Below are 72089 nucleotides of genomic sequence, written 5' to 3' on the forward strand. Positions count from 1 at the left end.
ATATATATATATATATATATATATATATATATTTAAAAAACATTACCTAATGGAAAATAACCTTCTAGAACGATCCTGATGCTCACAAAATCAAAATCATGATCTGTAAAACTCAATTAGAAAAGACCGAAACCCTGACCCAAATAAACATATGTACTTCTTCTGTTAATACGATCCTGATATTAAACTCATATACATAGAGAATAATTTAGCTATGTATTAGTTGTTTGCATAAAATTAAATAAAACAAATTCAGTCAGATCAAGCAGAAATAAACTCAGTTTTGGACAAGGTCAAGTCCAGCATGTAATGTTACATTACAATAACATGTAATAAAATAACAAAATTAAAAAACTATCAAACAAACAATTAAACTAAATATGCATAACAGTTAGACTAAGAAGGTTATTTTGCAAGACAACTAGCCAACAGTAAGACTAAGAACGTTATATTGTAAGACAACTAGCCAACAGTAAGACTAAGAACGTTATATTGTAAGACAAATAGCCAACAGTAAGACTAAGAAGGCTATTTTGTAAGACAACTGGCCAACAGTAAGACTAAAAACGTTATTTTGTAAGACAACTAGCCAACAGTAAGACTAAGAACGTTATATTGTAAGACAAATAGCCAACAGTAAGACTAAGAAGGCTATTTTGTAATACAACTAGTAAACAGTAAGACTAAGAACGTTATTTTGTAAGACAACTAGTAAACAGTAAGATTAAGAACGTTATTTTGTAAGACAACTAGTAAACAGTAAGACTAAGAACGTTATTTTGTAAGACAACTAGCCAACAATAAGACTAAGAACGTTATTTTGTAAGACAAATAGCCAACAGTAAGACTAAGAATGCTATTTTGTAAGACAACTAGCAAACAGTAAGACTAAGAACGTTATTTTGTAAGACAATTAGCCAACAGTAAGACTAAGAACGTTATTTTGTAAGACAAATAGCCAACAGTAAGACTAAGAAGGCTATTTTGTAAGACAACTAGCAAACAGTAAGATTAAGAACGTTATTTTGTAAGACAATTTGTAAACAGCAAGACTAAGAACGTTATTTTGTAAGACAAATAGCCAACAGTAAGACTAAGAAGGCTATTTTGTAAGACAATTAGTAAACAGTAAGACTAAGAACGTTATTTTGTAAGACAACTAGTAAACAATAAGACTAAGAACGTTATTTTGTAAGACAACTAGCAAACAGTAAGACTAAGAAGGCTATTTTGTAAGACAACTAGCAAACAGTAAGACTAAGAACTTTATTTTGTAAGACAACTAGTAAACAGTAAGACTAAGAACGTTATTTTGTAAGACAACTAGTAAACAGTAAGACTAAGAACGTTATTTTGTAAGACAACTAGCGATCAGTAAGACTAAGAACGTTATTTTGTAAGACAACTAGTAAACAGTAAGACTAAGAACGTTATTTTGTAAGAAATTTTGTAAGACAACTAGCTTTAATCATAGATTATTTGCTCCCAAACTTGTAAACAAAAACACGTCATTGATTTAATGTTTTGAAATTGTTTTCATGTTAATAATTTATATTGCCTATTTGAAAACTGTTAAGTTTATCGTGATTTGTATTTTGCAATTATTTATGCTGATAAATATTTAAAATTAGTTTGCATAATCATTTATTAAAGTTAAAACTTAAAGTATTACGAATAAAAATAAAATGTTTATGGTATACAGTTGCATTTGATGTTTGTAATACCCACTTAAATCAATTCATAATAATTTTCAATTACTTTTATGTCAATATCGGGGTAACCTTGATCATTTTTTGCTCATTTCGAGTAAAGAGCAACGTTCAGTTCGATATATATCTTCAAATCGTATGAATATCACTGATAGAAATCTAAAACTCACGTGCAACTATCAAAGCGAAGATGAGATTAATGCCTCAAGCTGGTGAAGAGTGACATGTTCACACGCCGGAAAACATAACAATCATTTCCATAGAAACCGCATTCTAGTGGATGACACGTCGCGTGCACTCTAAGAAAACTTCGAGCGTCTTCGAATTACCTCCAAGACAATCAAAATAAACAATCTACATCAACTATTTAACCGACTTGTAAAGGACAAGAAAAGAAAATATTCACAGACTCGCCGGACATATAATGTTTACAAAAAAACAAGACGACTTCGCATTTGGCACATTTTCGGACTTCATGCATTTGCACTATAAGCAAAATCTAAATTGGATAAGAAAGTATTAAGTATCCCCACTTCGAACCCAGTTTGGAGGAAAAATCAAACTTTAATTTCCCTATATCACTTAAACATTTCATTACAATACGAGTTTTTGAAACATTAAAGTTCCCTAGAGTCGATTTACCATGAATATTTAAGTATGAATACAATCATCAAGCACACAAACGGTGTAAAATAAGAGCAATTACAACCAAAAAAAATTAATTCATTCTCTTTTAAGTAACTTTTCCATATGCGCATTTAAAACTTTCAAATAATTTAAGAAATAGAAATGACAGGTCCTTAATGTCGAATATGATCATAAATTAATTTGTTATTGTTCCAAACGTTTTAGAGTGTACAACGAAGTTCGTTATAAAATTGTTAATGGCAAGCGCATAGTTCTTTATAAGATAACTGTATATAATTATTTTCTAATCTATTATTTCTATTTCAACCAAACTCATTTTTATGGTGGAAAATACACCAATTGTTTATATTGAGCATTTGGTATGAGAAAGAAAGCGATTGCTGAGCTGCACTACTATCATATATCACCAAATATTTTAACAAAAAATCTGTCCACTGCCCAATTATTTCACTACAAGAATGGAAAGATATTTAATATAAAAAAGTCAAAGATTTTACTATTTCCGCCTGGATGAAAACGACGCTACTTTCAGATATAACCCTATGCAAGTGTAATGCTATTATCGTGCGTACATTATATTACGGCCCCTGCTTGACAAGCTCGTAATAACTCAGTCTCTCTACAACAATCATTTTATAATCATTCTGTTTTTATTGAGCTGATATAATGATCCAGCTTTCCTCCCGTTTCCATTAATAATTGGCCTCGTTATTACAAATCTTGTTGACGTATTAAACATCTCCCGGAAAAGCGGGGAAAATGGGATGCGTCTTTAGGAATTTGATCACCGAAATGTAAAGGAAATAAGAAATTTATACCAACTGATCCACTTAAAGCGACCGGCCTATGACGATCAGTAAAACATTAGAGAAGGCAAAACGTCTTTAAGAGCAGTTGTACTTCAAGAAAAAAAAATTACAGCGCTATAAGAGGTACTTAATTTGTTGCGAAGAGTTAAATTGAATATGGCTAATGGAAAATATTAACATATAACCGTACAAGATGATTTATTTATAAAAAAAAACAAATTAAAGTATATTCGACTTGATTAGGTTCACCCGACTAACTTCCTGTTTTCGGTAACGTGACTCGGCCTTTACGTGGATGATGCGATTAAGGAACATAATTCTGTAGACAGACGTTAAGTGTCACAAAACCTGAAGAGATTTATTTGAGAGTCTGGAATTTAGATGCTGGAATAATGAGTCAATTTGCGGTTAGCATTACTTCATTGAAAGCACAAGTACATAAATAAGGATGCCTTAGACTTCCCTGTGAACCTCTCCAGTGACCCAAGTGGTTAGCGCATCCGCCATGGATGCGGGAGGTCCCGGGTTAGAAACCCTGCCGAGTCATACCAAAGACTTATAAAAATGGTACCATCAGCTACCTCAGCATTAAGAAGTTAGGACTGGTCGGCCTAGTGTCAGAATAATGTGACTGGGTTGGACATGATGCTTTATGTCTGAGGCATGATGTGCCAGTGCTAGACATCACTATAAACTGCTACACTACAGATATGATAGCCATAAGACTGAAGAATTGTTAAGCTACGTTAAAAATCCAAATCGCACTCAAAGACTTCCCCATGTTTTCAAATGATTTTAGAATTTTTACTTGAGCAAGAATGATTTAATCGCTTGATCCATTTAAAGTCCGAAATGTTTCTCTAACAATTAGAATGACTGTCATGAGTTTTATTAACATGCTAATAATTCGAATGACTCATGAGTTGTATTAACATGCTAATAATTCGAATGACTGTTATAAGTTGTATTAACATGCTAATGATTCGAATGACTGTTATGAGTTATATTAACATGCTAATAATTCGAATGACTGTTATGAGTTGCATTAACATGCTAATGATTCGAATGCCTGTTATGAGTTATATTAACATGCTAATAATTCGAATGACTGTTATGACTTTTATTAATGTAGTACAAATTCGAATGCCTGTTATGAGTTTTATTCACATGCTAATAAGTCGAATGACTGTTATGAGTTGCATTAACATGCTAATGATTCGAATGCCTGTTATGAGTTGTATTAACATGCTAATGATTCGAATGCCTGTTATGAGTTGTATTAACATGCTAATGATTCGAATGCCTGTTATGAGTTGTATTAGCATGCTAATAATTCGAATGACTGTTATGAGTTGTATTAACATGCTAATAATTCGAATGACTGTTATGAGTTATATTAACATGCTAATGATTCGAATGACTGTTATCAGTTGTATTAACATGCTAATAATTCGAATGACTGTTATGAGTTGTATTAACATGCTAATAATTCGAATGACTGTTATGAGTTGCATTAACATGCTAATAATTCGAATGACTGTTATGACTTTTATCAATGTAGTACAAATTCGAATGCCTGTTATGAGTTTTATTCACATGCTAATAAGTCGAATGACTGTTATGAGTTGCATTAACATGCTAATGATTCGAATGACTGTTATGAGTTATATTAACATGCTAATGATTCGAATGACTGTTATGAGTTGTATTAACGTGCTAATAATTCGAATGACTGTTATGAGTTGTATTAACATGCTAATAATTCGAATGACTGTTATGAGTTGTATTACCATGCTAATAATTCGAATGACTGTTATGAGTTGTATTAACATGCTAATAATTCGAATGACTGTTATGAGTTGTATTAACATGCTAATAATTCGAATGGCTGTTATGAGTTGCATTAACATGGTAATAATTCGAATGACTGTTATGACTTTTATTAATGTAGTACAAATTCGAATGCCTGTTATGAGTTTTATTCACATGCTAATAATTCGAATGACTGTTATGAGTTGCATTAACATGCTAATGATTCGAATGATTGTTATGAGTTGTATTAACATGCTAATAATTCGAATGACTGTTATGACTTTTATTCACATGCTAATTCGTCGCCATAGTCTAATAAAATGTCAATACGGGACAATCTGAGAAAGAGAATAGGCATACCAGACAAAAGTCAATACGGGACAATCTGAGAAAGAGAATAGACACACCAGACAAAAAGTCAGTACTGGACAATCTGAGAAATGGAATAGATATACAAGACAAAAGTCAATATGGGACAATCTGAGAAAGAGATTAGACACACCAGACAAAAGTCAGTACTGAACAATCTGAGAAAGACAATAGACGTACCAGACAAAAGTTAATACGGGACAATCTGAGAAAGACAATAGACACACCAGACAAAAGTAGAACAAAGTATTTATGCAAACCGATATTTGCAGCGTTGACTATTACTGTTATAATTGAAACCTTTAGCTCATCTGTACAAGATTTCAAACAATAACAAAAGCACCATCATCTTATACCAATTCTATTTAAAATGTGATCCATCCGATGCAAATAACTATTGAGGAATGAGCACTTTCTATGAACGTAATTCTTAGTACCATATTAAATCAAAGACTGTCTTCTTGGGCTTTTAAATAGGATATTATTGCTAATGCATACTATGGTTTTAAGAAATTTATTAGTAAAGTCGATGCCATTTTTATATTACATTCTTTGGTTCAAAATCTTTTCGATGAAGAAAAAAAAAGAAGCTTTATTGTGCCGTTATTGATTTTTAAAAAGCCTTTGAGTATGCGGAAATGACAAGCCTATCGCCAATAATAGTAAAATGCCGAGTGACTGGGAAAATGCTAATAAGATCTATTTACAACTCAATGCAGTCATGTATAAGGCACTTAATGGTACACTTAGACTATTTCGAATGTTCATTGGGCTTCATCAAGGTGAAAGCATCCCTCCATTTCTGTTTTCTCTTTATATTAACGATCTGAAAATCGTATTACAATCAAATGTAGCGGCCGGTATCATTTTGAAACAAACCTCTTTATCTATTTTATTGTTTGTTGATGTTATGTTGACATTTCCACATTGCTAGCATTCTTTAATAAGTTACAATTCCAATTTAACAGTGTGTGTGTTTGTGTGTATGATTTGTATTTTAAACGTAACTTTAAAAAAATGTCCAGTCAGATAGCTACGATGTCTGCAGTGTGGCAGTTTATATTGATGTCTAGCACTGGAGCATCATGCCGCAGACATGTAGCATGGTGTCCCACCCAGTCACATTATCCTGACACCAGGCAGACCAGTCCTAACACTAACCTCTTAATGCTGAGCGCCAAGCGATGCAGCTGTTAGTACCATTTTAAGAACTCTTTGGTATGACTCGGCCGGGGATCGAACCCACGAACTCTCACATCCGAGGCGGACGCTCTAACCACAAGGCCACATGAGCGGTCCGCAATGTAGCATAGTGAATATATCTATAAATGTTGTTAACATACATAACATGATTTTGAACAAATCAGTTAAAAGACTATATGTTTAATTTAAGTACAGAGATGTTTTTCTAGACATTGTGGACAATCTAAATTATTTAGTGCCTATTTTTTGCCAACAGATGTTCGTTCAGATGAGCTACAAAACCTTTTGTCAGAACAACAATTGAAATTCTGCATAATACCGCTATTCTACAATGTAAAGTGACTAGCATGTGCAATTCGTTTGATTATTTTGCCTCGCCACTTATATCTTATAGCTGTGAAATTTGTGGATTTCTGAAAGTAGAAAATGTTGAAAATAACGTGCATGGTTACTATATATTAAACCATCTACCAATTAATTAATTTATCACACCCGTTAAGTAAATGAAATTATCACACCATTTAAGTTAAATTAGATTATCACACCTGTTAAATAAATTAAATTATCACACCGTTTAGTTTAATTAAATTATCACAGTCTTCTATATACGTAAAAAATTAACGACACAAAAGAGCAAGAGTACTATGTGTAAATAAGGATGTCAAAGATGGATATTGTTTAGTCTTAATATGTCCCTTATATATCTGACACCTGGACAAATCTTATATTAATCTATCCTTTACATCTGTCACTTGGAAACATCTGATATTAATCTGTCCCTTATATCTGTCACTCTGAAAAATCTTAAATTAATATGTCCTTTATATATTTAACTTGAAGAAAATCTTATATTAATCTGTCCTTTACATCTTTCACTTGGTAAAATCTTATAATAATCTGTCATTTAGAACTGTCACTTGGAAAAATCCTATATTAATCTCTGCTTTCTATTTGTCACTTGGAAAAGATCGTATATTAATCTGTCCTTTATCTCCGTCACTTGGAGAAAACCTTATAATAATCTGTCTTTTATCTCTGTCACTTGGAGAAAACCTTATAATAATCTGTCCTTTATCTCCGTTACTTGGAGAAAACCTTATAATAATCTGTCATTTAGATCTGTCACTTTGAAAATCTTCAAATAATCTGTTTTTTATCTATCACTTGGAAAAATCTTATATTAATCTTTCCTTTACATCTGTCACTTGGAAAAATCTTATATTAATCTCTACTTTCAATTTGTCATTTGGAAAAAACCTTATAATAATCTGTCCTCTATCTCCGTCACTTAGAGAAAACCTTATAATAATCTGTCATTTAGATCTGTCACTTGGAAAAAATCTTATATTAATCTCTCCTTTATATCTGTCACTTGGAAAAATCTTATATTTATCTCTCATTTATATCTGTCACTTGGAGAAAAAAAATCTTATATAAATCTGTCCTTTACATTTGAAATTTGGAAAAATCTTATATTAATCTGTCTCTGTTATCTGTCACTCCGAAAAATCTTTAATTAATATGTCCTTTATATCTCTCACTTGGAAATATCTTATATTAGTCTTTCTTATATATCTTTCACTTGGAAAAAACTTATTTTAATTTGTCCTTTGTATCTATCATTTGTCACTTAGAAAAATCTGATATTAATCTGTCCCTTGTATATGTCACATGGAAATATCTTATGTTAATCATTCATTTATGTCTGTCACTTAGGAAAAAATCTTAAAATAATCTGTCCTTTATATCTGTCACTTGAAGAGAAAAAATTATATTAATCTCTTCTTTATATCTTTCACTTGGAAATATATTAGTCTGTCTTATATATCTTTCACTTAGGAAAAATATTAATCTGTTCTTTATGTTATCACTTGGACAAAATTCTTATATTAATCTGTTCTTTGTATCTGTCATTTAGAAATATCTTAATCTTTATTACTGGCAGAAACAAAGCATGTAAACAGTGTAATGGCAACAGAAACTATGTGTACACATTAATCCTTTGGGCTGGGTGGGGATTGGTGGGTAGGTTTAGATAGAGAATTAGACATCGAAAGAATATACTCTGTAAATATATTCGCCTAGTATTTTCGACATTCGTGGAAACTTAAATAACTCTAATAGTTCACAACCTAAACTAAAACTTCACCTTCGTGCCAAAGGAATTCCAATTTTGTATCACAACCCAAACTAAAAAATAAATTTTGTACCAAAGCAATGCAAATTTTTTAACACAACCCAAACTAATTATTTCAGCTTCGTGCTAGAGTAATTCCATTCTTTTTAATCAAAACCCAAACTAAAATTTAAATTTTGTGCCAGAATAATTCCAATTTTGTAACACAACCCAAACTAAAATTTAAGTTTTGTGCCAGAGTAATTCCAATTTTGTAACCCATCCAAACTAAAATTTAAATTTTGTGCCAGAGTAATTCCAATTTTGTAACGCAACCCAAACTAAAATTTAAATTTTGTGCCAGAGTATATCCAATTTGGTAACACAAGCCAAACTAAAATTTAAGTTTCGTGACTGAATCTAATGGATAATTAATAACCATATTGACTAAAATTGATTTTGATATGGAAATTTGGATTTAAAAAACTGCAACATTAAATTAGTAATTAGACTAATTAGTTTAATTAGTTAAGACAAAAGGAGGGCAGTGATTTAATAAAGTGTGATCGGTTAATGTTCGGAATCACAACATTTAATTAGTACAATTTCAACTTTAGATTTTCTTCTTTCTTCCTCTGCCAAAAGTTGTATTTAAGTCTCATATTCGACTGAGCCATTAACGTATTAATATGTAGAATAGACTGGATTGACCATACGTTCTTTTCAACTATTTTGGAATTAAAAGTCTTCAAGAATGTTGCTGATTATCACTGCCTTAGCATTAAAAATGGTGGCTTTATCGGAAGTAATATGAATATGAGTGCGAGGTTAATCGTCAATGTCTGAGAAAGTCTCCTCAGTAATCATGTACACTCCTCCACCTAAACTAGTTTTTAATGCATAATGCCTTTGTTAGTAGTGTGGATACGGTAATTGTGTTTTCAACGCCTTGCTTGGCGAGATATTACCCTATTATTGCATTCGCTTGCTATCTAATTAATTGGGACAGGGAAATTAGTTGTCGTTATCTCAATATAAAGACAAACTACATTAGAAAAGCAGCTATTCACATTTACCCCTTATTTTAATTTGTTCTTGGATTTGACAAGTAATAGAAATAATCAAATTTTAAGTCCCAACTATTAGTAATATCGGTCTCCCAAATCTAGCATAATGAAAAGAAAATATATTCGTAATTTTATTAGAGTCGTTAAATGTGTCTGGATGAGGAAAGGTGTCCGATAATGTTGTAACCTCAAGGCATAAATATTCCAAGTGTAATGACTCGTCATTTCAAAGTCTACTGGCCAATCAGATCCAAGTGTAATGGCACATTAGATCCAAGTGTACTGGCCCATCAGATCCAAGTGTAATAGTTAGTCAGTTCCAAGTCTACTGGCGCATCATATATGCGTGTTTTGGCCCATCAGATCCAAGTGTAAAGGTTTGCCAGTTCCAAGTCTAATGACTAATGTCTCGACAGTTCCAAGCGTACTGGCCCATCAGATCCAAGTGTAATGGCTCGTCAGTTCCAAGCGTACTGGCCCATCAGATCCCAGTGTAATGGCTCGTCAGTTCCAAGCGTACTGGCCCATCAGATCCAAGTGTAATGGTTTGTCAGTTCCAAGTGTACTGGCTCATCATATCCCAGTGTAATGGCTCGTCAGTTCCAAGTGTACTGGCTCATCAGATCCAAGTGTAAAGGTTCGCCAGTTCCAAGCCTAATGACTAATGTCTCGACATTTCCAAGCGTACTGGCCCATCAGATCCAAGTGTAATGGCTCGTCAGTTCCAAGTGTCCTGGCTCATCAGATCCAAGTGTAAAGGTTCGCCAGTTCCAAATCTAATGACTAATGTCTCGACAGTTCCAAGCGTATTGGCCCATCAGATCCCAGTGTAATGGCTCGTAAGTTCCAAGCGTACTGGCCCATCAGATCCCAGTTTAATGGCTCGACAGTTCCAAGCGTATTGGCCCATCAGATCCAAGTGTAATGTCTCGTCAGTTCCAAGCGTACTGGCCCATCAGATCCCAGTGTAATGGCTCGTCAATTCCAAGTGTACTGGCCTATCAGATCCAAGTGAAATGGCCCCGTCAGTTCCAAGTGTAAGGGCTCGTCAGTTCCAAGTGTACTGGCGCATCAGATCCAAGTATAATGGTTTAGTCAGTTCCAAGTCAATTGACGCATCAGATCCGAGTGTTTTGGCTCATCATATCCAAGTGTAATGGCTCGTCGGTACCAAGTGTACTGGCGCATCAGCTCAAATTGTCATGTATCGCTGCCCCTCATTTATTTATCAAGTCCATATGCTAATGGAACCATTATTTTTATTTCGTGCATATATAGGCTCATCAATATTCAAAATTCATCAGAGTAACTTATTTTATATCACTGATGAACAAAATCCACAAGAAATGAAGGAATTACTTATGTGTAATAGCTTGAAAACTGATCATTGCTTCTAGAAGACAAAGTTTTAAATTAGGATGATTTGGATGGAAATCTTCAAACTTTAATATTTCTAACTTCTAGTTACTTAGACGTAAGTAACAAGACAAGGTAAAGACAACAACCTTTTAATTTTCCAAAATATAAGTTGTTTTTTTTTTCAATATCAAATCAAACAGAGTGAAATAAAAAAATTGAAAACTTACAGTGTCTTAATTCCTAAAATATAATCCTTAATTGTACTTCATTCCGGAAATTGCCCAAAGGTATCTCGAATAAAGGTTCTAATTTATTTATATGATAATGTGCTAACATCACTGATGAATCGCAGCTATATTTCCAAATGGTTTTACTTCAAGGAAATCCCGTAAAAGTAGAACATCACTGAAGTCCTGTAAAGTCTCAAATAATCCAATGGAAGTATTGAAATAGTCAAGTCATTGAATAAAGTCACATAATCCAATAAGTACTTACTGTGTAAGGATGCAAATATCGGTCGATGTATGAACGGCACATTAGTTTGGTCCAGAGAACAATTAATTAGATTTATGGGGACAGGTGTTTGTTAAATTGCTATACTGCAATGATTTCTAATGTGTGTGTCGGGAGAAGAAGTGATTCTTAATTAAGCCTTCGTTTACTTAACCGTTAACCGACTAGAAAAGGGAAGTTTATCTTCGAGTTTATATCGGAACTGTCAGAAGGTGAGTTTTTCCAGATCTGTTGTTTGGAATTCTATAAGTCATGCTGATCGCAATTTTGGTGGCTAGTTATAAAAGGCGGTAAATATATTTAATCCTGATTGGTTACGCTAAATAAGTGGCGTGGTTCTCACATGAAATTTCTTGGGATCAAATTGCTCTCATTGAAAACAATTTAGTCAGTCTGCAATTTTCCTAATAGTGAAAATATAATGGACATTGAGAGTAAATTTGGAAGAAATTCTCTCGTAAAACATTGGTCAAAAAGGTACCAGATGTTTAGAAAGTCAACGGACACAGTTTAGCGGTAAAAACAAACAAAGCATGAAAGCACAAGGTAACTGCGTCAATTTTATGTAATTCGTTGATACCAATAAAATGATTTCTTTGAATTTAATTGTTTATATTTGCATGAATATATTTGTTTAAATCCGTAGATCAATATTCTTGATATGAGTGTAAATGTGAGTTCACCTAATTGAATCCGTACAATCATCTTCTTTATATTAGTGACGAATTGTTTGAATTTGTTGTCTTGATTGTTAGAGGAATCTAAGAATTTCATGCATTACTTTAGTTGATATGAGTGACGAGAATCCGTTTGAATTCACTGATCTTAGATGAGTTCAAGTATGATGAAGACTCGAATGTGTGTATTCGCTGAAAATAACATAGTTAAGGCATCTAATGAATTTCATTCATTCATTTGTGTAATTGAGACGAGAACGGAATCGTTATGTCTCGTGTAATGTAATGGGAATCAATGAAATAACCATTCGGAAATACATTAATCTTGTGAAACTATGTTTGTTTATGGTCTGCCATGTTTAGCTTGACCAGATAGCCTTTGGTCTGTTTAATTCTGATAGAAAGATATCTCACATCACAAGAGGGGAGTAATGATCTGTTCCCAGTAGAACAACTGAAAGAATATTTAGGTCGCTTCTCTGTTTATATTGAAAGGGGAAACAGCTCCATGGACGTATCCACTGACGTATCAACGTACCAACTTATCTAAGTATCTACGTATTTACCTAATCACCTACCCACACAAAGTTTTAGGGTCGAAAAGAGGCGAGACAGTAGGGAGATCGGAAAAGGGAAAAAGGGAAAGCATCTAAAGGAACCACCATAGTGAAGTCGGAGATGACCGGAATAAGCAGGTTCTGAAGTTGTACAAGGCAATGACTTCGATCATTCACTCGATTATATGATGAACTAATTCTATCATTTAAAATAGATCGGCTATTTATATCAATATATTTGTGTTTGAAATTCGGTGAAAGATTTATTCCAAAAAGAAGTTTATTTTCCTAATATAATGTTTTATTACAGTTGTTTATGTAATTGATTAAATGTTTTGTTTTTCCATGTACGTGGGCCCGTGTCATTCTGTTATATATATCTGCTCAGATCTCTATTTATTCCATATATAATTTCATACTTTATTTTAATATTTACTCGATCCGGTTAAAAATAACGAGGGCGATCACCCTCTAGATAACGATAGTCAAATAAAGCGGACACCTTGTAAGAAGGTACAACCTCATAATACCACACCACCAGTAGCCACCGCATCTTACTTTATGAATTAAAAAGGTTTCCACTCGCTAAATCCAACGAACAAATATTGTAAATAAATCACAATTTCCTCTCAAGCTTCTTCCAAAACGAAAATTTTACTGTAGAACGGAGTATGTGATAAGTGTACTCTCGTTATATAATCTAAATGTACGCACCAAATTAACAATATCTGATTCACTATAACATCTCAAACGCTAAATAAATCGTGGTTTTGTTTTTAAATAATTAAACATGCGTGTTAAGATCTTCACCAACTATTGAACGAATAAAGAATTATGGCGTACATGACAACTTTACAAAGCAAATGCATTCCTAGTATCACTTGATGTTAATGTGATCTCTATTGAAATTAATCGACCAAAGGTCAGACGCGGATGTTTGGGCTAGAGGAGTGGATACTATCTGCGATCCTTAAACATCATTTACTAATAGACAGATGAGAAACATAATAAATTGTTCCATCTTAAAATATATATTTAAAATGATAATTCACTAATTAATGATGCAGCAACTTACAATGGAGAGTGACGAATTTGTCGAACTTACTGTGAAATACGAATCCACAAAGTGTGAAATTATTCTCGCTTCTATTATAAAAACATGGGCATCTTTTGTTTTAAAAGTCACTATAAGATTTCTGACAAAAATTTGCTCGAATTTATCAAATAATTGCACTACTTATTAATTCAGCTAAAATATTTTCCTCAGGCACAAGAACCCTTAAAAAACAATCGCCTTGAAACCAAGTATTATTTTTGTGAGATAATAGGAGGTTAATGTCCACATGTTCCACTGTAGTCGCTATTACCCAGACGATTATTAAATGCATGTTACACTGTAGTCGATATTACCCAGACGATTATTAAATACATGTTCCACTGTAGTCGCTATTACCCAGGCGATTATTAAATACATGTTCCAGTGTAGTCGATATTACCCAGACGATTATTAAATGGACATAGAACACAATTAATTTTACTATATGTTCTCTACATTTGTTTCTCAGTACTGACCTTTCCACTGTGTGACAATCAATGCAAATCATGTGTTAATTTAAAATAACTTGAAAAATGACTTCATTGTGAAGATCTTGTCAAATGTTGACCTGCTCTTTTTTGAGATTGTGGACTGTCAACAAAACAGCATGTAAACAGAACACATATTTCACTTCCGGATCATAACCAAGGCCTTATTACTCACTGTGTACTGTCGCCGAAATACAAACAGCCAACAACACCTTGAACTCATATTATCAAGAATAAACAGTTACCTTTAAATCTCTACCAAAAATGCATAAATAAAACTCTTCTATCACCACCAAAATGAGAGAGGAAAAAATGTTCTAAAAATAGACTAGAACTACATTCGTGGGTACTGAACTGGAAGTATTAATTGTGACCTAATTCCAAATATATATTCCACTGTAGACGCATTTACCCAGACGATTATTAAATTCATATTACTCATTTGTAATCCAGGAAATCCTTTAGTACATACGAATTCCGCTGTAATCCATCTGATTCTTGGGCACATAACAATTTACGTGTAACCTCACAGATCATTGAGCGCATTCGCATGCAGCTGTCACCCAGCTGGTCATTTAATAGATACTTTGTGCAACCAGGGATAGCTGCCAGCTAATGGCGCATTAGGCGAACCATGCAATCGGTGCCCCTCATCCATATTCCTCACCTTAAATGTGGCGCCTTATTTAAGAAGGCGCCCCTGCTTTAAAATATCTAATTCTGAACTACAAATACATGCCGTTGTAGTACGTATTATTATTCTCAAATACATATGCCATTATAGCAAGTATTATCATTATTATTAAATACATATGCTGTTGTAGCACGTATTGTTATTAAATACACATGCCACTGTAACACCTATTATTATTAAATACATATGCCACTGTAGCACGTATTATTATTAAATACATATGCCACTGTAGCACGTATTATTATTAAATACATATGCCACTGCAGCATGTATTATTATTAAATACACATGCCACTGTAACACGTATTATTATTAAATAAATATGCCACTGTAGCACGTATTATTATTAAATACATATGCCACTGTAACACGTATTATTATTAAATACATATGCCACTGTAGCACTATTATTATTAAATACATACGCCACTGTAGCAAGTATTATTGTTAAATACATATGCCAATGTAGAACGTATTATTGTTAAATACATATGCCACTGTAGCACGTATTATTATTAAATACATATGCCACTGTAGCACGAATTATTATTATCATTAAATACATATGCCACTGTAGCACGTATTAATACTATTAAATACATATGCCACTGTAGCACGTATTATTATTAAATACAGATGCCACTGTAGCACGAATTATTATTATCATTAAATACAGATGCCAATGTAGCACGTATTATTATTAAATACATATGCCACAGTAGCACGCATCATTATTAAATACATATGCCACTGTAGCACGTATTAATATTATTAAATACATATGCCACTGAAACATGTATTATTATTAAACACATATGCCACTGTAGCACGTATTAATACTATCAAATACATATGCCACTGTAGCATGTATTATTATTAAATACATATGCCACTGTAACACGTATTATAATCAAATACATATGCCACTGTTGCACGTATTATTATCAAATACATATGCCACTGTAGCACGTATTGTTATTAAATACATATGCTGCTGTAACACGTATTATTATTAAATACATATGCCACTGTAACACGTATTATTGTTAAATACATATGCCACTGTAGCACTATTATTATTAAATACATATGCCACTGTAACACGTATTATTATTAAATACATATGCCACTGTTGCACGTATTATTATCAAATACATATGCCACTGTAACACGTATTATTATTAAATACATATGCCATTGTAGCATGTATTATTATTAAATATATATGCCACTGTTGCACGTATTATTATTAAATACATATGCCACTGTAACGCGTATTATTATTAAATACATATGCCATTGTAGCACGTATTATTATTATTAAATGCATATGCCACTCTAACACGTATTATTATTAAATACATATGCCATTGTAGCACGTATTATTATCAAATACATATGCCACTGTAGCACGTATTATTATTAAATACATATGCAACTGTAACACGTATTATTATTAAATAAAAATGCCACTGTAACACGTTTAATATTAAACATATATGCCATTGTAGCACGTATTATTATTAAATACATATGCCACAGTAACAGGTATTATTATTAAATACATATGCCACTGTAGCGTGTATTATTATTAAATACATATGCCACTGTAGCACGTAGTATTATTAAATTCATATGCTACTGTAGCACGAAATATTATTAAATATATATGCCATTGTAGCACATATTACTACCAAATACATATGCCACTGTAGCTCGTATTTTTATTAAATACATATGCCACTGTAGCACGTATTATTATTAAATACATATGCCACTGTAGCACGTATTATTATTAAATACATATGCCACTGTAGCACTATTATTATTAAATACATATGCCACTGTAGCACGTATTATTGTTAAATATATATGCCACAGTAGCACGTATTATTGTTAAATACATATGCCAGTGTAGCACGTATTATTATTAAATACATATGCCACTGTAGCACGTATTAATATTATTAAATACATATGCCACAGTAGAACGTATTATTATTAAATACATTGGCCATTGTAGCACGTATTATTATCAAATAAATATGCCACTGTAGCACGTATTGATATTATTAAATACATATGCCACTGTAGAACGTATTATTGTTAAATGCATATGCCACTGTAGCACGTATTATTATTAAATACATATGCCACTGTAGCACGTATTAATATTATTAAATACATATGCCACTGTAGCACGTATTAATATTATTAAATACATATGCCACAGTAACACGTATTATTATTAAATACATATGCCACTGTAGCACTTGATATTATTAAATACATATGCCACAGCAGCACGTATTTTTATTAAATACATATGCCACTGTAGCACGTATTAATATTAAATATATATGCCATTGTAGCATGTATTATTATTATTAAATACATATGCCACTGTAGCACGTATTAATATCATTAAATACATATGCCACTGTAGCACGTATTAATATTATTAAATACATATGCCACTGTAGCACTATTATTATTAAATACATATGCCACTGTAGCACGTATTATTGTTAAGTACATATGCCACAGTAGCACGTATTATTGTTAAATACATATGCCACTGTAGCACGTATTATTATTAAATACATATGCCACATCAGCACGTATTAATATTATTAAAAACATATGCCACAGTAGAACGTATTATTATTAAATACATAGGCCATTGTAGCACGTATTATTATTAAATAAATATGCCACTGTAGGACGTATTAATATTATTAAATACATATGCCACTGTAGAACGTATTATTGTAAAATGCATATGCCACTGTAGCACGTATTATTATTAAATACATATGCCACTGTAGCACGTATTAATATTATTAAATACATATGCCACTGTAGCACGTATTAATATTATTAAATACATATGCCACAGAAACACGTATTTTTATTAAATACATATGCCACTGTATTATTAAATACATATGCCACTGTAGCAAGTATTATTATTAAATGCATATGCCACTGTAGCACATATTATTATTAAATACATATGCCACTGTAGGACGTATTATTATTAAATACATATGCCATTGTAGCACGTATTATTATTATTAAATGCATATGCCACAGTAGCACATATTATTATTAAATACATATCCCACTGTTGCACGCATTATTATTAAATACTTGTGCCACTGTAGCATGTATTATTATTAAATACATATCCCACTGTAGCACGCATTATTATTAAATACTTATGCCACTGTAGCATGTATTATTATTAAATACTTATGCCACTGTAGCATGTATTATTATTAAATACATATCCCACTGTAGCACGCATTATTATTAAATACTTATGCCACTGTAGCAAGTATTATTATTAAATGCATATGCCACTGTAGCACATATTATTATTAAATGCATATGCCACAGTAGCACATATTATTATTAAATACATATCCCACTGTTGCACGCATTATTATTAAATACTTATGCCACTGTAGCAAGTATTATTATTAAATACATATGCCACTGTAGCAAGTATTAATATTAAATACATATGCCACTGTAGCAAGTATTAATATTAAATACATATGCCACTGTAGCACGTATTATTATATGCTCATCATTTCATTCCCCGTTAACTTTACATTGTCAGAATCGTTCAATATTCCCCGATACTGAACGCGCGCGACAATGCACATATAGCATTAACGTGAATAAAGGAAATACTTATTTTTGTAAACAAACAATGGACTCAGACACCAACACTTTTGATTTGTAAACAAATCATGTACACTCGCGTAAGAGGTCTTTACTAGCAACAGAGGATGATTTTTTCATAATTATAGAATATATAAAAATGGAATGTTTTCTGCATAATTTGAGTGTGCAGATTTCAAAAATGAACCATCTTTATGATATCTTTTCAAATAAATTCACAGGGAGCATTCAAACACATGTACGATCCACCATTTTTAATATTGGTCTTTGGCAATTTTCGAAAATTCTTGACCTCATGTTATTTCAAGCTGAAATTTGCATATTTCTTACATATATTTTATATACAAATGTTTTGTGAACATTCAGCTTTAAGAATCAATTGACTTTTTATATGTTTTAGGTAATTCATAAGCCCCCCTGTGCCTTTTCATCCACCCCCCCCCCAACCATTTTGCATGAAATACTATATTTTTTGAGTCAAAGACAAGTTGAAATTATATGTTGCTTTTAAAATGGAATGTTTTCTGCTTAATTTGAGTGTGCAGATTTAAAAAATGAGCCCATCTTTATGATATCTTTTCAAATAAATTCACAGGAAGCATTCAAACACATGTACCATCCACCATTTTTAATATTGGTCTTTGGTCACTTTTTGAAAATTCTTGACCTCATTTTACTTCATGCTGAAAGTTGCATATTATTTTACATATGGTTATATATAAATGTGTTGTGAACATTTAGCTTCAAGAATAAATTCACTTTTTCTATGTTCCAGGTACTTCTGAAGACTTTCTGTGCCTTTTTATCACATGCCCCCTAACATTTTTGCATGAAATAGCATAATCATGAGTCATACCAAGTTGAAATTGTATGTTACTCTTAAAACCAACAGTGCATATTCATTACAGTGTTCTTGTACATATGTACATTTATCTGAAATCACAATTTAGTAAATAACAATCGCTATTTTAGAATTTAGTTATCATAAGATATATTTGGTTAGTTTTCATATCTATAAAATAAAATCAATGACAAAAGGTTTTCCACTCAGTTTTCATTACAGTAAGTCAGGATATCTATAGTGTCAACTTAGGATGGTGCAACATTAAATTTTGGATTTTCTAACTTTGCGATATTTTCATAATAATTCTGACCATTGTTTTGAGCAATATTACGTAGTTCATGAAGTAAAGACAATTGTGGTATCAGAGATAGAGAAGAAACTGGCACTGAGTTGGTTCTCAATAAATATTTATGATTATGTATTTGTATAAATGGAGAAATACTACAGATCGATTCTCTATTCCTTTGTTTATGATGACAATATTCATATTGATATTCACAAAAAATGGATTGATAATTTTAAATGAATTTGTTTTCATTCTTCAAATTTCTGAAAAATAGTTGAACCTTTACCTCTTTTCCGTCCCTACTAAACATGAACATTTTAATTTTAATACCAGTGTTTCTAGATAAGAATCGTACGTAGAACAGATGATCTGACATTAATAATATCTCAGTGATCACAATCACATACATATTATCAATACGTCTAGTATCACTGAGACGCTGAGTGATACTCCCGTCGAGTCTCTAACCTCGAAAATATATTACACAACAAAAAATTGTACAAATGTGCCGGGAAGAGTTACCGTTCTTGCTGGATGGGTGACCTTTCAAAAGCACGTAATTCTTGGGTTTTCCGCAAAAATTCTGACACATTTATTCATTATTCTCGAAAAAAGAACTCCAAAGTATTTATAAAGTAGCCGTAGGTGAGCGTATATGTTCGTTTATTTAGTTTTTCAGCGTTTTGAAAAATTCGGTTTTCGCTTTTTTCCGCTGAATAAGTTGTAGAAATGGCCGAGTGTCATTTACGCTAAATATAGACATTTGACCTTTCAATCATGAATACATTCGGATGTAATAATGTCGGCTTTTTGCATATTAAAGCGGAGAAAGTACCGGGTGTAATGAGGTTTACATTTTCAGAAAACGTTAATCGTGATCGCCAGTGCCCTCTAGCGGCGTCCCCTGTTGCTATCTTCACGTTGTGGTTGTTTAAATTTGTTTCTGAATGAACTAAAACATGTTTCGTGGACGGCAAAGAAACCCAGCTGTTTTGGCACATTCGGCGTTGATACAATGTTTCGGATTTAGGCTAGCTACATTATATAAATGACGAAAGATTAGGTCCTTACAAATAACATACAAGTGACAAGGCATATACTGTTTTCTTTAGCTGGTGATAAGAAAGGCAAAATAAATATTCTTACAGTTTTACATCCTGAATTTCCTCAGAATGTATTTTCTTAATTCTGCAAATCCGAATTACATGAGCCATGTCATCGGTTTTCAATCTGGATTACACATTTCGAAATTGTGTTGTAATTTCGATGATAAGTGCAATTACATCCTCCTTATTGCACTCAAAATGAAATAAGCATTAAATTCCATAGTGTCTTTTTCATAATTTCAATTGAAAGACTTCATATTTTTCCCACATTATGATTTCAAACATTCAATGACAGAAACAGACACATTTGCAGACGTAAACACGCTTCTTCCGCGCCACTTCAATCCGATGCATTTCATGTCTAATTTGCACAGATGAATCCAGTCAAAAATCACAGACTTTCGTCGAATCGAAACAAAATACCAAAATATATTCATTCCAGATCAAATGGAACAGTTGTTGCAATGCGCATTCATTCACAATATGACTGCAAATTTCAATTTTAACTAGACACGCCATTTTCTTTCGAAACTTATATAGAGCGCGAGACTAAGTTCAAATTTATCTGGGCGGAGTTACGTGTGCATTAATAATGATGTCATTGTGTAATGACAAATATGCGCTTGTGTATTTAGTTTGGAATACGGCATTCATTAATTTACGTTGTTTCTTGTAGTGTATTTTGTTTATGTAATTAAACTTTAGGTAGAATAAAAAAATCAGCATATAATGAAAAGGTTACTGCATTTCTATGGGAAAATATGAACTCATTTTGTCGGAAGGATATACTGCACTCACAAGTGCGTGCAGTATTCCATCCAAAATCTCGTTCATATTTTCCAATACAAACGCATTAACCTATAATTATTGTTAAATATATATGCCACTGTAGCACGTATTATTATTAAATACATATGCCACTGTAGCATGTATTATTATTGAATATATGTGCAACAGTAACACGTATTATTATTAAATACATATGCCATTGTAGCACGTATTATTATAAAATACATATGCCACTGTAAGACGTATTATTATTAAATATATATGCAACAGTAACAAGTATTATTATTACATACATATGCCATTGTAGCACGTATTATTATCAAGTACATATGCCACTGTAACACGTATTATTATTAAATACATATGCCACTGTAGCATGTAATATTATTGAATATATATGCCACGGTAACACATATTATTACTAAATACATATGCCATTGTAGAACGTATTATTATCAAATACATATGCCACTGTAACACGTATTATTCTTAAATACATATGCCACTGTAGCATGTATTATTATTAAATACATATGCCACTGTAGCACGTATTAATATTATTAAATACATATGCCACTGTAACACGTATTATTATTAAACACATATGCCACTGTAGCACGTATTAATATTATCAAATATATATGCCACAGTAGCACGTATTATTGTTAAATACATATGCCACTGTAGCACGTATTATTATTAAATACATATGCCACAGTAGCACGCATTATTATCAAATACATATGCCATTGAAGCACGTATTATTTTAAATACATATGCCACTGTAGCACGTATTATTATTAAATACACATGCAACTGTAACACGTATTATTATTAAATACATATGCCACTGTAGCACGTATTATTATTAAATACATATGCCACAGTAGCACGCATTATTATTAAATACATATGCCATTGTAGTACGTATTATTATTAAATACATATGCCACTGTAATACGTATTGTTATTAAATACACATGCCACTGTAACATGTATTCTTATTAAATACATATGCCACTGTAGCATGTATTATTATTAAATACATATGCCACAGTAGCACGCATTATTATTAAATACATATGCCATTGAAGCACGTATTATTATTAAATACATATGCCACTGTAGCACGTATTATTATTAAATACACATGCCACTGTAACACGTATTATTATTAAATACATATGCCACTGTAGCATGTATTATTGTTAAATACATATGCCATTGTAGCACGTATTATTGTCAAATACATATGCCATTGTAGCATGTATTATTATTAAATACATATGCCACTGTAGCACTATTATTATTAAATACATCTGCCACTGTAGCACATATTATTATTAAATGCATATGGCACTGTAGCACGTATTATTATTAAATATATATGCCATTACAGCACGTATTATTATTAAATACATATGCTACCGTAACACGTATTATTATCAAATACACATGCCATTGTAGCACGTATTATTATTAAATATATATGGCATTGTAGCACGTATTATTATTACATATGCCACTGTAGCACGTATTATTATTAAATATATATGCCATTGTAGCACGTATTATTATTAAATACATATGCCACTGTTGCATGCATTATTATCAAATACATATGCCATTGTACCATGTATTATTATTAAATACATATGCGACTGTAGCAAGTATTATTGTTAAATACATATGCCACTGTGGCAAGTATTATTATTAAATACATATGCCACTGTAGCATGTATTATTATTAAATACATATGCCACTGTAACACGTATTATTATCAAATACATATGCCACTGTTGCACGTATTATTAACAAATACATATGCCACTGTAGCACGTATTATTATCAAATACATATGCCACTGTAGCACGTATTATTGTTAAATATATATGCCATTGTAGCACGTATTATTATTAAATACATATGCTACCGTAACACGTATTATTATCAAATACACATGCCATTGTAGCACGTATTATTATTAAATATATATGGCATTGTAGCACGTATTATTATTACATATGCCACTGTAGCACGTATTAGCACGTATTATTATTAAATATATATGCAATTGTAGCACGTATTATTGTTAAATACATATGCCACTGTTGCACGCATTATTATCAAATACATATGCCATTGTAGCATGTATTATTATTAAATACATATGCCACTGTAGCAAGTATTATTATTAAATACATATGCCACTGTAGCAAGTATTATCATTAAATACATATGCCACTGTAGCATGTATTATTATTAAATACATATGCCACTGTAACACGTATTATTATCAAATACATATGCCACTGTTGCACGTATTATTAACAAATACATATGCCACTGTAGCACGTATTATTGTCAAATACATATGCCACTGTAGCACGTATTGTTATTAAATACATATGCTGCTGTAACACGTATTATTATTAAATACATATGCCACTGTAACACGTATTATTATTAAATACATATGCCACTGTTGCACGTATTATTATCAAATACATATGCCTCTATAACACGTATTATTATTAAATATATATGCCATTGTAGCACGTATTATTATTATTAAATGCATATGCCACTGTAGCACATATTATTATTAAATACATATCCCACTGTAGCACGCATTATTATTAAATACTTATGCCACTGTAGCATGTATTATTATTAAATACATATGCCACTGTAGCAAGTATTATTATTAAATACATATGCCACCGTAGCACGCATTATTATTAAATACTTATCCCACTGTAGCATGTATTATTATTAAATACATATGCCACTGTAGCAAGTATTAATATTAAATACATATGCCACTGTAGCACGTATTATTATATGCTCATCATTTCATTCCCCGTTAACTTTACATTGTCAGAATCGTTCAATATTCCCCGATACTGAACGCGCGCGACAATGCACATATAGCATTAACGTGAATAAAGGAAATACTTATTTTTGTAAACAAACAATGGACTCAGACACCAACACTTTTGATTTGTAAACAAATCATGTACACTCTCGTAAGAGGTCTTTACTAGCAACAGAGGATGATTTTTTCATAATTATAGAATATATAAAAATGGAATGTTTTCTGCATAATTTGAGTGTGCAGATTTCAAAAATGAACCATCTTTATGATATCTTTTCAAATAAATTCACAGGGAGCATTCAAACACATGTACGATCCACCATTTTTAATATTGGTCTTTAGCAATTTTCGAAAATTCTTGACCTCATGTTATTTCAAGCTGAAATTTGCATATTTCTTACATATATTTTATATACAAATGTTTTGTGAACATTCAGCTTTAAGAATCAATTGACTTTTTATATGTTTTAGGTAATTCATAAGCCCCCCTGTGCCTTTTCATCCACCCACCCACCCCCAACCTTTTTGCATGAAATACTATATTTTTTGAGTCAAAGACAAGTTGAAATTATATGTTGCTTTTAAAATGGAATGTTTTCTGCTTAATTTGAGTGTGCAGATTTAAAAAATGAGCCCATCTTTATGATATCTTTTCAAATAAATTCACAGGAAGCATTCAAACACATGTACCATCCACCATTTTTAATATTGGTCTTTGGTCACTTTTTGAAAATTCTTGACCTCATTTTACTTCATGCTGAAAGTTGCATATTATTTTACATATGGTTATATATAAATGTGTTGTGAACATTTAGCTTCAAGAATAAATTCACTTTTTCTATGTTCCAGGTACTTCTGAAGACTTTCTGTGCCTTTTTATCACATGCCCCCTAACATTTTTGCATGAAATAGCATAATCATGAGTCATACCAAGTTGAAATTGTATGTTACTCTTAAAACCAACAGTGCATATTCATTACAGTGTTCTTGTACATATGTACATTTATCTGAAATCACAATTTAGTAAATAACAATCGCTATTTTAGAATTTAGTTATCATAAGATATATTTGGTTAGTTTTCATATCTATAAAATAAAATCAATGACAAAAGGTTTTCCACTCAGTTTTCAATACAGTAAGTCAGGATATCTATAGTGTCAACTTAGGATGGTGCAACATTAAATTTTGGATGTCCTAACTTTGCGATATTTTCATAATAATTCTGACCATTGTTTTGAGCAATATTACGTAGTTCATGAAGTAAAGACAATTGTGGTATCAGAGATAGAGAAGAAACTGGCACTGAGTTGGTTCTCAATAAATATTTATGATTATGTATTTGTATAAATGGAGAAATACTACAGATCGATTCTCTATTCCTTTGCTTATGATGACAATATTCATATTGATATTCACAAAAAATGGATTGATAATTTTAAATGAATTTGTTTTCATTCTTCAAATTTCTGAAAAATAGTTGAACCTTTACCTCTTTTCCGTCCCTACTAAACATGAACATTTTAATTTTAATACCAGTGTTTCTAGATAAGAATCGTACGTAGAACAGATGATCTGACATTGATAATATCTCAGTGATCACAATCACATACATATTATCAATACGTCTAGTATCACTGAGACGCTGAGTGATACTCCCGTCGAGTCTCTAACCTCGAAAATATATTACACAACAAAAAATTGTACAAATGTGCCGGGAAGAGTTACCGTTCTTGCTGGATGGGTGACCTTTCAAAAGCACGTAATTCTTGGGTTTTCCGCAAAAATTCTGACACATTTATTCATTATTCTCGAAAAAAGAACTCCAAAGTATTTATAAAGTAGCCGTAGGTGAGCGTATATGTTCGTTTATTTAGTTTTTCAGCGTTTTGAAAAATTCGGTTTTCGCTTTTTTCCGCTGAATAAGTTGTAGAAATGGCCGAGTGTCATTTACGCTAAATATAGACATTTGACCTTTCAATCATGAATACATTCGGATGTAATAATGTCGGCTTTTTGCATATTAAAGCGGAGAAAGTACCGGGTGTAATGAGGTTTACATTTTCAGAAAACGTTAATCGTGATCGCCAGTGCCCTCTAGCGGCGTCCCCTGTTGCTATCTTCACGTTGTGGTTGTTTAAATTTGTTTCTGAATGAACTAAAACATGTTTCGTGGACGGCAAAAAAACCCAGCTGTTTTGGCACATTCCGCGTTGATACAATGTTTCGGATTTAGGCTAGCTACATTATATAAATGACGGAAGATTAGGTCCTTACAAATAACATACAAGTGACAAGGCATATACTGTTTTCTTTAGCTGGTGATAAGAAAGGCAAAATAAATATTCTTACAGTTTTACATCCTGAATTTCCTCAGAATGTATTTTCTTAATTCTGCAAATCCGAATTACATGAGCCATGTCATCGGTTTTCAATCTGGATTACACATTTCGAAATTGTGTTGTAATTTCGATGATAAGTGCAATTACATCCTCCTTATTGCACTCAAAATGAAATAAGCATTAAATTCCATAGCGTCTTTTTCATAATTTCAATTGAAAGACTTCATATTTTTCCCACATTATGATTTCAAACATTCAATGACAGAAACAGACACATTTGCAGACGTAAACACGCTTCTTCCGCGCCACTTCAATCCGATGCATTTCATGTCTAATTTGCACAGATGAATCCAGTCAAAAATCACAGACTTTCGTCGAATCGAAACAAAATACCAAAATATATTCATTCCAGATCAAATGGAACAGTTGTTGCAATGCGCATTCATTCACAATATGACTGCAAATTTCAATTTTAACTAGACACGCCATTTTCTTTCGAAACTTATATAGAGCGCGAGACTAAGTTCAAATTTATCTGGGCGGAGTTACGTGTGCATTAATAATGATGTCATTGTGTAATGACAAATATGCGCTTGTGTATTTAGTTTGGAATACGGCATTCATTAATTTACGTTGTTTCTTGTAGTGTATTTTGTTTATGTAATTAAACTTTAGGTAGAATAAAAAAATCAGCATATAATGAAAAGGTTACTGCATTTCTATGGGAAAATATGAACTCATTTTGTCGGAAGGATATACTGCACTCACAAGTGCGTGCAGTATTCCATCCAAAATCTCGTTCATATTTTCCAATACAAACGCATTAACCTATAATTATTGTTAAATATATATGCCACTGTAGCACGTATTATTATTAAATACATATGCCACTGTAGCATGTATTATTATTGAATATATGTGCAACAGTAACACGTATTATTATTAAATACATATGCCATTGTAGCACGTATTATTATAAAATACATATGCCACTGTAAGACGTATTATTATTAAATATATATGCAACAGTAACAAGTATTATTATTACATACATATGCCATTGTAGCACGTATTATTATCAAGTACATATGCCACTGTAACACGTATTATTATTAAATACATATGCCACTGTAGCATGTAATATTATTGAATATATATGCCACGGTAACACGTATTATTACTAAATACATATGCCATTGTAGAACGTATTATTATCAAATACATATGCCACTGTAACACGTATTATTCTTAAATACATATGCCACTGTAGCATGTATTATTATTAAATACATATGCCACTGTAGCACGTATTAATATTATCAAATATATATGCCACAGTAGCACGTATTATTGTTAAATACATATGCCACTGTAGCACGTATTATTATTAAATACATATGCCACAGTAGCACGCATTATTATTAAATACATATGCCATTGAAGCGCGTATTATTTTAAATATATATGCCACTGTAGCACGTATTATTATTAAATACACATGCAACTGTAACACGTATTATTATTAAATACATATGCCACTGTAGCACGTATTATTATTAAATACATATGCCACAGTGGCACGCATTATTATTAAATACATATGCCATTGTAGTACGTATTATTATTAAATACATATGCCACTGTAATACGTATTGTTATTAAATACACATGCCACTGTAACACGTATTCTTTTTAAATACATATGCCACTGTAGCATGTATTATTATTAAATACATATGCCACAGTAGCACGCATTATTATTAAATACATATGCCATTGAAGCACGTATTATTATTAAATACATATGCCACTGTAGCACGTATTATTATTAAATACACATGCCACTGTAACACGTATTATTATTAAATACATATGCCACTGTAGCATGTATTATTGTTAAATACATATGCCATTGTAGCACGTATTATTGTCAAATACATATGCCATTGTAGCATGTATTATTATTGAATACACATGCCACTGTAGCACTATTATTATTAAATACATCTGCCACTGTAGCACATATTATTATTAAATGCATATGGCACTGTAGCACGTATTATTATTAAATATATATGCCATTGCAGCACGTATTATTATTAAATACATATGCTACCGTAACACGTATTATTATCAAATACACATGCCATTGTAGCACGTATTATTATTAAATATATATGGCATTGTAGCACGTATTATTATTACATATGCCACTGTAGCACGTATTATTATTAAATATATATGCCATTGTAGCACGTATTATTATTAAATACATATGCCACTGTTGCATGCATTATTATCAAATACATATGCCATTGTACCATGTATTATTATTAAATACATATGCGACTGTAGCAAGTATTATTGTTAAATACATATGCCACTGTAGCAAGTATTATTATTAAATACATATGCCACTGTAGCATGTATTATTATTAAATACATATGCCACTGTAACACGTATTATTATCAAATACATATGCCACTGTTGCACGTATTATTAACAAATACATATGCCACTGTAGCACGTATTATTATTAAATATATATGCCATTGTAGCACGTATTATTATTAAATACATATGCTACCGTAACACGTATTATTTTCAAATACACATGCCATTGTAGCACGTATTATTATTAAATATATATGGCATTGTAGCACGTATTATTATTACATATGCCACTGTAGCACGTATTAGCACGTATTATTATTAAATATATATGCAATTGTAGCACGTATTATTGTTAAATACATATGCCACTGTTGCACGCATTATTATCAAATACATATGCCATTGTAGCATGTATTATTATTAAATACATATGCCACTGTAGCAAGTATTATTATTAAATACATATGCCACTGTAGCAAGTATTATCATTAAATACATATGCCACTGTAGCATGTATTATTATTAAATACATATGCCACTGTAACACGTATTATTATCAAATACATATGCCACTGTTGCACGTATTATTAACAAATACATATGCCACTGTCGCACGTATTATTGTCAAATACATATGCCACTGTAGCACGTATTGTTATTAAATACATATGCTGCTGTAACACGTATTATTATTAAATACATATGCCACTGTAACACGTATTATTATTAAATACATATGCCACTGTTGCACGTATTATTATCAAATACATATGCCACTATAACACGTATTATTATTAAATATATATGCCATTGTAGCACGTATTATTATTATTAAATGCATATGCCACTGTAGCACATATTATTTATTAAATACATATCCCACTGTAGCACGCATTATTATTAAATACTTATGCCACTGTAGCAAGTATTATTATTAAATACATATGCCACTGTAGCAAGTATTATTATTAAATACATATGCCACCGTAGCACGCATTATTATTAAATACTTATCCCACTGTAGCATGTATTATTATTAAATACATATGCCACTGTAGCAAGTATTAATATTAAATACATATGCCACTGTAGCAAGTATTAATATTAAATACATATGCCACTGTAGCACGTATTATTATATGCTCATCATTTCATTCCCCGTTAACTTTACATTGTCAGAATCGTTCAATATTCCCCGATACTGAACGCGCGCGACAATGCACATATAGCATTAACGTGAATAAAGGAAATACTTACTTTTGTAAACAAACAATGGACTCAGACACCAACACTTTTGATTTGTAAACAAATCATGTACACTCGCGTAAGAGGTCTTTACTAGCAACAGAGGATGATTTTTTCATAATTATAGAATATATAAAAATGGAATGTTTTCTGCATAATTTGAGTGTGCAGATTTCAAAAATGAACCATCTTTATGATATCTTTTCAAATAAATTCACAGGGAGCATTCAAACACATGTACGATCCACCATTTTTAATATTGGTCTTTAGCAATTTTCGAAAATTCTTGACCTCATGTTATTTCAAGCTGAAATTTGCATATTTCTTACATATATTTTATATACAAATGTTTTGTGAACATTCAGCTTTAAGAATCAATTGACTTTTTATATGTTTTAGGTAATTCATAAGCCCCCCTGTGCCTTTTCATCCACCCACCCACCCCCAACCTTTTTGCATGAAATACTATATTTTTTGAGTCAAAGACAAGTTGAAATTATATGTTGCTTTTAAAATGGAATGTTTTCTGCTTAATTTGAGTGTGCAGATTTAAAAAATGAGCCCATCTTTATGATATCTTTTCAAATAAATTCACAGGAAGCATTCAAACACATGTACCATCCACCATTTTTAATATTGGTCTTTGGTCACTTTTTGAAAATTCTTGACCTCATTTTACTTCATGCTGAAAGTTGCATATTATTTTACATATGGTTATATATAAATGTGTTGTGAACATTTAGCTTCAAGAATAAATTCACTTTTTCTATGTTCCAGGTACTTCTGAAGACTTTCTGTGCCTTTTTATCACATGCCCCCTAACATTTTTGCATGAAATAGCATAATCATGAGTCATACCAAGTTGAAATTGTATGTTACTCTTAAAACCAACAGTGCATATTCGTTACAGTGTTCTTGTACATATGTACATTTATCTGAAATCACAATTTAGTAAATAACAATCGCTATTTTAGAATTTAGTTATCATAAGATATATTTGGTTAGTTTTCATATCTATAAAATAAAATCAATGACAAAAGGTTTTCCACTCAGTTTTCAATACAGTAAGTCAGGATATCTATAGTGTCAACTTAGGATGGTGCAACATTAAATTTTGGATGTCCTAACTTTGCGATATTTTCATAATAATTCTGACCATTGTTTTGAGCAATATTACGTAGTTCATGAAGTAAAGACAATTGTGGTATCAGAGATAGAGAAGAAACTGGCACTGAGTTGGTTCTCAATAAATATTTATGATTATGTATTTGTATAAATGGAGAAATACTACAGATCGATTCTCTATTCCTTTGCTTATGATGACAATATTCATATTGATATTCACAAAAAATGGATTGATAATTTTAAATGAATTTGTTTTCATTCTTCAAATTTCTGAAAAATAGTTGAACCTTTACCTCTTTTCCGTCCCTACTAAACATGAACATTTTAATTTTAATACCAGTGTTTCTAGATAAGAATCGTACGTAGAACAGATGATCTGACATTGATAATATCTCAGTGATCACAATCACATACATATTATCAATACGTCTAGTATCACTGAGACGCTGAGTGATACTCCCGTCGAGTCTCTAACCTCGAAAATATATTACACAACAAAAAATTGTACAAATGTGCCGGGAAGAGTTACCGTTCTTGCTGGATGGGTGACCTTTCAAAAGCACGTAATTCTTGGGTTTTCCGCAAATCTTAATTCTGCAAATGCGAATTACATGAGCCATGTCATCGGTTTTCAATCTGGATTACACATTTCGAAATTGTGTTGTAATTTCGATGATAAGTGCAATTACATCCTCCTTATTGCACTCAAAATGAAATAAGCATTAAATTCCATAGCGTCTTTTTCATAATTGCAATTGAAAGACTTCATATTTTTCCCACATTATGATTTCAAACATTCAATGACAGAAACAAACACATTTGCAGACGTAAACACGCTTCTTCCGCGCCACTTCAATCCGATGCATTTCATGTCTAATTTGCACAGATGAATCCAGTCAAAAATCACAGACTTTTGTCGAATCGAAACAAAATACCAAAATATATTCATTCCAGATCAAATGGAACAGTTGTTGCAATGCGCATTCATTCACAATATGACTGCAAATTTCAATTTTAACTAGACACGCCATTTTCTTTCGAAACTTATATAGAGCGCGAGACTAAGTTCAAATTTATCTGGGCGGAGTTAGGTGCGCATTAATAATGATGTCATTGTGTAATGACAAATATGCGCTTGTGTATTTAGTTTGGAATACGGCATTCATTAATTTACGTTGTTTCTTGTAGTGTATTTTGTTTATGTAATTAAACTTTAGGTAGAATAATAAAATCAGCATATAATGAAAAGGTTACTGCATCTCTATGGGAAAATATGAACTCATTTTGTCGGAAGGATATGCTGCACTCACAAGTGCGTGCAGTATTCCATCAAAAAAACTCGTTCATATGTTCCAATACAAACGCAGTAACCTATAATTATTGTTAAATATATATGCCGCTGAAACACGTATTATTATTAAATACATATGCCACTGTAGCATGTATTATTATTGAATATATATGCCATTGTAGCACGTATTATTATTAAATACATATGCTACCGTAACACGTATTATTATCAAATACACATGCCATTGTAGCACGTATTATTATTAAATATATATGCCATTGTAGCACGTATTATTATAAAATACATATGCCACTGTAAGACGTATTATTATTAAATATATATGCCACAGTAACAAGTATTATTATTAAATACATATGCCATTGTAGCACGTATTATTATCAAGTACATATGCCACTATAACACGTATTATTATTAAATACATATGCCACTGTAGCATGTAATATTATTGAATATATATGCCACGGTAACACGTATTATTATTAAATACATATGCCATTGTAGCACGTATTATTATCAAATACATATGCCACTGTAGCACGTATTAATATTATTAAATGCACGTATTATTATTAAATACATATGCCATTGTAGCACGTATTATTATTAAATACATATGCCACTGTAGCACGCATTATTGTTAAATACATATGCCACTGTAGCACGTATTATTATTAAATACATATGCCACTATGACACGTATTCTTATTAAATACATATGCCACTGTAACACGTATTAATATTAAATATATATGCCATTGTAGCACGTATTATTATTAAATACATATGCCACAGTAACACGTATTATTATTAAAATTATTAAATACATATGCCATTGTGGGGTGCGTGGCCTGGGCCTGACGTCCCGCTTGCCAAAGGAAAGTGAAGCGTCTCTCATATCCTCTCCTTCCCAGGTGTAGTGATCGCCGGAGGACCACTGTCTCGCTCTGCGGGGCGGGAGGTTACTTGCATATGGCCTCTCCTACACTATTGTGTCCACAGCAGCACCTTCACGCGGTGCCCCCTGTTTTAACAGAGCCTGCTGTGTGGCGCGACCGAGTACCCGGCGGTATAACTGGGTGGGCTGACTGGGCTCATTAGCCTTGGCAGGCAACCAGTCTAAGAGAAGGGAAACTCTAACCCCAAACCCGGGCAGATGAAGCTCGTTAGCCTTGTCAGGCAGTTCATCTAGGAGAAGGATACTCTGATTCAAAACCAGCCAAGTCCCATCCATTGGATTATGGCTCCACTGCCTTGTGGATATCTTCGGGAGAAGGAAAGGCTACGGGAGGAAACCCAGACAGAAAATCAGGAGTGGAGCCCCTAAGGCGGGTGGGGGTCGACTACGACCTCCTTCCGGCAGTTCCTGCATCCAAACTGGTGCCAAATGTCATGCTCAGCATTCCTTTGGACCCCACCAGCAAGGACGAGAGGGGGATCCTGACGTCTGGGCAGCCCAGGATCTCCATACTCCACGCCCAGGCTTGCGCCCTGGAGAGGACACTTCAGTCTCGCTAAAGAGTGAGGAAACAACAAGGAAGCTGACAGTTTACGGGTTATAAGTCCCACCCGATTGGCGTAGGGAATCGGCGCCACGGGTCAGCTTTGACGGTGGGAGGGATCAACGTGTCCCACTGGCCAACTATCGCCCGCCTCAAGCCGGGCAGCCCCCGGTCAATAAGGTGTTGACCCGCCATCGTCTGCCTGCTCCAGTGGGTGTCTGGAGCTCAGTGTGTTGTTCAACATGACAAGCAGACGGTAATTCCACACCAGACAAAAGAAACAAGAAACCAATAAAGAAGACTCCAGCTCTTCGATTTGCAAGCTGGAATGTGCGCACCATGTGTACAGGCATCTCCGACGACCTCAGAGAAGTGGACGACACCAGAAAGACGGCCATCATCGATAGAGAACTCACCAGACTAAATATCAGCATAGCTGCCCTCCAGGAAACCAGGCTGGCCTCTAGTGGCTCCCTCAGAGAGGAAAACTACACCTTCTTCTGGAAGGGTCGAGAACCTGAGGAGCCCCGTCAGCACGGAGTGGGCTTTGCCATCAAAAACAATCTCCTGGCCTCGGTTGAACCTCCCACAGGGGGCACTGAGCGTCTCTTGTCCATCCGCCTCACCACTACTTCAGGTCCTGTCAACATCATCAGTGTCTACGCCCCAACCCTCACGTCATCAGAAGACGTGAAGGATCAGTTCTATGGGCAGCTGGACGAACAGATCAAGGGATGCCCCAGAAATGAACCACTATTCCTCCTCGGCGACTTTAATGCCAGAGTAGGTACGGACCACGAGTCCTGGCCAACCTGCCTCGGATATCATGGCACTGGAAAGACCAACGAAAACGGCCAGAGACTGCTGGAGCTATGCACCTACCATGGCCTGTGCATCACAAACACCTTCTTCAAGTGTAAGCCACAACACAAAGTGTCATGGAAACACCCCAGATCTCATCACTGGCACCAACTCGACTTGGTCATCACCAGGCACTCTGCCCTTAACAGCGTCCTCTCGACCAGAACCTACCACAGTGCAGACTGTGACTCCGACCATGCCCTTGTGAGCAGCAGAGTGCTACTACAGCCACACGCGCTACACCGCTCAAAACCAAAAGGACGTCCTCGCATAAACACTGAACAGATGTCAGTCCCTGCCAAGGTGGAGGAGTATGTGTCTGCCCTGAACAAGGCTCTCCAGGACCTGCCTGAGTATGACGCTACAGCCAAGTGGAACGCCATGAAGGGTGTCATCTACAGTACAGCTATGTCAACGTTTGGCAAGAAGGAACGACCCAGCCAGGACTGGTTCAATGCACACCTATCAAGGATGGAACCACAAATCGAGGAGAAACGAAAAGCCTTCATAGCTTAAAAAAAATGCCCTAATGAACGGACGCTTGCTGCCCTCAGAAGTGCCCGAAGTAACACCCAACGCATTGCTAGACAGTGTGCGAACGAGTACTGGCAACAACTGTGTGAAGGGATCCAGCGCAGTGCCGAGTCCGGACACATCCAAGGCATGTACAGTGGCATCAAGAAGGCTCTAGGCCCTACAGTGAAAGGGGTCGCTCCCCTGAAATCCCTGACGGGAGAGAAGATCACAGACCGTGGGCAACAGATGGCCAGATGGGTGGAGCACTACTCAGAACTATACTCCCGAGAAACGTCAGTCACTGATGCAGCCCTCAGCAGCATAAAGAATCTGCCCACCATGGAAGGGCTCGACAAAGTGCCAACCTTAGAGGAGCTCAGCAAAGCAATCGACTGCCTTCCAAACGACAAAGCACCAGGTAGTGACAGCATCCCGCCCGAAGCTATCAAACGTGGAAAAACAGCATTGATTAAACCACTGCACGAGCTACTTTGCCGCTGCTGGGAGGAAGGAGTAGTCCCCCAAGACATGCGTGATGCCACAATTGTGACCCTTTACAAAAACAAGGGCGACCGCAGTGACTGTAATAATTACAGAGGGATCTCGCTCTTGAGTATTGCTGGTAAAGTGTACGCCCGCATCATACTCAACAGGCTGCAGTTGCTGGCAGACCGTGTGTACCCGGAATCACAGCGGCTTCAGAGCAGGCAGGTCGATGACAGACATGATCTTCTCCCTACGACAACTCCAAGAGAAGAGCAGAGAGCAAGGTCAACCACTCTACATGATGTTCATCGACCTCACCAAGGCCTTTGACTTGGTCAGCAGGAAGGGCCTTTTTCAACTTCTGAGCAAGATCGGTTGCCCCCCAAAACTCCTCAGCATGATAATCTCTTTCCATGCAGATATGAAGGGAACAGTCCTGTATGATGGATCATCCTCAACTTCCTTCCCAATTAACAGTGGTGTGAAGCAGGGCTGCTTGCTGGCACCAACACTTTTTGGGATCTTCTTCTCCCTGCTCCTGTCCTACGCCTTCGACACGTCCACGGATGGCATATATCTACACACCAGGTCTGATGGGAGGCTGTTCAACCTGGCACGACTGCGCTCAAAGACCAAAGTGAGAGCTGTGCTCATCAGGGAGATGCTTTTTGCAGATGACGCAGCTCTTGTGGCCCACACCGAGGAAGCCCTCCAGAGACTGGGAGACCGTTTTGCTGTTGCCTGCACGCAGTTTGGTCTCACAATCAGCTTGGAAAAAACAAATGTCAGCGTGCAAGATACCACCATTGCCCCTTCAATCAAAATCAACGGTGTCACCCTGGAAGCAGTCAACAACTTTACCTACCTTGGGTCAACCATCAGCAACACTCTCTCGATTGATATGGAGCTGGACAGAAGGCTTGGAAAGGCAAACACCGTCATGGCTCGATTAACAAAGAGGGTTTGGGAAAACAATGCGCTGACAGAGCACACCAAGGTCCAAGTCTACCAGGCCTGCGTTCTCAGCACCCTTCTATATGGAAGTTAGACGTGGAGTACCTACATGAGGCAAGAACGCCGGCTCAACTCCTTCCATATACGGTGCCTAAAACGCATCCTGAAAATCAGCTGGCAAGACCGTGTTCCACACAGCGAGATCCTGCAGCGTGCAAGTACCCCCAGCATGTACTCCCTGCTAATTAAACGCCGCCTTCGATGGCTGGGTCACGTCCGACGCATGGAGGATGGAAGGCTGCCAAAGGACATCTTATATGGACAGCTGGCCACTGGAATGAGAAGAGTCGGACGCCCCTCACTCCGCTTCAAAGATGTGTGCAAGAGGGACATGAAGGCATGCAACATTTCACCCGATGGCTGGGAAGAGCTGGCTGAGGACCGAGGCACCTGGAGACTGATGGTAAACAATGGCATATCAGTCGCTGATGCGAGGAGATGCCAGTTGGCGGCAGAGAAACGTAAGAGAAAGAAGAACGCAACAGCAGCCACAGTAACGCAGACTTCCCAGTATGTCTGCACCAACTGCAGTAGGGACTGTCACTCACGTATAGGCCTGTACAGCCACAGCAGACGTTGCCAACAGAGACAGACAACACCCCAAGGGCGCTATTCGCATGGTCTTTCGAGACCGAGTCACCAATGATGATGATGATGATGCCATTGTAGCATGTATTATTATTAAATACATATGCCACTGTAGCACGTATTATTATTAAATACATATGCCACTGTAGCACGTATTATTATTAAATACATATGCCACTGTAGCACGTATTATTATTAAATACATATGCCACTGTAGCACGTATTATTATTAAATACATATGCCACTGTAGCACGTATTATTATTAAATACATATGCCACTGTAGCACATATTATTATTAAATACATATGCCATTGTAGCATGTATTATTATTAAATACATATGCCATTGTAGCATGTATTATTATTAAATACATATGCCACTGTAGCATGTATTGTTATTAAATACATTTGCCACAGTAGCACGCATTATTATTAAATACATACGCCATTGTAGCATGTATTATTATTAAATACATATGCCACTGTAGCAAGTATTATTATTAAATACATATGCCACTGTAGCAAGTATTATTATTAAATACATATGCTACAGTAGCACGCATCATCATTAAATACATATGCAATTGTCGCATGTATTATTATTAAATATATATGCCACTGTAGCAAGTATTATTATTAAATACATATGCCACTATAACACGTATTATTATTAAATACATTATGCCACTGTAACACGTATTAATATTAAATATATATGCCATTGTAGCATGTATTATTATTAAATACATATGCCACTGTAGCACGTATTATTATTAAATACATATGCCACTGTAGCACTATTATTATTAAATACATATGCCACTGTAGCACGTATTATTATTAAATACATATGCCACTGTAGCACGTATTGCTATTAAATACATATGCCACTGTAGCACGTATTATTATTAAATACATATGCCACTGTAGCACGTATTATTATTAAATACATATGCCACTGTAGCACGTATTATTATTAAATACATATGCCACTGTAACACGTATTATTATTAAATACATATGCCATTGTAGCACTATTATTATTAAACACATATGCCACTGTAACACGTATTATTATTAAATACATATGCCACTGTAGCACGTATTATTATTAAATATATTTTCCACTGTAGCACGTATTATTATTAAATACATATGCCACTATAACACGTATTATCATTAAATGCATATGCCATTGTAGCATGTATTATTATTAAATATATATGCCACTGTAGCAAGTATTATTATTAAATACATATGCCACTATAACACGTATTCTTATTAAATACATATGCCATTGTAGCATGTATTATTATTAAATACATATGCCACTGTAGCAAGTATTATTATTAAATACATATGCTACAGTAGCACGCATTATCATTAAATACATATGCAATTGTCGCATGTATTATTATTAAATATATATGCCACTGTAGCAAGTATTATTATTAAATACATATGCCACTATAACACGTATTATTATTAAATACATTATGCCACTGTAACACGTATTAATATTAAATATATATGCCATTGTAGCATGTATTATTATTAAATACATATGCCACTGTAGCACGTATTATTATTAAATACATATGCCACTGTAGCACGTATTATTATTAAATACATATGCCACTGTAGCACTATTATTATTAAATACATATGCCACTGTAGCAAGTATTATTATTAAATACATATGCCACTGTAGCACGTATTATTATTAAATACATATGCCACTGTAGCACGTATTATTATTAAATACATATGCCACTGTAGCACTATTATTATTAAATACATATGCCACTGTAGCACGTATTATTATTAAATACATATGCCACTGTAGCACGTATTATTATTAAATACATATGCCACTGTAACACGTATTATTATTAAATACATATGCCATTGTAGCACTATTATTATTAAACACATATGCCACTGTAACACGTATTATTATTAAATACATATGCCACTGTAGCACGTATTATTATTAAATATATTTTCCACTGTAGCACGTATTATTATTAAATACATATGCCACTATAACACGTATTATCATTAAATGCATATGCCATTGTAGCATGTATTATTATTAAATATATATGCCACTGTAGCAAGTATTATTATTAAATACATATGCTACAGTAGCACGCATTATCATTAAATACATATGCAATTGTCGCATGTATCATTATTAAATATATATGCCACTGTAGCAAGTATTATTATTAAATACATATGCCACTATAACACGTATTATTATTAAATACATTATGCCACTGTAACACGTATTAATATTAAATATATATGCCATTGTAGCATGTATTATTATTAAATACATATGCCACTGTAGCACGTATTATTATCAAATACATATGCCACTGTAGCACGTATTATTATTAAATACATATGCCACTGTAGCACGTATTATTATTAAATACGTATGCCACTGTAGCACGTATTATTATTAAATACATATGCCACGGTAGCACTATTATTATTAAATACATATGCCACTGTAGAATGTATTATTATTAAATACATATACCACTGTAGCACTATTATTATTAAATACATATGCCACTGTAGCACGTATTATTATTAAATACATATGCCACTGTAGCACGTATTATTATTAAATACATATGCCACTGTAACACGTATTATTATTAAATACATATGCCATTGTAGCACTATTATTATTAAACACATATGCCACTGTAACACGTATTATTATTAAATACATATGCCACTGTAGCACGTATTATTATTAAATATATTTTCCACTGTAGCACGTATTATTATTAAATACATATGCCACTATAACACGTATTATCATTAAATGCATATGCCATTGTAGCATGTATTATTATTAAATATATATGCCACTGTAGCAAGTATTATTATTAAATACATATGCTACAGTAGCACGCATTATCATTAAATACATATGCAATTGTCGCATGTATCATTATTAAATATATATGCCACTGTAGCAAGTATTATTATTAAATACATATGCCACTATAACACGTATTATTATTAAATACATTATGCCACTGTAACACGTATTAATATTAAATATATATGCCATTGTAGCATGTATTATTATTAAATACATATGCCACTGTAGCACGTATTATTATTAAATACATATGCCACTGTAGCACGTATTATTATTAAATACATATGCCACAGTAGAACGTATTATTATTAAATACATATGCCACTGTAGCACGTATTATTATTAAATACATATGCCACTGTAGCACGTATTATTATTAAATACATATGCCACTGTAGCACGTATTATTATTAAATACATATGCCACTGTAGCACTATTATTATTAAATACATATGCCACTGTAGCATGTATTATTATTAAATACATATGCCACTGTAGCACTATTATTATTAAATACATATGCCACTGTAGCACGTATTATTATTAAATACATATGCCACTGTAGCACTATTATTATTAAATACATATGCCACTGTAGCACTATTATTATTAAATACATATGCCACTGTAGCACGTATTATTATTAAATACATATGCCACTGTAGCACTATTATTATTAAATACATATGCCACTGTAGCACGTATTATTATTAAATACATATGCCACTGTAGCATGTATTATTATTAAATACATATGCCACTGTAACACTATTATTATTAAATACATATGCCACTGTAGCATGTATTATTATTAAATACATATGCCACTGTAGCACTATTATTATTAAATACATATGCCACTGTAGCACTATTATTATTAAATACATATGCCACTGTAGCACGTATTATTATTAAATACATATGCCACTGTAGCACTATTATTATTAAATACATATGCCACTGTAGCACGTATTATTATTAAATACATATGCCACTGTAGCATGTATTATTATTAAATACATATGCCACTGTAACACTATTATTATTAAATACATATGCCACTGTAGCACGTATTATTATTAAATACATATGCCACTGTAGCACTATTATTATTAAATACATATGCCACTGTAGCATGTATTATTATTAAATACATATGCCACTGTAGCACGTATTATTATCAAATACATATGCCACTGTAGCATGTATTATTATTAAATACATATGCCACTGTAGCACGTATTATTATTAAATACATATGCCACTGTAGCATGTATTATTATTAAATACATATGCCACTGTAGCACTATTATTATTAAATACATATGCCACTGTAGCACGTATTATTATTAAATACATATGCCACTGTAGCACGTATTATTATTAAATACATATGCCACTGTAGCACGTATTATTATTAAATACATATGCCACTGTAGCATGTATTATTATTAAATACATATGCCACTGTAGCACGTATTATTATTAAATACATATGCCACTGTAGCATGTATTATTATTAAATACATATGCCACTGTAGCACTATTATTATTAAATACATATGCCACTGTAGCACGTATTATTATTAAATACATATGCCACTGTAGCACGTATTATTATTAAATACATATGCCACTGTAGCATGTATTATTCTTAAATACATATGCCACTGTAACACTATTATTATTAAATACATATGCCACTGTAGCACGTATTATTATTAAATACATATGCCACTGTAGCACTATTATTATTAAATACATATGCCACTGTAGCATGTATTATTATTAAATACATATGCCACTGTAGCACTATTATTATTAAATACATATGCCACTGTAGCACGTATTATTATTAAATACATATGCCACTGTAGCACTATTATTATTAAATACATATGCCACTGTAACACGTATTATTATTAAATACATATGCCACTGTAGCACGTATTGTTATTAAATATATTTTCCACTGTAGCACGTATTATTATTAAATACATATGCCACTATAACACGTATTATTATTAAATGCATATGCCATTGTAGCATGTATTATTATTAAATACATATGCCACTGTAGCAAGTATTATTATTAAATACATGTGCCACAGTAGCACGCATTATTATTAAATACATATGCCATTGTAGCATGTATCATTATTAAGTACATTTGCCACTGTAGCAAGTATTATTATTAAATACATATGCCACTGTACCACGTATTATTATTAAATACATATGCCACTGAAACACGTATTAATATTAAATATATATGCCATTGTGGCTCGTATTATTATTAAATACATATGCCAGAGTAACACGTATTATTATTAAATACATATGCCATTGTACCATGTATTATTATTAAATACATATGCCACTGTAGCACGTATTATTATTAAATACATATGCCACTGTAGCATGTATTATTATTAAATACATATGCCACTGTAGCACGTATTATTGTTAAATACATATGCCACTGTAGCACGTATTATTGTTATATACATATGCCACTGTAGCACGTATTATTATTAAATACATATGCCATTGTAGCACGTATTATTATTAAATACATATGCCACTGTAGCACGTATTATTGTTAAATACATATGCCACTGTAGCACGTATTATTATTAAATACATATGCCACTATGACACGTATTATTGTTAAATACATATGCCACTGTAACACGTATTAATATTAAATATATATGCCATTGTAGCACGTATTATTATTAAATACATATGCCACAGTAACACGTATTATTATTAAATACATATGCCATTGTAGCATGTATTATTATTAAATACATATGCCACTGTAGCACGTATTATTATTAAATACATATGCCACTGTAGCACTGTTATTGTTAAATACATATGCCACTGTAGCACGTATTATTGTTAAATACATATGCCACTGTAGCACTATTATTATTAAATACATATGCCACTGTAGCAAGTATTATTATTAAATACATATGCCATTGTAGCATGTATTATTATTAAATACTTATGCCACTGTAGCACGTATTATTATTAAATACATATGCCACTGTAGCACTATTATTATCAAATACATATGCCACTGTAGCAAGTATTATTATTAAATACATATGCCATTGTAGCATGTATTATTATTAAATACTTATGCCACTGTAGCACGTATTATTATTAAATACATATGCCACTGTAGCACGTATTATTATTAAATACATATGCCACTGTAGCACTATTATTATTAAATACATATGCCACTGTAGCAAGTATTATTATTAAATACTTATGCCATTGGAGGCATGTATTATTATTAAATACATATGCCACTATAACACGTATTATTATTAAATACATATGCCACTGTAGCAAGTATTATTATTAAATACATATGCCATTGTAGCATGTATTATTATTAAATACTTATGCCACTGTAACACGTATTATTATTAAATACATATGCCACAGTAACACGTATTATTATTAAATACATATGCCATTGTAGCATGTATTATTATTAAATACATATGCCACTGTAGCATGTATTATTATTAAATACATATGTCACTATAACCCTACTGTTTCTTAAACACATGCATTGAGTACATCGTAATGAAGAACGAAACTTCCCATTTAGAATCATCACGTGATACTCTGAACTTTACGATAACCAGCTACATACACAACATGTCTTTCTATGACATCACAACTGGGACAAGACGAAACAAAATAAAATGCAACAGGTTAGAAGATTATTGTTATTTGGTGTTTATGTTTTGTATTTTGTTAAGTCCAACAATGTGTGCAAATTTAGAGAGTATTTTTTTTAATTCCAGTCATGGAGTGTGTAAGAAATTATTTCGAAATATTAAAATGTTCAACAATATAGCCACTCGATTTGCTGATGACATATTTTATAGCCAAAGATAATAATTATATGACTGTAAATGTACAAGAGTCAGTTTTAAAATGTTTCGGTAAATGACGTCTAGAATGAAGAATTGTCAAAGGAAAGTGTACCTCAGCTGTCTGAATGTTACAAAGGAAAGTGTACCTCGGCTGTCTGAATGTTACAAAGGAAAGTGTACCTCAGCTGTCTGAATGTTGCAAAGGAAAATGTACCTCAGATGTCTCAATCTTACAAAAGAACGTGTATCTCAGCTGTCTGAATGTTACAAAGGAAAGTGTACATCAGCTGTCTGAATGTTACAAAGGAAAGTGTACCTCAGCTGTCTGAATGTTACAAAGGAAAGTGTACCTCAGCTGTCTGAAAGTTACAAGGGAACGTGTACCTCCGCTGTCTGAAAGTTACAAGGGAAAGTGTACCTCAGCTGTCTGAAAGTTACAAGGGAAAGTGTACCTCAGTTGTCTGAATGTTATTAGGGAACGTGGACCTCAGATGTCTGAATGTTATTAAAGAACGTGGACCTCAGCTGTCTGAATGTTACTAGGGAACGTGGACCTCAGATGTCTAAACGAAACAAAGGGGACCTCAGCTGGTTAATGGCACAAAGGAAAGTAGACCCAGTTTCAGTATGACTTCGGTGGGAAGCTAATATGTACAACGAACATTATTATGAATGTATGTACAGTTTAAAAATTAACATCATATAATCTAAACATTCACAGCTTACATGCGAAAACAAAGTCTTAGCTATCCGCCATCTTTTCATAACTACAAGGCGTTTTAGCAAAACGATTTTATGGTGTTTTAAACACAGCATAAATGTTGATGGCTCTGATTAATTTTACAATTTACCTCCGATGGCCAAGAAATGAAAATGACCAGGGTTTATTTTAAAGCTACTGTAAATTCTTGGACCCATATTACACCCATCGGTCATACAACAAATTAAAAAAGGAATTAAAAGTAATTCTAAATAAACATTAGATATTCAAGGATCATTTGAAAAAGCCAGTACAACCAGTGCGGAAATCCAAGGAAATTCTTTATCTTTAAAAATGTAACTCTATGCAGAATACGAAACTATAGAGCAATGACTATTTGTGGGGTGGACAAGGTGAATCGGATACGGTACCCTCTTAATCAACACGACTGCTGCTTGGTAAAATAAACCTATTTAATTATTCGTGTGTTCAACGGGTTCAGGATACCAACATCAAGATACATATCACAAAAATAAAAACATAAAGACAACTTTCGTAGCATATGTACTCTAGGAAAAGTTTACTTTCAAACCTCAGGAATCGATTTACACACCTTATTTATTTTAATAAAGAGCCATGTTGCTAAATAAAAATGTTCTGTATTAAATTGATATCATCTAACTAAGACCAATTTAAAAGTAACTAAATAGGATAAAAATTGATACACTCTAAATAAAAATAAATTTTTATAATGAACGACTTTCAATTCACGTTGATCACGTGTCATGCGTCCTGAAACTTCCTCACATGAACGATCAATTATTTATTCCTTTCGGTATTGAGTGTAACCTGGTCTCTAGAATAAGGTCATTATTCGACAAATAGCCATTGAAAACATTGTTTTCTCCAGAAACAATTCAAACAAGACATTCATTACTCAGAAGAACAGTCTGTTCTATTGCACGCAAGGTTACGAGTAGTTAACACAATCTGGTTGTTGTTTTCTTTCGAGTTTGGAATGGGAAACGTAACATTACCTAGCTCATTAGGACTTGATTTGACTGCAGGTTCTTTTGTTGAGCTCAAAATGGAAACGTAACATTATTTAATTCATTAGGACTTGATTTGACTGCGTGTTTCGGTTTTTTCGAGCTCGGAATGGAAACGTAACATTACCTAATTCATTAGGACTTGATTTGACTGCATGTATTAATGATTATTTGTAGTCTGATTTTTTTTTTACTATTAAAGACGTATAGACTGTCTCGTTCACTATATGGAACAACCAAACATGAATTACACAAAGAAAATGACAACAAAATGCCATGAGATGCATAATCTCGTATTGCATCTACATGATCTCATCGTAAATCACAAATAAGAGTTGCTTTTATAAGCACTACCATATATAGTTGACTGGATCTGATGAAGGATAGTGAGATATGAGCATCATTCTGGATAAGTTTGATTGGACAAACCCTTTTCGGCCATCTTTTGATTTTCAGTATACAAAATCCCCCACATAAACGTTTTGATGTGACATTGACTTCTTTTGGTGTTCTTGTAAAAAGGTTTTAATATTTGTTTACTTGTTTGTTTGCGTGGTTTTGGTGTACCTGTGGTTGCCAAATTTGTATATTGATGTGTGTGTGTGTGATTAGGATTTTTAGCGTAGCTTTAACAAGTTTTCAGTCATATCGTTACAATGTCTGCAGTGTGGCATTTAATAGTGATGTCTAGCCCTGGGGCAACATGCCGCAGACATGTAGCATCATGTCCCACCCAGTCACATTCTACTGACACCAGGCCGACCAGTCCTAACACTAACCTCTTAATGTTGAGCGCCTAGCGAGGCAGCTGTTAGTACCATTATAATAAGATGGTCGCTCTAACCACTAGGCCACCGGAGCGGTCTTTGCGTATTGATAGATTAGCATATTTGCATATTGGTAGATTAGCAAGTTTTGCATATTGATGGATTAGCATCTTTGCATATTGATAGAATAGCATATTTGCATATTGATAGATTATCATTTCTGCATATTGACAGATTAGCAAATTTGCATACTGATAGATTAGCGCAAACACCTGACAATCAGATCTTTTTTCTTTCAATAATAATAATTATAATTATTCAGAGAGAAGAATTCAATCGATGTTTTGAAGCAAAGGGGATGCCAACAAATGAGTGACGTGGGCATACCTAAAACTGATGTACACGGGAATGCAGGTGTCTTCACCAGTTACGAGTTCTACGAACGTACCACTCAAAAACCTCCGACATATCCCTGTTTACGAACCCATGAAATATCACTGTTTACAAACACATGACATATCCCTGTTTGCATATCCATGGCTCATCCATTTTTACAAACCCATGATATATCCCTGTTTACAAATCCATGAAATACACCTGTTTACAAACCCATGATATATCTCATTTTTACAAACCCATGACATATCCCTGCCCACAAACTCCTGACATAGCCCTGTTTACAAACCTATGACACCTCTCTTTTTAACAAATCCATGACATATCCATGTTTACAAACATATGACATATCCCTGCTTACAAATCCATGGCATATCCTTTTAACAAACCAATGACTGACCTCTGTTTACAAACCCGTGACATATCCCTGTTAACATATTGGCGGCAATTTTTAGATTCGATTGACGAATGGGAATCGGGGAAAAAGATCACGTTTGTTTAGATAAGGCCAATTTACCTAACACAGTTTTAGTTTTTTTTTACACCAATGTATATAGCCTATCACGCGCTTAAAAATTGCGTTAAATCCAAACAAGAAGAACAACAACAACAAACAAAAAGATTTGGGTTCCGAAAATGAATATATGGTAAACAAAATGAATTGGGTTCCGAAAATGAATATATATTAAACAAAAAGAACCGGCTTTTCTTCTTTTTCAAACACCCATTGTTTTCATACCTCTCCTGTACCTAATATTATTGATGAGTTTTACTTCCACCGAATATTATTGATGAGTTTTATTTCCACTATTAGTTATTTACCTGAATGATTATTACCTGTTGTGATTTTAAACAAAATGTATTTATGTATTCATTCCCACCGCAATACTTCATAATGCTGTTATCGGAAGATCAGAGAACTAACTTTGATGTAAAAATTGGTTTCTTTATCCAGTCTAAAAAATGAATTAATCATGCCATTACAACACTGGCCATCAAATAAAGCCATACCTGATTTATAATGTTGCATGACTGTCCTCCTGCGCCATCTGTTGGAAAATTTTTATCTTTCAGATTTCTCCAGGGACACAGAATTTACTCACCGTCTGGAAACTGTTGTGTTTGATCATAAAGCTATAAAATGTCAAAACATTTATTTATCATTATTATTATTATTAGTAGTAGTAGTAGTAGTAGTAGTAGTATCATCATCTTCTTCATCATCATTGTTATTAATAGCAGTAATAGTATTAGTATCATTATTATTATTAATATTAAATATCATTATTATAATAATAAAAATTAGTTTTATTACTATTAGTATTATTATAATATTGTCATTGGTATTATTAGTAGTCTTTTTATTATTATCATTTTATTATTAGTAGTAGTATTAGTAGTAGTATTAGTATTATCATTAGTATTATTATTGATTAATTAATTAATTAATTAATTAATTAATTTATTTATTTAACGTTTCTTCAAAATATATTTTGGGTGATAGTGGTGGTGGCAATGACGATGAGAGTCTAATCTGCATTCAATGTGTTGATGGGATAACGCACATTTATTGTTAATGTTACCATCAAACAACTGAAGATATTCGTGAAAAACACTAAAGGCCAAATTAGTTCGTTTACTATGTATGTAACCGCTCCGGTGGCCTAGTGCGGGAGGTCGTGGGTTCGATCCCCGGCCGAGTCATACCAAAGACTTACAAAAATGGTACTAACAGCTGCTTCGCTTCACGCTCAGCATTAAGAGGTTAGTGTTAGGACTGGTCGGCCCGGTGTCAGGAAAATGTGACTGGGTGGGACATCATGCTACATGTCTGCGGCATGATGCCCAGTGCTAGACATCACTATAAACTGCCACACTGCAGACATCGTAGCGATATGACTGGAAAATTGTTAAAGCTACGTTAAAAATCCAAATCACATCACATCACTATGTACGTAATGTTTCCAAATAATATCAGAAAGCGCATTCATCACATACGTCGTTAACAGTATATATTATTTCAATACTATTTCAAGAACCAGAATAGTTTAGGAGGTTTTGAATTCAGATTGGTATATTTTTCCTTGCATTGCAAATCTGAAATAAATCAATATGATCTTTTAGTTCAATTAAAAACATTATCTGCAAGGTTTTAAATTATTGTAAATAGTGCTAGATTAATTAGTTTAATATCAAAACCATGTAATGTCAATTTCATATCTCTTTGACTTGTGTGAGCATTTTCAACGTACACCAACGTATATTTTACTTGGGTGAGTATTTTTAACAGACACCAACGTATCTTTTACTTGTGTATATTTCCCTCTCAAAAGACGAACTTATGTGTTTTACTTGTGTGAGCACTTCTCTTTTAACAGACTAACTTATTTTTCACCCGGGGCAGTATCGTTTTTCTCCCACAGATATATTTCACTATCTCAGTTTGAAATGTATAATAAGAACGGCGTAACCCACAACAAATAGGGGGAAAGAAACTGAAGCATCTTGTAACGTAAAGACAATCAAGAAATAACACATTCTTGTCATTTAAATGACCTAGTGCATTTAATGACCTTGTACATTTGATGACCTTGTGCATTTAATGATCTTTTACATTTAATGACAGTGTGTTTAATGACCTTGTACATTTAATGACCTTGTGCATTTAATGACCTTTCTATTTTGTGGCTGGTATATCCGTATGATCCCGTACATTTAATGACATAGTTATACCCCCGTGTTTAAATTTTAAGTAGAAGGCAAGATCTACGAAAAACTGTAAACGTAACTATTGTAGTGCAGAGTGTTGCAATATGGCGGTCATATCAATATTAAATTAGTCATGCCTTATTTCCAGTTATTCATCAAAATGCGCCATTTTGTTACGTCCTCGTCCTATGGCTTCAAAACATCTAATGTGTGTGCTCACGGTGTGTTATATTACTTGGATCAGATCTAATTTGCGTGCTCACGGTGTGTTATATTACGTGAATCAGATCTAATTTGCGTGCTCACGGTGTGTTATATTACGTGAATCAGATCTAATTTGCGTGCTCACGGTGTGTTATATTACTTGGATCAGATCTAATTTGCGTGCTCATGGTGTGTTATATTACTTGGATCAGATCTAATTTGCGTGCTCACGGTGTGTTATATTACGTGAATCAGATCTAATTTGCGTGCTCACGGTGTGTTATATTACTTGGATCAGATCTAATTTGCGTGCTCACGGTGTGTTATTTTACTTGGATCAGATCTAATTTGCGTGCCCACGGTGTGTTATAGTACGCGGATCAGATATAATCTGTACCTGGACCGAGACACATGTCTGAGCGAGCATATGGCCCCGGAATCAATGAGCCAAAAAAATAACTACTCACTAAGACCGAGCAGAATGTTTTCTTTTTTGTTTACTATTGATTCATGGCGCATGTTGAGTCTGTCACATTTAAATTCGTTTAGAATGCCAAAAACAAAAAATAATATCCATCGATCCATCCGTAACAAAGCTTGTCATGGCTTCTCATCTCACTCCTCTAGTATGATTTTAATGAAACATTTCTGGCTATATAAATGATTTTTACACAGATGCCTCGAAGTCTTTTCACCTTTCTCTACAAATAAGTTTTTAACATTTGTCAAAAAGTGAGATAATTTTGAAAATTTAGATCGTCACCCATATTTTAAAACTCATCTTGATATGTGGTAAGTATATATGTTTGTCCAATGACGCATTTTTTTTTGTTGGGGGGGGGGATTTCTTAAAATATTATCATAACAAGGGGTGTTTTAGGAATTCAGATACTCCTGGCAGATCTGTTGGATGATTGTATTAAAGCTGTGCAGACCACATGCATGGTTTATATAGCTGTACAATAAGGTTTTACGTTGATTCATAGCTGACTTTTCTGAAAATTCCTTCTCGAAATGTCTACAAATGGCGAATTTTGAGAATTTGACTCGATAATTCATCCGCTCCTAAATCACGCGATAAACGTTATTACATTTGCACTTTAGCAAAGACCAGTGACATGTCATCTGTCCATCCGTCATTTTCTGTGTCTATGACAAAACGTGTCATCGCTTTTCCTTCCACACTGCTCGGAAGACTTTTCATGAAATTTTGTAGGTTAGATATTTATATGGTGCAAATGAGCAATGAGGTAGCACGTTTTTTATTTTATTCTTCCTTTTTCTGACAGATTTTTTGATATATTAAACAACTGTCGACATTGCTTTGGAAGATTTTATAGACGTACCAGAACCGGGTTTTGTTTCTTTCTTGTTTTGGGGTTTTTGCTTGGAGATTTTTTGTTGCTCTGTTTTTGAGGGCATTTCTCGAATAATTGTAAAAAGGGAATTTTGTAATCCTATATAATATTACAGCTCATAATATAAATATGTGAGGAAAACATTCTGGATTTCTAATTGCTCCAAATGTTTTGGACTGGATGAACACACATTGTTTGCCTTAGAATAAAAGCATGTTCATAAGATGGTATGTTCCTGCATGTAGATCAAGTTCATTTCTTGTTGTATATCTTAATATACGAAAAAAGATTTACTTAAAACAGGACTAAAATTCCATACTTGAGAGACATGTTTTCTTTTAGAACTCTGCTTTGACTATCTATGACTTCAATTTGACTAACTATAACTCGAACTTGGCTATTTATAATTGGAATTTAACTATATATAACTGGTCTTTAGCTATCTATAATTCGACTTTGACTACATATCACTCGACTTTGATTACCTGTAACTCGAATTTGACTATATATAATTCGTCTTTGACTATATATATATATATATATATATATATATATATATATATATATATATATATATATATATATATATATATGTGTGTGTGTGTGTGTGTGTGTGTGTGTGTGTGTGTTGTTTGACTGTCTATAACTCAACGTTGACTATCTACAACTGTTTGGTTTCACCGTTGGTGAGACTAAGAGTATTGGTCAGTTATTTATCTTTGAAACTGATGTACATGTATGTCGTCCCATTGCCTAACGCCATGCATCACTTATACTGAAGAAACGGATTATGAAGGGCGTATTAATAGCTAGCTATTCAGTCTTCATCTATTTCCGAGAATCGGAAGAGATTAAAACGCTTCATGCGTTAATTTAACGTTAATTTCGCCGAATCCGAAAAGCACCTTGATGAAATCCAAAATGTTGTCCTTCGATAAGCAGATAAAATAGTTCATATTGTTCGATCTTCCTCATTAAGAGTGCAAACTGGACGAAGAGATTTTTAACATACAAAGAAACGGAAGGTAGCTACCATCATGTAGGGTCAGAAGACCTCATGTGATTCCAGTTCTATAGAACATTGATGCCTTTGTCAAGTTTTAGTCATATTCATTTAATTGCTTTGGTGTAAAACCATAGCTCTTATGGAACTAAGAGCAACACTTTCATCTCACTTTCAATAATTGTATGGAAATTGCAAAATAATAATCCCACCCCCACCCAGTATGTATGTATGTATGTATGTATGTATGTATGTATGTGTGTGAAAGTATGTATGTATGTATGTATGTATGTATGTATGTATGTATGTGTGTGTGTGTACGTACGTATGTATGTATGTATGTATGTATGTGTGTGTGTATGTATGTATGTATGTATGTGTGTGTGTGTTTGTATCTATGTGTGTGTATGTATGTATGTATGTATGTATGCATGTATGTATGCATGCATGCATATATGTATGTATGTATGCATGTATGTATGTTTGTATGTATGCATGCATGCATGCATGTATGTATGTGTGTATGTATGTATGTATGTATGTATGTATGCATGTATGTATGTATGTATGTATGTATGTATGTATGTATGTATGTATGTATGTATTTATGCATGTATGTTAACGATAACAATGTATTCGTAGTAAAATTGGAAGAGTGCAAAATACTTTAGAAGATTAAGAAACAATCATATTTTTGGCGGTAAATACTTTTTAATTTTGTTTTTTCTTCAGCCAAAAATATGCAAATATCTCTGCATGTAAAACATAACTTTGGTCTATGCACACTTTTTGGAGTGATATATGAAAATATATCTTTACCAGATACGTTTGCTGGAAACACTTTTTTTGTAATAGAATTTGCTGGAAATGTGTATGCTGGTCTTTTCAATGGAATTTTTTTGGAAATGAGTATGCTAGTCTTTGTTATGGAATTTGTTCAAAATGAGTATCCATGTCTTTGGTACAGAATTTGGTTGAAAGGAGTATGCTAGTCTTTGTTATAGAATTTGTTAAAAATGAGTATGCTATTCTTTGTTATAGAATTTTGTATGAAATGAATATGCTATTCTTTGTTATAGAATTTTGTATGAAATGAATATGCTATTCTTTGTTATAGAATTTTGTATGAAATGAATATGCTATTCTTTGTTATAGAATTTTGTATGAAATGAATATGCTATTCTTTGTTATAGAATTTTGTATGAAATGAATATGCTATTCTTTGTTATAGAATTTTGTTGAAATGAGTATGCTAGTCTTTCTTATATAATTTGGTTGAAATGAGTATGCTAGTCTTTGCAATGGAATTTGTTGGAAATGTGTATGCTAGCCTTTGCCATGGAATTTATTGGAAATTAGTATGCCAGTCTTTGCCATGGAATTTGTTGGAAATGAGTATTCTAGATTTCGCGATGGAATATGTTTGAAATGAGTTTGCTCGACTTTGCGATGGAATTTGTTTGAAATGAATATACTAGTCTTTGTTACAAATTTGTTGAAAATGAGTATTCTAGATTTTGCAATGCAATTTGTTTGAAATAAGTATGCTAGTCTTTGCCTAGGAATATGTTAGAAATGGGTATGCTAGATTTTGTGATGGGATTTGTTTGAAATGGGTATGCTAGCTTTTGTTATAGAATATGAGTTGAGTTGAAATGAGTATGCTAGACTTTTTTATAGAATTTGTGTGAAATGAGTATTCTAGTCTTTGCTAATGATGTGTCGAAAATGACTATGCTAGCCTTTGTTATAGACTTTGGTTGAAATGAGTATGCTAGTCTTTGCCTAGGAATTTGTTCGAAATGAGTCTGCAAGTCTTTGCCAAGGAATGTGTTGAAAATTAGTATGCTAGCCTTTGTTATAGAATTTGGTTGAAATGAGTATGCTAGTCTTTACCATGGAATTTGTTGAAAATCAGTATTCTAGATTTCGCGATGGAATTTGTTTGAAATAAGTATGTTAGTCTTTGCCTAGGAATATGTTAGAAATGAATATGCTAGATTTTGCGATGGAATTTGTTTGAAATGAGTATGCTAGTCTTTGCCAAAGAATTTGTTGAAAATTGGTATGCTAATCTCTTGTTATAGAATTTGGTTGAAATGAGTATGCTGGTCATTGTTATAAAATTTGTTTGAAATGAGTATGCGTTATAACCAAACCTGTCCTTGCTGTGCTCTAACCAAATTTGTCCTTGTTGTGTTTAAACCAAAAATTTCTTTGTTGTATTATATATAACCAAATATGTCCTTGTTGTATTATAACCAAATATGTCCTTGTTGTATTATAACAAAAGATGTCCTTGTTGTATTATAACAAAAGATTCCCTTGTTGTATTATAACCAAATATGTCCTTGTTGTATTATAACAAAAGATTCCCTTGTTGTATTATAACCAAATATGTCCTTGTTGTATTATAACCAAATATGTCCTTGTTGTATCATAACCAAAGATGTCCTTGTTGTATTATAACAAAAGATTCCCTTGTTGTATTATAACCAAATATGTCCTTGTTGTATCATAACCAAAGATGTCCTTGTTGTATTATAACAAAAGATTCCCTTGTTGTTTAATAACCAAATATGTCCTTGTTGTATTATTACAAAATATTTCCTTGTTCTATTATAGTCAAATATGTCCTAGTTGTATTATTATCAAACATGTCCTTGTTGTGGTATAACGAAACATGACCTTGTTGTGTTATAACCAAATTCGTCCTTGTTGTATTATAACCGAACATATCCTTGCATTACTATAACAAAAAATATCATTGTTGAATTATAACCAAACATATCTTTACAGTACTATAACAAACATCTCATTATAGCCAAACGTGTCCTTGTTGTATTAAAATAGAACATGTCCCTTCTTCACTATAACCAAACATGTCCTTTCTTCACTATAACCAAACATGCCCTTGTTGTATTATGACCAAACATGTCCTTGTTGTGTTATAACCAAACATGTCCTTGTTGTGCTATAACCAAACATGTCCTTGCAGTGCTATAACCAATCATGTCTTTGCAGTGTTATAACCAAACATTTCCTTGCTGTATTATAACCGAACAAGTCCTTGGTGTATTAGAACCAAACATATCATTGTTGTGTTATATCAAACATATCCTTGTTGTAGTATAACCAAACATGTCCTTGTTGTGTTATATCCAAACATGTCCTTGTTGTGTTCTAAGAAAACGTGTCCTTGTTTTGTTATAGCCAAGCATGTCCTTGTTGTATTATAACCAAACATGTCCCTGTTGTATTATAAACAAATATGTCTTTGTTGTGTTATAATTAAACATGTCCTTGTTGTATTATAACAAATTAGTTACGTTATAAACAAACATGTCCCTGCTTTATTATAAGCAACAATGTAGTTGTATTATAACCAAACATGTCCTTTTTGTATTATAACCAAACATATTCTCGTTGTGTTATAACCAAAGCATATCCTTTTGTGTTATAACCAAATATATCCTTGTAGTGATATAACCAAACATTTCCTTGCAGTGCTTTAACGAAACATATCCTTCTTGCGTTTTAACCAAACATGTCCTTGTTGTGTTATAACGAAACATGTCATTGCAGTACTATAACCAAGAGAGAACATTCTTTTGTGTCGGGATGATGAACTTCATATCTTTGATATTTCATTCCAAAATTGATTTTTTTTATTATTTTTTTTTTGCAAACGATAATTGTTTATAAATTGTGATTATCCAGAGAAAGGTAGGAAGAAAGACTGATTTTATATAGAAATTGTGCTACCAAAGATATAAATTGATCTATTGATAGGTTTTCTCTACGGGTTTCACGCTTAATAATTTCAAGCAGACAGGAACAAAGGATTAAGTCAAGACAGATTTAATACGTCACCCAATCAAATAAACTTTGAGAAAGATTGCAATTATTCCGTGTGATTTGTCATCAGCCATGAGTCCTCTGGGGTCTAAGTTCAATTTAGGATAACTCACACCTAACACAGACCGTTTTACATTTCTTTGTACTTTAAAACCAATGTAATCTAGGATAAACCTACTAAGATAATTTGTCCCGAAATCAAATCTAGACCCTTTATTTTAATTTGCGTCAACATAAAGAAGCATCTCTCTCTCTCTCTCTCTCTCTCTCTCTCTCTCTCTCTCTCTCTCTATATATATATATATATATATATATATATATATATATATATATATATATATATATATATATATATATATATATATATAATACGACACAAGGTTCAAAATGTTTAAAGGAAGAAAAAATTTTAAAATCAATTATTCTAGACATCTTGCAATTTATTAATCGAAAAATGTTTGAATTCATTGAAATTTGAAAACAAAATGGTTTGCTAAATAATCTCTCTGTAGCATAACATATATTGGTTTGATAAATTATCTCTCTGTAGCATAACATTCACTGGTGTGCCATATAAACTTTCCGCAGCATAACATTCACTGGTTTGCCAAATCTACACGTAAATAAAAGCTGGGGGAGACGTATACATACAATGGAAATATAGGTATTCCTTGAATATAGAATCAAAACGATATTTCTGAAAGTCCACAGGAATGTTTAAAACACATTAGAGCGTTTGTTTTAAAACGGCATTTTCTCTAGAATGTATATCGGTTTTTAAAACAAACCAGTGCATATGTTTTAACATGCGTTATTGATTTTTAAAACACACCACGGCATTTGCTCTAGGATAAATATCGGTTTTTAAAACACACCAAGAAATTTCTTTTAAAATGCATAGGGATTTCGAAAACACACCACGGCATTTGTTTCAGAATGCATATCGGTTTCGAAACACACAGGTCCTTTATTTCAAAATTCCAAGCATTTTAAAAATCGGCTACCTAATACTATTTTACTTTTTAATATTCTCGCATTTCAAAAAACGCTCAACATCAGTCTCTGGTAAAAACCAATATGAAAAATTATGTATAAAGGATAAGACTGTAAGTCGACCTACAAATACGACTATTCATCGGTCCGTTCGTGGTTCCTTACTCATGGTTATATGTTGCTATATATTGTATACAGTGCAGGTGGTTGAGTCATTTATAAGAAGTATGACGTGAACCAACGGTAGGAAGATGGATTTGTTTGAAAGAATTTAAGAAATATATAGAAAAAGAGATAAGGAATAAAATAAAAGTTATAAGACCTCGAACCAAAACAAATTAAACCAAAAAAGAAAGAAAGAAATGCAGGAAGTGACAGCTAATAAAGTTTGAATTTGGTGTAAAGAGATACAGTTTTTAAATAAATATTTAAACAATTTTAAAATAAAGATTAATGTATTACAGCTCTTATATTTTAATTTTGCATTCGTTCAAGCTAAGTTTGATTCATACCCTATTCGGTTCACTGGGAAAATGTGCACAAATTGATTAATTTGTCAATAGCATGCAAAACGAAGAGCGGATGAGAGAGAGCATAGGCTGGATAAAATCACGCTACAGATGGTCAAAAGTTAGGATTGATGAGTTGTTACATGTAATCTGAAAGAAGCCGTTACAATAGGTGTAACTGATTAACATAAAACGATTGCTTTTCAAGGTATTCATTCAAAGCCCTGTAACAATATGTCGATAACAGATTTCTTGCCAAACATAAATGTCTTGTACACACACGAACATTTGAAATGAAGGGATGCATGGACATTTGAAGCCGCTTGTGTGTTCAGGAGGTTTATGTATAACTCTGTGTGTGTGTGTGTGTGTGTGTGTGTGTGTGTGTGTGTGTGTGTGTGTGTGTGTGTTCTACATGTTTCATTATATCATTTCTATTCTTGGACACTGTTGGAACTGATCATCAAAATTACACAAAGGTCATAAACTAAGTCACAGAAAAAAGCAAAACCAACAAGTTTATAATACTTAACAAAATATAGTTTCATTATCATATTTATTAATGAAAATGTGAGAGGAGAATTATGAAGTTAATCCAAAATAAAATCTTGACAAATTTATGTAAAATTCAAATGTATGATAAATCTCAACACCTGAAATTTACTGGTCCGCCATGTACAAAAATTAAATAAAATCATGTACCAGAGTTACAAAAAATATAGATATACGTAACAGCAATAGACCATATCAGCTTTCATATGCCAGGCTTGCCTACTCAAAGGTGTTTATCAATAAAAAGAGATGATATGTTGTCTAGGTTATCAACAAAAAGGGACGATGTGTTGTCTAGGTTATCAACAAAAAGGGATGATGTGTTGTCTAGGTTATCCTCACAGATGGTTTATATTAAACGCATTGATGGGTTTTGTTGGGCAAAATGGAGTCGTAAATTTTTACCATCGAAAATATTAAATTCTTGTGATATATTTCAAAACATATCTGTCCATAACAATCAAAACTATTAATGAAATAAATAAATGCTCAAACGGTGCAATATATTTACATTGCAGCATTGTAACCTATCGACAAATGGGGGTATAAGAGTCAGGTGTGTTATTACTACTTTGTATTATTTTTAGGAATACCCTCACCCCTTTTATTCAAGTTCTGTGTAATAAATGAAAACTGGCCCATGGATTGATTGTTAACGACACGTTGCATTAACTATGAACAAATTTACAAATGAGAATATTATAAGTATATACCAAGTAATGTAATGAAACCAAACATACCATAAACAAAACAGGTACCACTTATACTCGCTTATACAGAGGCCCTGATCTGCCAGTGCATTATTCGACGGCAGATCTTGGTCTATATTGTTTGTAGTTGGAACCAACTTATATGCGAGGATATACGGTAATAAAGATAAGTGAGCATATACGGTAATAAAGATCAGTTCAGTTTTCGTTTAGGTAAACTCAAGTTTTTTGCAGTCCATTCAATATTATAAGTTATTGCAAAGTGTAACTTATATAAATTGTCATATATAAATTATAAGCCTTAAAAATTCATTAAATTAAAATAAATTTGTTTTACGCGGAAGTCCATGTAATTTCGTGAGACTATTTTACTGGGTTCTTTTCTGACTTTGGATACACACTGAAAAGTCGTTGACTATCTACTTACTAACAGCATAGTAGATAGAATATGATATTACATTATTCGAATGAGGTATAATATGATATTACATTATTCGAATGAGGCAAAATATGACATTACATTATTCCATTGAGGTATATTATGATATTACATTATTCGAATGAGGTATAATATGATATTACATTATTCGAATGAGGTATATCATCTGATATTACATTATTCCAATGAGGTATGTTATGATATTACATTATTCCAATGAGGTATGTTATGATATTACATTATTCCAATGAGGTATATTATGATATTGCATTATTCCAATGAGGTATAATCTGATATTACATTATTCCATTGAGGTATATTATGATATTACATTATTCGAATGAGGTATAATATGATACTGCATTATTTCAATGAGGTATAATATGGTATTACATTATTCCAATGAGGTTTAATATGATATTACATTATTCGAATGATGTATACTATGATCTTACATTTTTTCAATGAAGTATTGTATGATATTACATTATTCCAATGAGGTATATTATGATATTGCATTATTTCAATGAGGCATATTATGATACTGCACTATTTCAATGAGGTATATTATGATACTGCATTATTTCAATGAGGTATATTATGATACTGCATTATTTCAATGAGGTATACTATGATACTGCATTATTTCAATGAGGCATATTATGATATTGCATTATTTCAATGAGGTATTCTATGATATTGCATTATTTCAATAAGGTATTTTATGATATTGCATTATTTCAATGAGGTATGTTATGATATTACATTATTCCAATGAGGTATATTATGATATTACATTATTCGAATGAGGTATAGTATGATATTACATTTTTCCGATGAGTTATAATACGAAATTGGATGAACTGAGTTGAAGAACATAATGATTTTGCACGATTTGAATGAGGTACAAAAGTATAGAATGTTCGCAAAATTTAAAATACTGTTCAGTATCCTGATGTTCCGTAACGATATAATCCATAATATCTTTGAATGAGTTCTCAGTAATCCCATAATAGTGTTTCAGTCCCAGAAAAGCAATGAAATATTGTAATTCCAATGAAAATTTTTATATAATTAATAATTAATTCCTCTGAAATTATACATAACTATAAACTATTAAATTATTCCACAGACTGGTCATAAAGCAGGATTGAATACTTTATGATAAAAGTCAGCTAGGGAAAAGTTACATTCAAAACACTCAATCACAATCATGACAAAAATCAACTACTTAAAACCTATCTAAACCCAACCCTATTCAAACCCATCGATCACGAGCGAATGTGACGCACACAATAGAAATTAAATATACATAATAGTATACTATCTCAAACCGAGAAAAGATGTAGCTTCTAGGACCAAATCTAGCCCTAACCAGTAGTTTACGTAATGCGGAAGTAAAATACATAAAATTGGATCTTAAAGATACATATATCCCTATTGATAAATATCTCAAAAATATATGAATAAACAGAGATAAAGTTATATATATATATATATATATATATATATATATATATATATATATATATATATATATATATATATATATATATATATATATATATATATATATATGTATATATATATATATATATATATATATATATATATATATATATATATATATATATATAATTTACACATAATACATACATATAATTTATATATACAATTTATGTAATACAATATTATGGTGTGCATAATACTTGTAATAAAGTATTTATAAATAATTGATCATGATATTTGAGAATTAATTTTTAAAAAGAATTAGTAGTCTTATTTTTATGATATTAGTTCATACTTTCACTAGTTACGTTATTCAGTAAATTAGAATAATTAAAAACAATTCTTAAATAATTGTAAACTGGGAACATAATTAAAAATATCACATCCGATACCACTCAAAAACGCTTCCAATACCGCTCAAAAATCACATCCAATACCACTAAAAAGAATCCGTTATGACTCAAAAAACACATCCAATACCACTCAAAAAGCACGTCAAAATACCATTCAAAAAGCACATGCAATACAACTCAAAAACACATCCAATGCCACTCCAAAACACTTCCAATACAAATCAAAAAACACATCCAATACCACTAAAAACACGTCCAATACTACTAAATAAACACACCTAAAGCCACACAAAAAAAACATATCTAATACCACTCAAAAACATATCTAATACCACTCAAAAACACATCTAATACCACTCAAAAACATATCTAATACCACTCAAAAACTCAAAAACATATCTAATACCACTCAAAAACATATCTAATACCACTCAAAAACATATCTAATACCACTCAAAAACACATCTAATACCACTCAAAAACATATCTAATACCACTCAAAAACATATCTAATACCACTCAAAAACATATCTAATACCACTCAAAAACACATCTAATACCACTCAAAAACATATCTAATACCACTCAAAAACTCATTCAGTGCTACTCAAAAGACACACCCAATACCACACAAAACACACACCAATACCACTCAAAACACACACCAATACCACTCAAAAAACACATCCAATACCACTCAATAACACATGCAATAACACTCAAAAACACATCCAATATCACCCATAAACACATCCAATACCGCCCACAAAACACAGCCAATACGATTAAAACAACACATCCAATACCACTCCAAATAAGCGTCCAATACGATTAAAAACACATCCAACACCACTCAAAACACTTCCAATACGACCTAAAAATACATTCAGTACCACCACAAAACACTTCCAATACGACCTAAAAATACATTCAGTACCACCACAAAACACTTCCAATACGACCTAAAAATACATTCAGTACCACCACAAAACACAACCATTACCACACAAAAACACATCCAATACCACTCAAACAACACATCCAATATCATTCAAAAATCCCACATCCAATAATACCCATAAAACACAGCTAATACGATTGAAAAAAACACATCCAATACCACTCAAAAACACACTCAATACAATTAAAAAAAACACATGCAATGCCACTCAGAAAAACACATCCAATATGACTAAAAAACACTATTAATACCACCCTTAAAACACATCCAATACTATTCAAAAAACTCATCCAGTACGATTAAGAAAAACAGATCGAATACCACTCAAAACATTTCCAATACAACTCAAAATAAACATCCAAACCAATAAAAAACACATCCAATACCAATCAAAAATACGTGAAATACCAATCAAACGACAACATCCAAATACGACTAAACAAACACACCCAATACAAATCAAAAAACACATCCAATACCATTCAAAAACACATCCAATACCACTCAAAAACATATCCAATACCACCCATAAAACAGCCAATCCGATTAAAAAACACATGCATTACCACTCAAAAAGCTCAATCAATACGACTCAAAAACACATTCAGTATCACCCAAAACACACCCAATACCACCCATAAAACACACCCAATACCACCCATTAAAGACAGCCAATACGATTAAAAAACCTCATCTTGTACCATTTAAAAACACTTTCCAATACGACTCAAAACACATCTAAATAGAGACTCAAATTACACACCCAATACCACACAAAAGCACATTAAATACTCTCAAAAAACTTATCCAATAGTACTCAAAAAACACATTCAATACCACTCAAAGAAACACATCCAATACGACTAAAACACACCCAATACCACACGAAAGCACATCCAATACCACTCAAAAGCACATCCGATATCACTCCAAACGAACCCACATCCGATACCACCCATATAACACAGCCAATACGATTTTTAAAAAAAAAACACATCCAATACCACTCGAAAAAACCCACATCCAATGCAACTAAAAACACATGTAATACCGCTCAAAAACACATCCAATACAACTGAACACAGAATCTCTATTTTAAACATATTCTGATCCGAACGACACGTTAACTGATATGGCACTTGATTGCCTAACTCAGTGACATCATAAACAAATGAATAAATAAATGATAGTTGTAAATACTGAACAAGACAATATACACCCGAAAGAATACATACATTAATCAATTAATAGGAACGAAGAATGACGTGTGTTTGTTTATATAAAAAAAATCCAGTAATTAATTAAGCAGCAAAATAACATTACAAGGTACCTTAATTATATAAAGCGTTTGTGTCTTTATATACTTTTGGAATAAGTCATATTAAAGCATTTTAACAGTAACATTAGATTATCCATCTAAATCAATATTAACTTTCACAGTAACGGCAGATTATCCACGTAACTTAATATTAACATTCACAGTAACATCAAATTATACCTGTAACTATATAGTAAAAAATGACAGTAACATCAGATTATTCATGTAACTTAAAATTAACATTTACAGTAACATCAGATTCTCCACGTAACTAAGTATTAACATTCACAGTAACATCAGGTTATCCGTCTAACTAAATATTGCTTGTATTTTACATATAGAGAGTTGGTTTGGGGGTGGGGTTGTTTTGGTGATTTACCGCACAGCAACACAGGTAGGTTATTTAGTTCCGAGTTATTAGATATAACGTGATTTCACGAAGGATACACCGCAGTAGCTGACACAGGCTGGTCAAATGGTAGGATTCGAACCCGTAACCTTTTAGTTTTGAGTCTGGCATATTAATCAGACAGCCATCGCTGTTCTATAGAAAGTTGATTTATCTTTTCTCCAATTTTTTACGTTGTTCTTTAAGTAATTTGCAAATAAATATTTAATGACACTCACTTCAGTATCCTCACCACAAGCACGCGATGTTTCATCGCCCAAGTGGTTCGAATATAGACAATAGTGGTGTGAAAGCGGGAAGATGCATTTTGTGATAAGAGAAGTGGGCGTGGGTGCTGCCGGATGCTTTCTTGCCGCTAACATGTTCATAGTATTTCAGCTTCACCTTTGTGTAATAGGGATAATTTTTCACACACAAAATATTGAGATGGGGAGAGTAGCTTGGAAACTGATATAAAAACTGTTCACAGCAGCAAAGGAGGGGCGCGACTGAAGAACATTGCCCCCCTCCCCGGCCCCACGAGTCGTTGAAACGACAATGAATATAATTTTACTGTTAAATCAGCACAATTGTTTTTCATTATTGTGTGTAGAATACATAATTTCCTGTCACAGAGAAATAAATAGTTCAGCACATCTACGGTCGTAGCCTCAGTTTTAATTCTGACTGCAAAACGGTTACGTACCAAACCATGGAGTGTATTCCGCACATAAGTAGAAGAGTGAAAAAATGATTTGCCAATATTTAAAATCAAGTATGCCAATATTTAAAATCAAGTATGCCAATATTTAACATCAAGTATGCCAATTTTTAAAATCAAGTATACCAATATTTAAAATCAAGTATGCCAATATTTAAAATCAAGTATACCAATGTTTAAAATCAAGTATGCCAATTTTTTAAAACAAGTATACCAATGTTTAAAATCAAGTATGCCAATTTTTTAAATCAAGTATGCCAATATTTAAAATCAAGTATTAATATACCAAAAACTATATTTCCTATTTATAAGAATAGATATGTCTGTCCTACCAATCAATGGTAACAGAATAGCAGATGGATAAGAACGGGGTGGGGGGAGGGGTATCATCCTAATTTAAGGGAGTCTTCATGCGAAAGTCATCTCAAACAATATCCGCATTTTCAAGAAATGTATGAATGTATATCAAAATATATTTTCTACCATTATAGGCCTAATTTATATTTATATATTTTCAAGACAATTATAATTTTGAGGACGACTCAGATATGTTTTTATTATGTTTTGTTCAGTTGCCCAGGCAACTAAAACAATCTTAAATGTAACGAAGCGGTGAGCGGGTTTGTGAGACTAGGTGAGGGGATGGGTGAGACTAAGTGAGAGGGTTGGTGAGACTAGGTGAGCGGGTTGATGAGACTAGATTGGCGCGTTGGTGGGACTAGGAGAGCGCGTGGATGAGACTAGGTGAGCGGGTTGGTGGGACTCGGTGAGAGTTTTGGTGAGACTAGGTAAGCGGTTGGTGGGTCTAGGTGAGCGTATTGGTGGGACTAGGTGAGCGAGTTGGTGAGACTAGCTCCGTCTACATTTAGAATAGAGTAATATGTTTTCTACGTATTTTGGTATAAAACCAGCTGCAAGAATTCATACAATTTATGTATCGATTTTAACAAGAAATAGGTCCACAAAATTAAATTTTCTATGCCAACACTCTTTTAAAAAATGCCAGCGTTGTTTGGGATTTTAAATAAATAATATACATCAAATATGAAATTATTATGGAGAAAATTACTATCAACTCTAAAATCAAAATATTGTAATCACGCATTAAATGCTCTATATTTCATCTGGTATCAAAACCTCTTATGACTGGAAAACACACCTACAAATTATCTCACGCGTCCACTACAGTCTATCTGAAAGCACTAATTATAGCATCTCCACAGTTTGAAAATTACAGCAAGACCTAAGTCATTATTCGTGATTCGAGTCAATCCGAAAATCAGATATTTACAGAAATATGGCATGGCCTTTCGAAGCTTATCAGCTGCCAACATCGAAAGTTTGCATTCGGCAACAAAACATTATGTTTAGCATTGGCCCCTTTCACCTTAGTTAGACCAAAACCCAAAATTCTCACAATTAACGTGCAAATTTATCGTCGTATATTTGTCGTCGTATAATGACCTGTCAACACTCATCTTGACGATTTTAACAGATTTCGTGCTACAATTTCGAGGACAATTAGATGAAAATTATTGCTTGATGATGAAAGCGATTTACAAGGGAAAGTAGAGAGCCGTTCAAATGGTATCGGTAAGCTGGAATCAACCAAGCGTGAAAATAATTTCCCCTGTCAGTAGGAAGAAATGGACATATGGTATTTTCAAAGTCGCGATGGGTCCCATGAGGCTATATAGAATTCTCCAGGCGGGCATTAATTTGTGTAAATACATCAAATTATTTCAATAATCAACTACTCTAACTTAAGCATTCTTGTTCAACCCTTCGGAACAATGGAATACAATCAGGTGTAAACAAATATTAACTTTTTTTTAGATGACGGAAAAATATTGTTCGTAAAATGTCTTGCTATTTTCCATGTAAATTCACTAGTTCAACTTTAATCTCCATTTTTCAGGTAGATGTTTTAATTCCTATTAAACTGATACTAACTGAATTAGAATAACTTTATAGGTTTAAATTAACGTTGTTCTATTCTCTTTAACTTCAAGAGATGCGATGGAAACATTGCTCACGGTATTTATCAATATTTCATTCTGGTATGCAGTGTGAGCAATGACAGGAACCGTTTCGTGACAAAAATCATCCCAGAAGCAACATCATGAATCAGAGAAAATCCATAGAAAACATCGGTTCCACCCAATACCCTATAAAAAATACTTTTCCTCTTACACTATTTGTCCTGATATCAAAGTGAATACTTTAAATAATTAGCCGTCATAATGAGTATTCCCTCAGTCTTAATGCAATAAAAATGAGTATTCTGTCTACTTGAAGGCAATAATGCGTTTTGCGGTCGCAGATTGGTTATTTTACGATCCAAAGAAAGATATGCTCAGTTAATTCATTTGTTGTTTTTACGTCAACGAATGAACGGCATTATAAATATATTATTTAACACACATGGTCCCACTCACGCACATTTTTGTAAGATTAAACATGTATCACGCTATGTAATCAAGAAGACAAAGTCTGGCATATATTATTGATTAAAACCTTTCCTTTTTATTGTCTGATGCATCATTTTCAAAACATAAGAAATCGTTTTATGAGTCATTTTTTTAGGTATGATATTTTACCAATACTACTGTAAACCATCGCCTAATCAACTGGTATACATTAATTGGTTCACATGAACGTCATCAGATTTCACAGATCACAATGTAAGCCAATAGATACTGCCTGACACGTGGTGATTCACCTTAAATATTTTCTTGATAATTCTTTTAATATTTGTTTCTTACTTTGCTCACTGATTTTAAATTTTCCAATTGATAGCTCGCTTCCTAATACCAGCTATAATCAATCAGTTATTGTTGTGGCTATTATTTTAGTGTGATGGAAAACACTTTAATTAATTTGTTTCTTCTAAGACTGATCCAGCATTCAAAGCAAAGAAACGTTTAAAGTAGACAACCAAGCAATCCAGAATATGCACTTCGGTAATTTAAACAGGCCGGGTTCCGGAGTGGAAGAAGCACAACAGAACAAATATTCAGTCTCAGGGTTCTGTGCGAAAAGTACTCTCAACACCAACAAGACATCTATCATGTGTTCATAGATTTCAAAAAGGCCTTTGACAGAATGTGACATGAGGCATTGTGGGCCACAATGAAGAAGTATAACATGGGTCAAAAGTTAACCAATACCATCAAGCAGCTGTACGCCAAGACTACCAGTGCAGTAATTGCCCAAGGTGCTCTGGGGGGCTGGTTCCAGACAACAGTGGGAGTGCGTCAAGGCTATCTCCTGTCACCCACGCTTTTCAACATCTACTTAGAGCGCATCATGAGCGAAGCCCTGGAAAACCACTGTGGGACAGTCAGCATTAGAGGGCGTAACATCACCAACCTCCGCTTTGCAGACAATATTGATGGGCTGGCAGGCAGTGAAGACGAGCTAGCCACCTTAGTGAAGAACCTGGATGAAACATCTTCCAGATTTGACATGGAGATAAGCGCTGAGAAGACAAAACTGATGACAAATAGTGGCAAACAAATCTCAGCCAAGATTAAAGTCAGAGGACATGAACTGGAAACAGTGAGCCAGTTCAAATATCTTGGTTCCATAATCACTGAAGAGGGATCAAGAGCAGAAATTTTGTCAAGAGCAGCACAAACAATGGCAGCTATGTCAAAGCTAAGACTCATCTGGAGAGACAAGAATATCTGTCTGAAAACTAAAATCAGACTATTGCGAGCTCTAGTCATCTCAGTCTTTTTGTACTCATGTGAGGCATGGACCCTGACAGCAGAATTACAACGAAGAATCCAGTCACTTGAAATGAGATGCTACAGAACCATCCTTGGCATCTCTTACATGGATCACATCACAAATGAAGAAGTGCGTAACACCATCAGGCGCGAAGTAGGCCAATATGAGGACCTCCTCACCACCGTCAAAAAGAGAAAGCTGAAATGGTATGGCCATGTCACTAGAGCCAACAATCTATCCACAACAGTCCTGCAGGGCAGCGTCCATGGTGGCAGAAGGAGAGGTAGACAGAGAAAAAAGTGGACTGACATCACAGAATGGACCAGGAAAAATTTTGCGGAGACACAGGCATTGGCAGATGATCGAGAAGAGTGGAGGGAACTGGTCAGATGTTCAGCAGCACAGTGCCTCAACGACCACACTAGGTCATGAGACTGATGATGATGATGAATTTAGACACAAAGAAAACTACTTTACTTTATGACACCACAGCATGCATTAAAGCTGGAACTGTCCGTTAGTATGTGCCTTATACCGGTATGACGATCAACAATTAGAATGCATGATAATTTAATAGATGTCGCGCCGATGATAATCTTATTTATGAAAAGAATGATCATTTCGAGATTAAAGAAAAAAGTCGAAAGTAACAGGTAAAGCTAACTCGCCAAACAGTCAATGGGATATAACAAAATGGTATATTTGCTCGACGGATATAGCAAAATGGTATATTTGCTCGACGGATATAGCAAACTTGTATATTTGCTCGACGGATATAGAAAAATGGTATATTTGCTCAACGGATATAACAAAATGGTATATTTGCTCGACGGATATAGCAAAATAGTATATTTGCTCGACGGATAAAGCAAAATGGTATATTTGATTGACGGATATAACAAAATGGTATATTTGCTCAACGGATATAGCAAAATGGTATATTTACTCGACGGATATAGCAAAAAGGTATATTTGCTCGACGGATATAGCAAAATGGTATATTTGCTCGACGGATATAGTAAAATGGTATATTTGATTAACGGATATAGCAAAATGATATATTTGCTCGACGGATATAGCAAAATGGTATATTTGCTCGACGAATATAGCAAAATGGTATATTTGATTAACGGATAAAAATGGTATATTTGCTCGAAGGATATAGCAAAATGGTATATTTGATTGACGGATATAGCAAAATGGTATATTTGCTCGACGGATATAGCAAACTTGTATATTTGCTCGACGGATATAGGACAATGGTATGTTTGCTCAACGGATATAACAAAATGGTATACTTGCTCGACGGATATAGCAAAATGGTATATTTGCTCGATGGATATAGCAAAATGGTATATTTGATTGACGGATATAACAAAATGGTATATTTGCTCGACGGATATAGCAAAATGGTATATTTGCTCGACGGATATAACAAATAGTATATTTGCTCGACGGATATAGCAAAATGGTATATTTGCTTGACTGATATAGCAAAATAGTATATTTGCTCGACGGATATAGCAAACTTGTATATTTGCTCGACGGATATAGCAAAATGGTATATTTAATTGACGGATATAGCAAAATGGTATATTTGCTCACGGATATAGCTAAATGGTATATTTGATTGACGGATATAACAAAATGGTATATTTGCTCGACGGATAAAACAAAATGGCATCGTTCCTCGACGGACATAACAATTGGCGCATGGCACTCAATACCAAGATGTTAGTGTTAGGTCTGGTCGGCCTCATGTCAGGATAATGTGACTGGGCGGTACATGATGCGCCAGTGCTAGACACCAGTATAAACTGCAACACTGTACCCATCGTAACGATATGACTGAAACTGATTTAAAGCTATCTTAAAAGTCCAACACACACACACACACACACACACACACTTCAACAGATGTAAAAATGGCACCTTTCCTCGTCGGATGCAATCATAGCACGGTACATCAACAAATAATCATAAATGGCATCGGTTGTCAACAGATACAAACAAAACATTAATTTTATGAAAAGATAACACTGATAGGTGGATTTATCAAAGATACAATCAATGTATGAATTCATCAACACATATTCCCCGTGTTGATTTATTTAAAATAATACGGTCAATGTATTGTTCATCAAGTACGAAGTGCATTCGACTGTCAACCATATAATGCAGTAATGTCATCGCATCTTGGCAATGAACAAAAATTCTTCCCATCCACCGTACCCAATGAATGGTTGAGGAATTATGTCTCATAGTCCACTCCTACTAGCCTGCTAAAATATCCCCCATAACCTTCTTGCTATAGGATCCTTCTATAACCTCCATGCTAATGGATCCCCCAGAACCCACCCCACCCCCACACCCACCCCGCTAAACGATCCCTCCACAACGTCCCTAGGCCGCAGATATGTTGATCATCACAGTCTTCATTTGAACTAGCGTCAAAGTTGACCCAGTTTATGGGCTACCCAACCCCAGAGAGTTCAAAGTCTACCCGGAATAGCTGACATTCCAAATATTGATCTATGTGATATTAGTCACATTTTGCAATAATCGTCTCTTTCCATAATTTTAATGATAACTTACCTGAGATTATTTTCATCATGATGGAGGATAAATTATCTAATCACAAAATCTTAGACAGACATCTTTATATGGTTTAATCAGAAGACAAGTGTCATATTGTCATTAAAAACAAAAACTTTCTGATACTTTAATAGGATGATTAAGTGTTATCTTTGACATGAAAATGAGCTTCATATTAATTCTGGATTTATTAATTATTTATTTGATTTATCCATACCCAGGTCCTTATATAAAAACGTAATTCTGGATTTATTAATTATTTATTTGATTTATCCATACCCAGGTCCTTATATACAAAAACATAATTCTGGATTTATTAATTATTTATTTGATTTATCCATACCCAGGT

Source organism: Sinohyriopsis cumingii, chromosome 16, assembly GCF_028554795.1.
Source record: "Sinohyriopsis cumingii isolate HCF-2022 chromosome 16, ASM2855479v2, whole genome shotgun sequence".
NCBI classification, from domain to species: domain Eukaryota; kingdom Metazoa; phylum Mollusca; class Bivalvia; order Unionida; family Unionidae; genus Sinohyriopsis; species Sinohyriopsis cumingii.